Source organism: Hibiscus syriacus, unplaced genomic scaffold, assembly GCF_006381635.1.
Source record: "Hibiscus syriacus cultivar Baekdansim isolate YM2019G1 unplaced genomic scaffold, ASM638163v2 tig00005406_pilon, whole genome shotgun sequence".
Classification (NCBI taxonomy): domain Eukaryota; kingdom Viridiplantae; phylum Streptophyta; class Magnoliopsida; order Malvales; family Malvaceae; genus Hibiscus; species Hibiscus syriacus.
The window spans coordinates 213,160-285,248 of NW_024062056.1; the positions used below are offsets into that span (position 1 = coordinate 213,160).

At 34.5% G+C, this 72,089-nt stretch overlaps 1 protein-coding gene and 1 pseudogene across 1 annotated transcript; one reads left to right on the top strand and one right to left on the bottom strand.

The window, feature by feature from the left end:
• Nucleotides 1-31,461: 31,461 nt before the first annotated feature.
• Nucleotides 31,462-34,191, top strand: LOC120199284 (non-specific lipid transfer protein GPI-anchored 12-like). The gene is made up of 4 exons (XM_039200413.1): nucleotides 31,462-31,848; nucleotides 33,239-33,610; nucleotides 33,870-33,929; nucleotides 34,029-34,191. The coding sequence occupies exons 1-4, from the start codon at nucleotides 31,515-31,517 to the stop codon at nucleotides 34,157-34,159; spliced, it is 897 nt and encodes a 298-aa protein (XP_039056344.1). The 5' UTR covers nucleotides 31,462-31,514; the 3' UTR covers nucleotides 34,160-34,191.
• A 309-nt stretch (nucleotides 34,192-34,500) lies between these two features.
• Nucleotides 34,501-38,914, bottom strand: LOC120199283 (annotated as a pseudogene).
• Nucleotides 38,915-72,089: the final 33,175 nt, after the last annotated feature.

The window sequence follows — 72,089 nt, forward strand, 5'->3', positions numbered from 1 at the left end:
GGCATCATTTGCATATGACAATTACTATGTTTTTTATTAAGACTTTCAATGACGATGATGATCTTTACAAATGAAAGAGTCGAGTAGGTGAATCCAGTTTAGGTCAGTTGCTTGAAAATTGAACTCTAAAGATGAAATTTTTGACTTTCAACAAATACCTAGGCTATAACAGGTTCTTCTGACAATCTTAAGAAATTAATCCGTAAAACTGAGCTATTCCGCTAAGGCAATTGGTTATAGAGGAAACTTGAAAGCCCTGGCCTTATGAGTAGATTACTTCAAACCATGACATTGCTCGAAAACTTGGCAATTCGTGTTTGCTCCACTGCTTTTGTCAGGCTGAAGACTTTGTGATGAGACGTACCCTTCAGTTAAACCTGATAAAAGTGATTATAATACTAAGCTGTCCCTCTAAAGCAATTGGTTGAACGCCCCGGCTTTATGGATTTGGCTAGCCAGACAATGGCAAAGTAAATGAATTTATCTAAAAAAGAAATTTTCGGTAATGTTGGACTAAGGGTTAAGGAACACCTGTTATAGTTGACTACACACAGCACTCAAGAATTTCATTTTTAGACCGATATTTTTTGCACTGCCTTTGTTGGAAGAGCCTACAAAGCTTGAACAAATGAAAGATTCAGAGGACTGAGATAAAAGTCTAGTAATTGATCATGCTAGTTACGTCATTTGTCCACCCCAATTAAAGTGCCAAAGCATGTGCGATATTAAAAAATGACATTTTTTTACCAAAAACCTTAGAAAGGAGGCCAACCTAAAGCCGACTCGTCCATTTGAACATTTGTCAAAGATTTGTAACTCTAAAAGCATTAAAAGAGCTCTGGATTCCTTTGATATTTTTTGAACTCATATTTACAATTGATTCAATTGCGAACAATACTTACAACATTTTATCATTTCTCTCTCCTGAAACAAGAAAAAGGAGAAAAACGTTTTCAAACAGAACAATCTCAGATATGAAATGTCTGTAAAGCCCAAGCTCGAGAAGCAAATGGGGCATGATCGATTCCATGGACCAGATTGGCAGGCAAAGCACGAGACTCCATCCAAGAAATAACACATAATTTATTCATGTTGCATGCATCTTAGACATACTTAGGTACATCACATCCATCATTTTAGCATGCATAATTTTGCAGCTTTCAGAGTCAAGTTTCGACTTCAGGATGAAGGCTACTCGACTTGCAAGCACCTTTAAAGAACGACGGTGTAACTCAACAGCAAGAAGCTACATCTCAACCGACTTTACATATCTACAGATCTCAGAACCAATTTCAGATGGGTTCGAGAACCAATTCAGATCAAATTCAGTTCAGCTCAACTCAACAATGAGCAACATGTTTCCAGTTTATGTCTTCAAGCCAGATTTCAATTCCACAACGGAGGATATTTGGCTGTCAGAATTCATCAACGGGTTTTCCCATAAAATGGGAGTCATCCAAAGATTGTTTTACTTGGTTCTCGCTCAGAGGAACCACCTGAAGAATCATGACCGGCTTCGACCCGTTAAGGGAAGCCATTTTTTAAACAAACTATTTGCAGCATAGCTTAAGTCGAGAAGGGCTATATGCCAAAGACCCCCGAGTTCGATTACACTCAGCTTCGAGGGCACATCATTTGCAGCATAACTTAAGTCGAGAAGGGTTATCTGCCAACCAAAGACCTTTGAGTTCGACTACGCTCAGCTCCAAGGCACATCATTTGCAGCATAGCTTAAGTCGAGAAGGGCTATATGCCAAAGACCCCCGAGTTCGATTACACTCAGCTTCGAGGGCACATCATTTGCAGCATAACTTAAGTCGAGAAGGGTTATCTGCCAACCAAAGACCTTTGAGTTCGACTACGCTCAGCTCCAAGGCACATCATTTGTAGCATAGCTTAAGTCGAGAAGGGCTATATGCCAAAGACCCCCGAGTTCGATTACACTCAGCTTCGAGGGCACATCATTTGCAGCATAACTTAGTCGAGAAGGTTATCTGCCAACCAAAGACCTTTGAGTTCGACTACTCTCAGCTCCAAGGCACATCATTTGCAGCATAGCTTAAGTCGAGAAGAGCTATATGCCAAAGACCCCCGAGTTCGATTACACTCAGCTTCGAGGGCACATCATTTGTAGCATAACTTAAGTCGAGAAGGGTTATCTGCCAACCAAAGACCTTTGAGTTCGACTACGCTCAGCTCCAAGGCACATCATTCGCAGCATAGCTTAAGTCGAGAAGGGCTATATGCCAAAGACCCCCGAGTTCGATTACACTCAGCTTCGAGGCACATCATTTGCAGCATAACTTAAGTCGAGAAGGTTATCTTCCAACCAAAGACCTTTGAGTTCGACTACGCTCAGCTCCAAGGCACATCATTTGCAGCAAAGCTTAAGTCGAGAAGGGCTATATGCCAAAGACCCCCGAGTTCGATTACACTCAGCTTCGAGGGCACATCATTTGCAGCATAACTTAAGTCGAGAAGGGTTATCTGCCAACCAAAGACCTTTGAGTTCGACTACGCTCAGTTCCAAGGCACATCATTTGTAGCATAGCTTAAGTCGAGAAGGGCTATATGCCAAAGACCCCTGAGTTCGATTACACTCAGCTTCGAGGGCACATCATTTGCAGCATAACTTAAGTCGAGAAGGGTTATCTGCCAACCAAAGACCTTTGAGTTCGACTACGCTCAGCTCCAAGGCACATCATTTGCAGCTAGCTTAAGTCGAGAAGGGCATATGCCAAAGACCCCCGAGTTCGATTACCTCAGCTTCGAGGGCACATCATTTGTAGCATAACTTAAGTCGAGAAGGTTATCTGCCAACCAAAGACCTTTGAGTTCGACTACGCTCAGCTCCAGGCACATCATTCGCAGCATAGCTTAAGTCGAGAAGGCTATATGCCAAAGACCCCGAGTTCGATTACACTCAGCTTCGAGGGCACATCATTTGCACATAACTTAAGTCGAGAAGGGTTATCTGCCAACCAAAGACCTTTTTCGACTACGCTCAGCTCCAATGCACATCATTGCAGCAAAGCTTAAGTCGAGAAGGCTATAGCCAAAGACCCCCGAGTTCGATTACACTCAGCTTCGAGGGCACATCATTTGCAGCATAACTTAAGTCGAGAAGGGTTATCTACCAACCAAAGACCTTTGAGTTCGACTACGCTCAGCTCCAAGGCACATCATTTGCAGCATAGCTTAAGTCGAGAAGGGCTATATGCCAAAGACCCCCGAGTTCGATTACACTCAGCTTCGAGGGCACATCATTTGCAGCATAACTTAAATCGAGAAGGGCTATCTGCCAACCAAAGACCTTTGAGTTCGACTACGCTCAGCTCCAAGGCACATCATTCGCAACAAAGCTTAAGTCGAGAAGGGCTATCTGCTCCAAGGCATATCATTTGTAGCACAACTTAAGTCTAGAAGGGTTGTCTGCTAACAAAAGACCTTTGAGTTCGACTACATTCAGCTCAACGGCACATCATTTGCAGCATAGCTTAAGTCGAGAAGGGCTATCTGCTAAAGACCTTCGAGTTCGATTATATTCAACTTAGAGGCAAATCAAGCTTACAGAATAGCTCAAGGCAAGAAGGGTTATCTGTCAATAAAATTGTCGAGTTCGGGTCCAATCAGCTCGATGACACCTCAATCACACTACTGTCTGGCTGCAATCGAGGTTTTCAAAGTCAAGAAAAACACCTGGGTTAACCGTGCCTTAGTGACAAAAATCACTTTCCGACAGCATAGCTTAAGTCGAGAAAAGCCATCTGTCGACGAAGACCTTTCGAGTTTGGTTTTATTCAGCTCAAGGGCCTATCAATCACATGGTGGAGTCAAAGAACTACTTTCCAGTCGGATTTCTAAACCAAGGTCTTTGAACCGAGAAGAAGACTGAGATTGACTACAATTGGGCAACGAAAAGTCACGTTCCAATTCAAATTCCAGACCACAGCTTCAATTCCATATCATTTCAAGATGGACTCGACTTCGCGACGGAGGAGCCATCCGCAACCCAATTCGACAGGGAGTTATTCTTCAACTCCACTGAACGCAAATTTGTGTCTTTTTATCTTTGTCCTATTTTTCGTTCCACGAAAAAGGACAAAGAGGGACAGCTGTAGACACTCATTTTCGTCTCACTTATATAATATATATATATATATATTATAGTTTTAAAATATTTTTAAAACCTATATATAATATATAGTTTTGAAAGCATGTTTGAAAATATTTATATATTATATAGTTTTTAAAGTATTTTGAAAATAAATATAATATATAGTTTTTACATTTTTGAAAATATATGTATTATATAGTTTTTAAAGTATTTTGAAAATAAATATACTATATAATTTTTAAAACATTTTTTAAAAAATATATAGTTTTTAAACATTTTGAAAATATATATAGTTTTTAAAAAAATATTTTGAAGAACATACATATATATTATATAGTTTTTAAATCATTTCAAAAACTTATAATATATAATTTTAAAAAAACATTTTAAAAACTATATAATTTTGGAAATGTTTTTAAAAAAACATATAATATATAATTTTAAAATATTTTTAAAAATATATTATATAGATTTTGGAAAATGTGTTTTAGTTATTTTTATTTATTTATTTACCTTTTGTTATTTATTTATTATTTATTTTACTTATTTTATTTTTATTTTGTTGAAGGGTCTAATAGGTCCAACGAGTCCAACATGTTTGGGCCTGATCTAGCCCAATATGGGTTAGGGTTTGGAAACCCTAGTCACACAGCCCCAGTCAGCGCCGCAAGTGAAGGAAGCATGAGCGCCAACAGTCACAACGGCACGAGATCTCCGGCCGAGGAAATCGGGACTGACCCATCCCGAAATCCTCGGCCCACGACGGGTTTATTACCACGACCATCGGAACTGACCGGCACCAGTAGAGGTATGAATACCCCCACGGTCAGGAACAAAAGAGGACAGTACATCGAGAAACAACATACCACAACCGAGTACACAAAGAACCACAACAATCACACTACACAACGGTACCCAAAATCGACAGAGAGACAACAGCAAAAAATACCCACACCACAATACACATCATCTAGAGCCACAACAGCTATCAACAGTACCAAAACAAAAGCCACACACACAAGAAGCATAAAAACTGAGGCATCAACCGAAGAAACCATCGGAAAAGCGAACGGTCGTCGGAGAAGGTAAAAAGTCGAGGTTATTTTCCTAGATCTACGCCGATCTATAGGGGTCTTGGTGATTTGGGCTACGATTTTGGTTCTGCGGAGACGAGGGGAGCGTCTTGAGGTTATTTAGATTTTTTTCCGGCCACCGGAGTCGGTGGCCGGAGCGGCGGCGAACGGCGGAGTGCATGGCCGTGATATGGGGCTTGGTTCAGAGAATTGAGAGGATGTAGCGAGAGAACAGATTGTTCTCTCGTTGAGGAGAGAGAGAGGAAAATCAGAAATGGGAGATATGAAGGGGAGAAGAGTGTTTCGGGTATTATATATCAGGGGTCTATGTGCAATTAGGGGATTTTTTAATTCTCCCCGCAGTCCCTGGTAGTTTAAATCGCATTACAATCTGGTCATCACTTGTAATTTCGTCTCTGGATTCTCAATTCATTCAAATTGGTCACCTTTTACACTTTTTATATTTGTGAATTAACCCCCTAATTTGTTTATTTTTTATTGCAGTTCACTTTTAAAATTCATTTCAGTCCATAGGTTTCAAGCTCATTCGATTGATCTCTTTTTGGTTTTTTGTTATTTTATCTTATTTCGTATTATTTTATTTTTATTCAATTTGATCCTTTTATTTTCATTATCCTTTGTTTTCATTTATTCTATTTTTGCTCTTATTTTTTTAAACTCATTTTTTGTTCTCTTTAATCTTATTTATTATTCTCTTTCTTTGACTTTTTATTTTTATTTTTATTTATATATATACATATATATTATATATATTTGACTTTTTTGTTTCCATTTGTTTTTTTATTTTACATTTATTTATTATTATTGTTTTTATTTATTTATTTTTTTACTAACATTTTTGACTTTGTAGATAAATTTTCAACCGATCAAAGGTAAGCAATTCGAATCGAGTAATTTAAATTTTAATTTAAATTTTTAATTATTCGCAATCAAGACAACCGGCAAATTAATTGGTACCGAAAGGGCTGTTCAAGGGTGCTAATCCTTCCTTGATCGTAACCGACTCCCGAACCCGACACGTCTCTGGTACAACGCAGATCAGGCAAGAAATAGAGTATCCGATCAACCCATTTGTTTTAAAATAAATGATCGGTGGCGACTCTAACCCAATTCATTCAAGTCGAAGCCCAATTCCGGGGTCCAAACGAAAGACAGTTCCGACAATTACCTTCTCCCTCTTTTTTTTTTACTCTTTCTTTGTTTTTACAACCGAATAAAAGGGTTTAGGAAAATCTCCCCAAAAAAATGAAGAAAAAACTTTCGTTTTTGTATTATTTTTTTTAAAAAAGGAATCGTCCTATACATTGATTTTCTTTAGGTTTTTATAACCCAATCGAGGTTACATATGTAAATACAAAAAAGGCTTTCATTCTTTAAATCTTTTGTCTTTTCTAATTGCATGTATTGATTTGATGCCGAAAGAGGCTTAATGAGACCACTGTTGTGAAGGCACAACATGCACAAGAGATTGGGGACCATGAAATGGAGGTTCGGTCGAGTGTTGTTGCACGAGTAGATTGTTGAGAAGCGTTTTGGTGAAGGAGACCACCGGTCATGGGTGAATGGCGAGGGGATATCACAAAGGCTGTTGCTATCGATGATTATTGCTGTTGGCGAGAGAAGACCGATTCACGTGGCTCTTGATGAAGTGAAAGCCTCGTTGGACGGAGATCTACTGAGGTGGCCATTACCGTGAAGGTTCGTCAGCGATGGAAGCTTCTGAAAGCTCCTGGCAGCAGAAGTGGAAGGGTTAGAAGGGTAAAAAACCCTAATTTAGAAGTATATGGGTCGTTAGATTCAAAACAAATTCTACGACAGATTAGTAGCTGGCATGTCCCCTCTCTTGATAATGATAACCCTAGATGCTTTTCGATCTGGATCGTTGCATTGAGTTAGATCCAACGGTCCTGCATTGGCGGCGCTTCGAGGAAATGTGGAAACCTTAACCGCACTTGAGTCTTTCACGTGGGCTTCAACTGGACCGGATTAGTGCTAGGCTTGATTGGGCCACTTGTATGGTAATTGGCGTTTGGACTTGTAATGTATGGACCTGCAAATGATATAAGTAAACGTTAGTGATCCACCTTAGTACTTAATATGTTTATACATATATATTTAATAGTTACAATTATAAATAACCAAAACCTATAAACCTGTATATAACTGTATAATAATATTATAATTAATAACCAAAAATAAATATATTAAATAATAATTTGCGATAACCTTTAAATATATATACATATATTTAATTATAAAGAAATAATGGGTCTACCTTTTAACACCTATATATAATAAATATATTTAAAAATCCAATTAAAATAAGTTATAATAATGATAAACTTAACCAATCTAATTTAAAATAAAAAAATAAAAAAATCTGAAAAAAATTGTTGTCTACACCTTATAGTCAATATTTGGTCCATCTACCTAATGGTAAAATAACCCCGATTACCCGTGAGGGTTCTTTTTTCTTGGACTCCACTCATGAGTTAAAACATGTCCTCTATGTAACTCATTTTACTCACAATCTACTGTTTTCTTGATTAGTCGAAGAATTTCATTGTATTGTTGTTTTCTATCTTGACTTCTGTCTATTGCAGGATTCTTCTAATGAAAGGATCAAAGGAATTAGTAGGACTATTGGTGAACTCTATTTGTTTGAATCTTTTATTTTAGAATCTACTTTGTCCTTTAATTCTTCTTATTCTTCATTATCTGTTGATTCTACATGTACACCTTGTTCTGATAATAAAATTACTACTTGGCATGCTCTATAGGTCATACTGCTCTTACCAAAAAGCAAATTATCTATATTTTTCACTTATAAGTTTGATAGTTCTTGTGTGTACGATTATATTGCTTGACCTCAAGCTAAATAATATAGGTCGTCATTTTTCTCTAGTCATTTTAGATCTGATAAGCCTTTTTATCTTATACATATTAATTTATGGGGTCTTTATAGAGTATCCACACATAGTGGTCATCATTTATTCCTTACAATAGTTTATGATTACACTATCATGATTTAAGTTTACCTATTAAAACTAAACTATGATGTCATTTTTCATCTTAAATCTTTCTTTACCTACATTTAAATTCATTTTCTACTCAAATTCATACAATCAGAAGTGATAATGGGTCTAAATTTTTTTGTTCAGAATGTATTACCCTGTTCGGTTCTTTAGGTATTGTTCACCAAACTTATTGTGTCAAAACACCTAAGTAAAATGGCATTGCTGGGAGAAAATATAAGCATATTCTTGAGGTAGCTAGAACTTTTAAATTTTATTCTCATATTTCTATAAAATTACGGGGATAATGCATTAAGACTGTCTGTCATATTATAAACAGACTTCCTTATTCTATATTAAACTGGAAAACCTCTTCTGAAGTCATTTTACACAGTTTCTTACTTATCTTATTTTAGAATTTTTGTCTACTTTTGTTATGCTATTGTTCCTAATAACTTTGATAAATTTCCCCTAGTTCCTCCTATAGTTTTAGGATATTCATCTACTCAAAAAGTTTACGTGCTCTTCAATTTGCTTACTCAAAAATTCTTTGTAAATAAGGATGTATTATTTTATGAGAATATTTTCCCATTCCAATTTCCTATTACTAAATCTTCACTAGTTTTTCTCACTTCTATTATTGTTCTAGATTCTGATTTTTTATAGTTAATACATCTGATAATGTTTTCTTCATGAATCTATGGGCATCTCTTGGTTCACCTATTTTAGCAAGTTCTTCTAGTGTCTGGTTCTCATGTTTTTGGTTTACATATTCATGATCTTTCTCAGCATGTCAATGTTTCCTTTTTAGCTTCTCGCTCTGGTCCATCTGGACTGGTTCCTTTTTTTTTGTTCATAGGAAGTCTTCTCATGTCTCTCATCTTCCAAATTGGTTAAAAGATTTTCTATGTTCATACCAATCTACAACTTTATATTGTTCTATGTTTTCTTAAAACCATTTACCTTATGCTACTCAAGTTTTTCTTAATTCTACTTCTGTCTTTATTGAACCCAAAACTTACTTTGAAACTATTCATTACTCTCTCTGGATTCAAGCAATGCAAGAAGAGATTCAGGCCTTGAAATCTAATAAGACATTGGCAAGATTCTTATTGGTTATAAGTGGGTGTATATGATAAAATATATAGCTTATGGGAAATAGATAGGTATAAAGCTAGGTTGGTTGTTAAGGGGTACAATCAACAACATGAAACTATTTAGACACTTGTTCCCCGATTGCCAAGATGGCCACTGTTCGAACCATTCTCACCCTTGCTTCTGATAATCTTGGCCATTTTTCAAATGGATGTTCTTACTATTTTCTCCAAGGTGATCTGAATGAGGAACTTTGATGGATCTTCCTGGAGGTTTTTACTACTAATGGAAAATATGGTATGTCCAGGTTGCAAAAATCATTATATCGGCTAAAACTGTAATGCCCCGAATCTCGGATTAGAAGTTTTAGGCTAACCCAAGAGGGCCTTAGATGAATTCCATAGCTTGAGGGAAGCAAGTTGAGTGGAATTGGCCTTGGGTTGAACCTAATTATGGTTTAATACAGGTATTTTTTAGAGTTGACCAAAACTTGAAGGACCAAGGAAACGATTTACCCATTTTTGAAATCAAAGGCTGAAATCTTTTAATGGTGCATATGTCACCCGTTGGTCTCTTTTCCTCCATTCTTTTCCATTTTTCTACTCCCAAAACCCAATCTTAAGAAGTGTTCTTGAACCCTTTTAAACCTTTAAATCTAGCTAGTAACACTTATGTTTGATTATTGACTAGTGAGAGAAGTTGGAGAAAGATTCCAAGCTAGGGGAAAGGATGAGATCACTCTTGGTTGAACCTTGGGTGTTTCAGCAGCTTAGGACATCAATGTAACTCACTTCTAACTCAAATTTACCATATGTAGGTAATTTGATGTGTTTTGGTAGGTTGCATGAGTTATGAAGCATGTTCATGGTAGATTCAACATTTGGGTGTTTTTCCGGCATGTTTACTGCCTTATTATGACCCACTATATTCAAACATAATACTTTAATAACAATTGGGAACCTCAATAGGGACTTTGGAAAGGAAAGTTAGCATTTTTCATGCCTAAAATAGGGTATTTCTGGACACGAGTATTGATAAAGGAAGAACAATACCGATATTGCACATCAAACATGTAATACCCCAAAATTCCAATAAGCGGCTAAAATATAAATTTTGAAAATTTAGTTGCTAAAGTAGAAATTTGGACAAATTCAAGGACCAAAGTGGTAATTTTCCTAAATGAAAATTTTATTCCATAAATGATGGCTTTCCTTAAAAATGGTATTTTCATGGGTTTTAGATTTTGTATATGGGATTTGTTGAAAAAGCTATTAAGCGATTAAGTGTGGTAAAATATTCGGATAATCGGATCAAATCAGAAGTTTACAAAAATTTAAAGGAAGGTAGTTTGAGGTTAGAAATATTATCGAATATTTTTAATCAGTAGAAGGTGATTTGGATAAGTGGAATTTCCATGTTAAAGTGGAATAGTGAAATTTAGTGACTAAATTGAAATTTTGAAAAATTAGAAGGGTAAAGATGGAATTGATTAAACAAGTTTTTTATATTTATTTGTTGTTATAAAAATGGAGATAATAGGATGGCAAAGTTGTGAATATTAAGATTCATTAATGGTAGAAATTTCATTTAGCAACAAAATGAATTTGTATTCATTTTAGTTGTGAGCCTTTTATCCAAGGTGAGAAAAATTTATTTTCAATTGTTGAGCCATTTTATTTAGATTTTGGACTAAGTTGTGAGATAATAAAATAACATATACTAAATTCTCTACAAGTTGGTATAAGTATTTCGTGTTTTCATGTTTGGATTGTGGATTTCATGATTATGGTGGATGAAGGGGGATTAGAATTTGAAGAAATAAGGTTGAATTTTGATACTAGCAATGTTGTAGAGTTAAAATCAAGTACGAAAAGTGATTGGAAACAATTAGAGGGACTTACTTGAAAATTAAGGCCACTATAGGGTTTTAGGAAGAAATATTGAATTTTATTTATTTTGATATGTGATTGATTGAGAATGATTGGAATTTATAGGAAATGAATTTTAGATGATTCAAGCTTGAAAATAAATTGAAGATCATTAGGAAATGGCATAGAAGATTCGGCCATGGTGATTTCCTACTGGAAAAATTGTGCAAAAATGTCATAAGGGATTAAATTTTGTATTAGAATAATCTTGTATGCTTGGATTTGTGTTTTTGGATCAATTTGAATATCATTTGGTTTGTTAAGGACTTTTTCCCAAGAATTTGAAAATTGAGAAGTATTGTGTGAGTGATGGAAAAAGATGATTAAATATTCAAATTGGGTTGGTTGGAAGGTTATAAAAGGTTGAGGACCAACTTGTAAGTATTGGGAAAGATAGACTAAAAGTGAGATGTTTAAAAGTTTAGGGAATTATTGTGCTAAGAGATTAATTGAAGGACTTGAAAGAATAATATGATTAAATTAAGGTTGTTGTTTTTGTTTAGGATAGAAATTAGCATCGAATGCACATGAATAGTATTTTTAGAATTTTAATTCGAATTCGAGTTTATTATATTAGTTAGAATATTAAAATATTGTTTGAAATTTTATATGTTGGAAAAACGATCTTCATGAAGATTGTGATCGTAATCGAGAACAAATCGAATCAAAACGAGGAACATGATACAAGAGAAAGGTAGCAATAAGAGTTAGTGAGGCACCATGTGAGTACAACTTATTATTTTATATACGATATGATGACGGTTTGCGATGAGCCAACCTCGAAGGTTTTCGAATGAAAAAATTGAATTATTTTTTGAAATATTTTATACTGATGGACTAAATGATTTTTATATGAGTTTGGGTATGAATTACCCAAATTATTTTATATAGTATTTTATTTTATGGTATTTGACTGTTTTGGGTATGAATTATCCAAATCTGATTTTATGAGAATTGTTTTATATTCGATTATATGGATGTTTTTATATTTATGCATATTAGTATTTGAATTAGAATAAAGCTCATTGTATGAGAATGAGAGTTAGTGGTTGTCCGCGCTTGTGAGTGCTTATAAATTACACGAAAATATGTGTAAGTATACACAATCGAACAAGTAATAAAGAGTGAGTGAGTATCATTTCCACAGTTGGAGGAGATTACTAGTTAAGTCAAAGCAACAAACTATTTTATCTAATTATAGCTAATAGTATGCACAGATGGTTATGTCAAGGCAAAATGAAATGTGTATAAATGGAGTAGAAATGGTAGTGTGAGTGGGTGGCAAACGAGAATGTTGTGGCAAAAGTAATTGTTTAAACAGTCAAATGAAAAATTTTATGGCTTGATAATCCTCACACAACAAGTTATTACGAGAATGAATGATGGGGTCACTTAGGAATCTCAAGCTTAATCTTTTAGGATGATTTAAACTTCTATGCCTTACTTGCTCGACAGAGTGTACTACGAGTATCCCTACACTATCTCTAGTCATGGGATCTGACATATAAGAATGCCACGACAAATCCTCTTGGCTTGATGCAACAACATCTAACCTATCAATTCGACACTACTCCTTTTATTCATTGAAATCTCAACCTCATCTATAACGGTGGATTAGGCTCTGGTTATCAGCTAAAACTCATTGCTTACGTCGATCTTCCTTTAGTTTCTCATGAACAGTAAAGATCATTAACTTAGTTTCTCTCGAACACTAAATAATATACTTAAGAGAATGTTACTCTCATAGCTCCTACAATCTTAAGTAATAAAAAACAATAAGCAAAACTAGTAATAAACATAGAAATATCAACCATCCATTAAAGAAAAAAAACTTAATCATTCATAATAAACGCCTCCAAATAAAGTTAGTTCATGGTAGAGTTCAAATAATCTATAAGAATCATCCATTCCATACAACCCATAAAATATGAATAAAAATAAAGCATAAGGGTGGAGGAAAAACTCCTAACGCGCACTGTCGGAGCACCCTCAGCCATCATAAACCACCTTAGAGGGCACATACTCCTCTTGGACACCTAGGTCGCCGCTCCCTCAAGATTGTAAATGGAGGAACACCATGAAAGGGATGAGAAAAAGAAAATTATAAGCTTTGATGTTGCCTCCCTTCTCTTGTTCAGCTCATTTTTCTCCCAAGAAGACGATTTCCCTTTTTTTGGTATCTTAATCTATTTATACCAAGGGAATATACAAAGATGGTAGTGGTCACCTCTTATGTGACAGGTAGTAGGAATCACGTGATGGTTGGATATTTGGTTCTTTTATAAAAATACCTTTAGCTCTTTTCTTGTTTGTGTGCCCATAAATGTCATCCTAGCTGACGTGACATTTCCATTCTATTTCAGTATCTTAGTTTGCCACGAAAGTTCTCCTTGCACACCCTTTGCTTTATGACCTGCACATCAACAACCAAGCACAACCTTTCCTATAAAACAACATCAAAATCTAATGGAAAATTAAATCCTCCACATACAACTACATGATCCTAAATGCATCTACATGCGCCTTAAGACAATCAATACTTAAGTAAAAAAGACCTAAATATAGCCTTTTTATGGAGTTATCACATCCTCAAACTTAAGTTATTACTTTTCCTCAAGCAATGGATAGTGGTTAGCAAAATAAAGATGTCATGGCAAAGCCTTAGGTCAAGATAGTGATGTAGGAAAAAAATTCCAACCCTAAAAAATTGGGCTTCAACATGTTATACCAATTGAGAAGTCAAGTACTGCTCCCTAGGACAAGATCCTTGTTTGTGTGTATGTGTGTGTCATTATATCCAGTCTATGCATAACAAAGTTAGAAAGTTTCTACTCAAGCACTCTTCTCTTGCCATAGTATTTCATTTATTCTCTAAGCATAATTTTCACTCCCCTTTCCTTACGACCTTTTTTTTACAAGGGGAGTCAACCTATCACACCTACTTTCCTAGACTTGAAAATAAAGTGGAGCAAACACCCCATTCCCTAGCATATTGAGTAGAGTCATCCCGTGACTATTTTCATTCACTAATATGCCATGGTTGCCATTTATTTAGAGAAAGTATCCAAGCAATGCGATGGAAAATAGGAGTGTCCCTCTATAGTTATGCTGAAGAATTTATTTTCACTAAACACAATTCAAAAATAGGGAAGTCAAATTTCATCTTTTAAGCTCATTATCAAAATTTTATACTACAACATATGCAAGATTTCTTCTATAAAAAATGTCAAAGTTCCTTAAGCATAGAAAACATAATATCGTGTATTAATGAACCATAAATAATAAAGTCTTAGAGTTGGTTCTATCATTCACAATAGTCATACGCATTCAACTGTAGGCATAGGAATATTATCATCGACCATCATCAAATTGTTCCTACGACTATCCTAACACTTACAAATGCCACGATAAATTAGTTCTGCTAACCCTATGTATGCAAAGTACATGTCCTAATAAGGACATTACATCTCCCAAACTTGAAATAATAGACTAAATTCTATATGTAATATAATAGAATGCAAGGTACATCGACTTATCTATGGTAGTGCTGGTGTGGTGGTTCTGCTGCACCTGGAGTGCTTCTTCAGTGGGGGAGGACTTAGATATTCAGAGGTCGATTCTGGTTCAACAGGAGTAGTACTCTTAGACGCTTCGTGTCAACTGGATACACAACCTGCCTCGTGGATTTCTTCAAGTGCTTTGTTGTCCTGCGTAGGATAGATTGATGCGACATTATCGAATATTTAATTGTTTCAGTAGTAGGGGCGGTCTCAAATGGGAGCTCGAGGTTGGTTTGGGTTGGGTTTCTTGTTCTTTCTCATCTTCTTTAGCCATATTGGTTGGTGGATCATCAGTATATGGCTTGATTAGGGGATCGCAAGGAACTGTATCTGATGATGTCGTGGTATTTCCTATTTTCTATAGTATGGAGTCACAGAAAGCTGAGAGATCTTGGACCCACTGAGGGAGCATTTTCTTGAAGTAGGACTCTATCACTGTGTCTCGCTGCTTAATATAAACAAAGAATGTGCAGAGATCGCCCGATAAAGTATTCACTTGTTCCTTCGTATGCTTAGAAGACTTAGCAGTTGTAGCAGCTAATCTTGTCGTGGTATTTACCTTTACCTCAGCTTTCACGTTCTCCTCAGATTGGTCCTCATTGAAACCTAATAATAAGGGCAGCTTAGCCTTTTTGATTCCCTTTAATCCTGGTAAGAACTCATCAAATTCGTCCTCAATGACTCATTTTTCCCTACAAAGTGTAGTGATGAGATTTGGGAAGACCAAAGCACTTGCTTTTCATTTCAAACATGTATAAGTTTGCTCCATAATGATCTTGCCAACATCAATCGAGTGTTCCAAAAGTATCAAGTGTAGTACCATCATCTGGGTAGTGATACCGTCGTGTTGTGGGATGTATACATAAACTTAGTTTTCATTAAATGATTCCACAGCTTGGCCCTTTGTTGGAGTAGGTCTCAATCCACTGTGCGCCAACTAATTTGGTTGTCATTCCATTCAATGTTTTAAAAGCAGAGATCCGTCAACACACCCTGGTATGCCTCATTGTCGGCCTTCTAAACAAACTTTGAATGATGATCAACAATATCATGTAGTTTAAAGTAGCGGTTAATGGCAAAGGATTCAAAGCGAATAAGTTTACCCCTAACAAAAACGGATTGTTTCATTAGTTCTGAAATATTTTCATATAATTCTTTAACAATGGAGGCATTGACATTTCCCAGGTGTCTTACGAATTTCTTACATTGCAGTCTAGCAACTTCATCCAACACATCTGTTCGAATCGTTGGCGTACCCCATGGCGTAGTGGGAAAACAAAACTAGATGGTCTCACCAACAATCCATGTACGATAAAACCGAAAATAGGAGGAAAGGGATACAATTACTTACATTGGGTTCCTTGAAAAATAGTAAGATTGCATCAACAGTAATAGTGATCACGAATGATTTAAATCGCATGCCTCCACGAAAACGTCTCGACCTCTACTTGGTTCACCCGATTGAGAGCATTTATTTATTTTTTTACTTTTTCTCAAAAATCTTTTTGAGAAAATCGGCTAAAAGATCAAGAAGAATGGCTATTAGACCCTTAATTATCTTTATATATATATAAGTTACCCTAACCTTTAGGGTTTTTAAATTTTTAATTAATTAAAATATTGTTTTAATTATTCTGAATTTTAATCTTCTTTAATTATTCTGAATTAAATATTCATTAAAAGAGTTGTAATCAGAATTATATTCTTTTAATGTCCACTTTTTTATTCGGGATAATTAAATTATGTGTATATCAAATATATATATATATATATATATATATTGACTTTAATTGCATTGTACAATTTAATAATTGCTCATTTCAACTTTAAGGTGTGACCATGTAGGTTCTTGTAACATTAGTAGTAATTATTAGAACCATTCTAATTATTACAAACAATAAGTGACATCTGGCAATATATCATTGTTAGCTAAGTTACAAGAAATCATGATTCGACATATCATCTTCGTGATTGACTCTTTTATGTATTACATTCTTTTGTCTTTTATATCTAGAATAGGCACAAGTCTTGGAATAGTCACGCTTGTATAACCCATCTATTCTTTCTTGATATCTAGAGTAGACTATAATTAACGAATAATTTGTGATATCTCATATCAACTTATTCAAGCATGGCCATGCATTTCTAGTCTTACTCAATCAATTGGCCTGTGATATATTTTCTATTATGTAGGAAGGATAAATCATATCTTAATCATTCACATCTCATTACATATATCGAGATATGTTCAATATCAGTCTTTATAGTACAACCAGTTACGAAGAATGGTTAATTGAATCAAAACATACAACAATATATATTGAGATCATAATGATCTCAAGTTTGAAAATCATACATATAGTCATCACCATGAGCAATGTTATAACCATTAAATAATAATCCAAGACATATGCTCATAGTAGGTCAATCCAATATGTCGTTCTCTAACAATATATTAATGCACCGATTCTGACATCTCTATGTCAATGAAAATTCATTGTCATCAATCAATAATATGTTAGTCTTAAACATATTATTATTGTTCATACCATAATACTATTCGACTAAGGATATTTAATAATAATCATATTATCATATGGACTTTATTATCTTTCAGTTTATATTAGACACATATATATAACTAAAAATAATAGAACAATGCCTTTATTTAATAAAATCGGTAAATAAAATGTGTCCATACAATCATCAAATGGTTGGAGTTTGGGCATACTCTAACAACATCCGCTGCTAAATCTTTGTTGACCGCATCAGAGAAAAAAAAGCCTTGTTCGAAGAAAACTTTTCAGTTCTTTAAGTGTTAGACCCGTTCCTTTGTTGCATTGTTTGTAAACTATTGTGGGGAGGTAGTTCGTACTCGCTAGACGAGATTGCACCATTGTTGTTTCGATGAACAAAGAATGAAAGAAAAACTCGAAGTTTTTTTGGCTATGGTGTTTTGGTTTGACAGAAGGAAAACAAAAGGAGTGTTGAAATTAAAAGAAATAAATTAGAAAGAGAAAAAGAAAGATGAAAAGTTATGGACTGGAAGGGGGCTTAACGTGTGGATGGGTTTTGGGAGAATAGAAAGAAGAATAAAAAGTGGAAAGTAACAAATCAGAGAGTTTTTATGAAGAGAGAAAATAAACTAAAAAGTGTAAAATAATAAATAAGGGCTAAAAAGTAGGAAAGAGAAAGTAATAATTACAATATTAAATATGGGATTTGAAAATTAAAAACAAATTCCTCATTCTTTTTTGTCATTTTGTCTCCTAAAGCTTTAAATATAGGGTTTTCCTTTATTTTTGTCCTTGTATGAGCAGTCGCCACCTATGTTGGGTGAAACAAAAATAAAATAAAATAAAATACTAAGAGAAAACATGAAGAACAACGAAAATAACTAAAAATAAATAAAAATGCACGTGTTATTTATGTACAGTAGTAAATCCTAAATGTCGTGGCATTTTAAAAAAGCTTAGAAGGGCAAACTCAGGCGTCTTACAGGTAGAGCGTCGACTTATCACGCAAAGGTGGAGCTCCATTGTAAGCTTTCAACCACTGGCCATTGACTTTAAAAATGGTCTAATCGTCTATATTTTTTTATGTTGATAGCTTCATGAGGGTAGACGTTGTGCACTTCAAAGGGGCCTAACCATCTTGACTTGAGCTTACCTAGAAAGAACCTTAGCCTTGTGTTGTAGAGGAGCATTTGTTGACCAACATGAAAATGCTAAAGCAAAAGCATTTGGTCATGCCACTTCTTAGTTTTCTCCTTGTAAAGCTTGGCATTTTCATATGCTTGTACCCTAAACTCTTCCATTTCATTGAACTCTAATCATCTTTGCTCTCCAGCTAATTGCGTATCAAAATTAAGCTTTTTGATAGACCAATAAGCTTTATGATCTAGCTCGATAGGAATATGGTAGGCTTTTCTATACACTAATTTGAACAGGGACATCCCTAGTAGAGTTTTAAATATAATGTGGTAAGCCCAGAATGTTTCATCGAGCTTTTGGGACCAGTCATTTCTTCGGGGTTGAAGACGTCAACTTGGCTATTTGTCTGGGGGTGATATGACATGAAAATTTTGTGTCGCACCTCATACCTCTGCAATGCCCTGACAATTAGCATCTTGTCAAAATAGGTTCCTTCATTACTGATGATGGCTTTGGGTTCTCCAAATCTGGAGAAGATATTTTTGTGTATGAACTTGAGCATGGTCTTAGAGTCATTCTTCAGCGTTGCAATTTCCTCGACCCACTTAGACATATAATCCACTACCATAAAGATGTATAGATCTTAAAAGGATGATGGGAAGGGTATCACAAATTCAATTCCCCACACGTCAAAGATCTCAATCTCTAAAATATTTTGTAACTATATTTCATGTCGTCTTGTAATGTTCCAATACGTTGGCATCGATCACGTTCTGTGCAAAACTCATGAGTGTCTTTGAATAGTGTAGGCCATGAAAAGCTCGATTGAAGGACCTTTACAGCGGTCCTTGTACCTCTATAGTGACCTCCAAATGGGGTCGTGTGGCAATGGTGTAGGATGTCCTTTTGTCCCTCTTCGGGGACACATCAGCTGATTACATGGTCTGTATAATGCTTGAACAAATATGGCTCCCATGAATAATGGCATCATGCTTGAACTTCCTCCTACCTGGCTGTACAAATCATAAGGCAAAATTCCACTAACAAGAAAATTAAGATGTTAATGTACCATGAAAATGTTGCGGCATATAAGATTTTCTCGTCAGGGAATTTCTCTTGAATATCTAAAATGTCATGGTATTCTGAATTGTTTTCTAGCCTAAATAGGTGATATGTAACTTGATTCTTGGTACATTTCCTATCTACAACCTACAAGTCAAATTCTTGTAGTAATAGTATCCACCTAATGAGTCTAGGCTTGGTTTCTCTCTTGTTCACTAAATATTTTATGGTTAAGTGATCAATGTGAACAATTAATTTGGTGACTATTAAGTATGGACTAAACTTGTCAAATGCAAATACCAGGGCAAGTAGTTCTTTCTCAGTGGTTGTGCAATTCAATTGTGATTCATTAAAGGTGCGACTAGCATAATAAATAACATGAAAAATTTTATCTCGGTGTTGCCCAAGCATAACTCCCACGGCATAATCTTTCGCATCACAAATCAACTCGTATGAATGCTCTGTTTCAGCTCTGTGAATGCTTCATGGAAAATTTTATAGAACACAAAGGGTTGATTTTTCTGAAGCAATGTGCACAAAGGCTTGGAGATCTTTGAGAAGTCCTTAATGAATCTCCTATAAAAACTAGTGTGTCCAAGAAAACTCCCAATGCCCTTGACAGAGGTTGGCGGCGACAACTTCTCAATTACGTCAATTTTGGTTTTGTCCACGTTAATTGCCTTGTGTGAGATCTTGTGGCCCAGTACAATTCTTTCAGTCATCATGAAGTGAAATATCTCCCAATTAAGCATAAGATCAACCTCCTCGCATCTCTTGAGCACTCATGTTATATTGCCAAGGCATTTCTCAAAGTTATCTCCATAAACAAAGAAGTCATCCATAAAATTTTCTAGAACATTATCAACCATGCTAAAGAAGATAGCTTGTATACAAAGCTGAAAAGTTGTTAGGGAATTACAGAGTCTAAATGACATCCTTCGCAAAGGTATAAGTTCCATATAGGCATGTAAAGGTTGTCTTCTCTTAGTCCTCATGTGATATGACAATTTGGTTTTACCCAAAATAGACATCTAGAAAGTAATAGTATTCCTTCTCGCCAATAGATCCAACATTTGATCGATGAAATGTAAAGGAAAATGGTCCTTCTTGGTAGCTTTGTTTAGTTTGCTATAGTCCATGCATATCTTCTATCTTATGACGGTGCGAGTGGGTAGGAGCTCATTATCCTTATTGCTCACCACGGTTATGCCTCATTTCTTGGGGACGCATTGCACCGAGCTCACACATGAACAATTGGATATAGAGTAAATCACCCCAGTATCAAGTCACTTAATAATCTCTTTCATCACCCCTTTTTCATGACAGGGTTAAGCCTTCTTTGTGGCTCAATGGAATTGCCATGACATTCCTCTAGCAGAATTTTATGAATGAAAATGGTGGGACTTATCCCATTTAAATCTATCATGGTCTAGCCTAACGCTTTCTTATGATGTGACAAAACATTTAGAAAACTACATTCTTGGTCAATAGTAAGGCTTGAGGAGATAATCACATGTAAAGTGTCATTACCACCTAAGTAAGCATATTTAAAATGCTCTGGAAAAGTCTTGAGCTCTAGGATAGGTGCATGTTATAATGAGGGCTTAGGAGGAACAAATTTATCAAAATCAAGACTTTCAAAAGGCGTACATGGTCTAGTTGTGAGTAAGCTAGATTACTCCACCTCTAATGAAAATTCCTCGGGCTCCTTGATGCTTTTTCTTCAACGAGCCTCTCATAATCTGCCAGCTATATGAAATTGTTATGGAAAAATTAATCAGCTTCCCCTTTTATCAATGACTCCACTTCAAAAATGCTCTGGCATTCTTCCAAGTCATTAGTAAATTTGATAGCACGAAAGACATTCAAAGTCACACATTGGTCAGCTCCTCTAATGGTGAGTTCACCATTTTCAAAATCAATAAGGATGCGAATAGTAGCTAGGAAAGGCCTTCCCAAAATTATGGGTGCATTAGTATCAACCACGCAATCAAGTATAAGGAAGTCCATTGGGAACACAAATTTTTCCACCCGTATAGTGACATCTTCGAATCTCCATTCGGGACGAACATGGGAACGACCGAATAGTTGTAAAATAACAGAGGTAGGTCTTGCATTTCCCATCCTAAACTTCAAAAAATATTTACTTGGTCATTAAGTTCACACTCTAGCTAAGGTCACAAAGTGTCTTCCCAACATAGTTATCTCTTATAGAACATGGAATGATGAAGTTGCTCATATCTTTTTTGCTTTGGTGACAGCTTTCTCAGGGCGAATCATTATTATTTTGTCGTGGCAATTGTATCATACTTACCAACTTTCCTCTTCTTGGTAACGATTTCCTTTAGAAATTTAGCATAAGTAGGCATTTGTTCAATGGTCTCCAAGAGTGGAACATTAATATATAGCTGATCAAGAATGTCGACAAACTTCTTAAATTGAATGTCATCATTATGCTTCTTCAGTCTTTCAAGAAAGGGCGGTGGGGGTCTGAATTCCTCTATTGAATGTGTGTGGGAACTAATGTTTCTGTGGCATTTTTGGTTGCACCCTCAGTAGGTCCACTTGTGGAACCATCATCCTTATCATTTTCTCCAAGTGTCTCTTTTTGCATCTCATATTCAAATTACTCAATTGTGGGGTTGGAATCATCCTTCTTTCTTCCCCCAAACTTAGCTTATTGATTGTCTAGGTGCCACTTCTCAGAGTGAGTGCATTGCATTACTCTTAGTGACCTCAGTGTCACTAGGCAGACGTCTTGGTTGGTGTTCTTGTAATGCCATGATAATTTGACCTACTTGACCCTCTAAAGCTCTTAGAGACAAGCTATGGATTTGTAGTATAGCTCCTTGACTTTAAAGGAGAACACCTTGATTCTTAATAGTAGTGGAATGGTCTTGGTAGATACTATAAAATATTGCATAGTAACCTCTAAAAAATTTGTATTTGACGAAGATGGTGCCCTTGATAACTCCATAAAAAGACTATATTTTAGGTAATTTTACTTAAGTTATTGATTGTCTAAAAGCCATTGACATAGCATTTTAGCTGCATATAGTTATATTTAGGACATATTTTCATGTGGTAGATAAGTTTTACCAAGGTAAAGTTTATTTGATTAAATTGATGCTACTGATGAGAAAGGTTGTTTGTTGATTGTGATGATGCGGAAAATGAAAGAGGAAAAATTTATTTACCGAAACAAATTAATTTGCTAGGGCCAGTGGAACACAAAATACGAAGACAATGAGGAACAAATTTTTCTTGCCAAGGCAAGATTTATCTTGCAAGTCTGATGCGGATCTAACGAACTGTTGATGTCACCTACCAACTGTCTTATTGACTTCACGTGCAAGCAAGCCCAAGATTCTGACAATATCTAGTCGTCTTTCCATTTATAGCTTGGACAAGAAAACACGGGTATTTAGGGAATATTTAATGATGTGAAACCCTAGGAAAATTCCCATTATAAATACCCAGTCACAGTGCCAAAAAGAGGAGGCAGAAGAGAGAATCATACAGATAAAATACCCTAGGCTTGGAAAAAAGTGACCGCGACATCCTTTTTCCACCGTCCCTACTCATTCGTACTTGGTGCCCTCCATAGTCAGGCTTCGCCGGGGCGGCTGCCAAGCCCTCGACAGAGGCTGGTGCGTTGTAGCACTCATGGTGGTAGTATGATGTCATGACAGAACTCTGTTCTGGGAGTTTTTCTTCCTCTTATTCTTCATGTTTTATTTTTCTAAGGGATGTACTTAATGAATATTTTTGGGATGATGTTAACCACACCATAAACTGTTTTATTTGGTGCTGGGAATGCTTGGATGATATTTTATTTTACCGTTAATGAATGATTACGTATGTTTTTGTTAAGTGATGTTTTGTTCACTGTTTTAACCTTTTGCCTTGACACTGTAAGAGCTTCGAGAGATTGCCTGGTGCCTAGGCGAAATATTTCTAGACCTTGTAAGAGCTTTTGAGAGATTGTCATTTTTCAAGAGATTTTCGGGATGGTGATGTTCTAACCTGCCTACCTTAGAGATAAGGAGAGTATTTCAATCGACTAAAAGGGATAGACGCTTGAGTAGGATAGATAACGACTATAATTCACGCTGAGGGGTATTGCCATAACAACAGTATGACAAACAAAGGGTTGTAGCTCACGCCGAGTAGTATTTTCATAGCAACCGTCTAAGAATTCTAGTAATCTTGTCAGGCAGCCTAAGCATAGCATACCAAATCATTCTTAGCATGAAATAACTTATCGCCATAGCAAAACCAACCTAAGTGCCCCGTTAGAAGTCTGATTGTGTGAGGTTTCCATTTTATTTATAGAGTTTTGATAACTTTAGCCTTGACAACTTTTATTTGATTATCTCTGCATATTTTTCTTGCCTCGACAAAACTTTTCTGCTCACTTTACATTTGTTATCGCCTCGACCAAACTTTTTCATCTGTTCATACCATTTTCCATTATATATTTTCCTTGTTTATATCATTAGACTTAGATACTTAGGATTAGTTAGTGACACCTATTCCTAGCTGTAGCAATCTTTTAAAAGACCTCTAATCCCTCTGGAGGCGATACTCACTCACTACTATATTACTTGAATCGATTGTGTTAGGATGTTGACCTATATTGTAGGTGTTGGAGTAGGGATTGTTGTTTCCTCAGTTGAAATTTCCCACAAAGTTGATGGACCCATGATTTTATGGGCATGCACTCTCATGGTGATTGCCATGGCATAACAGACATGTTAAACTGGTTGTCTTCACTTATATCACCTCGTTCAAACGTTTCAAGTTCTTCAACATGCTTGTGATAGTTGAAAGTTGGGCGGACACTGAGTCTTTAGCATCTAACTCATAGGTCTCAGGTGTCTTCCTCCCAGTTGCAAGCCTTGAAGAGGGGAATTGGTAATAATTGTTTACAATCCTATCCAAAATGTCAAAAGCCTCGTCAGATGATTTTTCTAGCAAAGTCCCATTTACTGATGAATCTAACATCATCCTCGTGGGTGCATTTACTCCATTATAAAACATCACGATTTGAGTCCAATGTTGGAAACCATGATTTATACACTTGCAAAGCAATCATATATATCGATCCCAGCACTCATATTTTGATATGCTTGATCCTCCACTTGGCCAACACCTTGGTTTTGCCTCGATATTTTGATATGTTTGATCCTCCACATGGCCAACACCTTGGTTTTGCAGTCTACACATATTTTAGTGAGAACGTTGATTATGTCTCCTTTGTTTAAATAGTTGTTAAATCTCATGTTCGATTTGTATTAATGATTCCTCAGGAAGTCCTCGGGTCATACACCAATTAGAACTAAAAAAGGTAAAGGAAATTACAAGTAAAAGTATACAAAATATAAAGAAGTAAAATAAAAATGCTATGAAAAAACTATTAAACTTCCAGTCGTCACTCCTCGGCGACAACACCAAAAACTTGTATGCGTTTGTGAGTGCTTATAAATTACGTGAAAATATGTGCAAGTATACACAATCGAACAAGTAATATAGAGTGAGTGAGTATCATCTCCATAGGGATTGGAGGAGATTACTAGTTAAGTCAAAGTAACAAACTACTTTATCTAATTATAGCTAATGGTATGCACAAATAATTATGTCAAGGCAAAATGAAATGTATATAGATGAGGTAGAAATGGTAGTGTGCTTGGGTGGAAAATGAGAAATCATGGAAAATGTAATTGTTTAAAGTGCAATCAAATGAAAATTCTAAGGTAAAACATATTGATAACTTGGGAATTAAATAAGATGACTTTATAATCCTCATGCAACAAGATATTACGGGAATGAATGATGGGGTCACTTAGGAATCTCAAGCTTAATCTTTTAGGATGGTCTAAACTTCTATATCTTATTTCCTCAACAAACCTTACTACGAGTATCCCTATGCTATCTCTAGTCATGTGATCTGACAGATGAGAATTCCACAGTAAATCCTCTCGGCCTGATGCAATAACATGTAACCTATTGATTTGGTACTACTCATTTTAGTCATTGAAATCTCAACCTCATCTCTGACGGTGGATTAGGCTGCTAAAACCCATTGCTTACATCGATCTTCCTTTAGTTTCTCTCGAACACTAAAGATCATTAACTTAGTTTCTCTCGAACACTAAGTAGTATACTTAAGAAATGGCTATTCTCATAGCTCATATAATCTTACGTAATTGATGTGGTCACGCCTACACTAGATCCAGAAGTGATGCCTCAAGGTCCCATAACTCGATCCAGAGCCAAGCAATTCAATGAAGTAATCTTAATTAAGTGTCTTGAAGCTTTCAATTCATTTGACAAGTTAACACCACCTAATCATAAGTTATATAATGTTTTAATAGTTAAAATATAACTTAACATATCCACGTCTTTATATTACTTGTTGCATGATGTTATTTCAAGAATATTATTAATTTATATTAGTTTGCATTCATTTAGATAAGTTTCATTTCATTTATGAATTGGCAGCATGTTCATTCATTCATTTCTTAGCTCATTTCCATTCAAGTTAGCTCATAAGTCATATACATTAGCTCACATATATTACATCATATAGTTCTTATCTCATGACATGCATTCATAGCTCATAAGTCCTAAAACATGTACGACAACAAAGTATTTCATTCATTTCAGCTCATTTCCTTTGGTTTACCTTATTTTATTTGCACCTATAGGTACATGTAAGCACGAAGCACATTAGGGCATCTTGAGGGAGTATTTGGCACTCTATGTCAGCTCACAATTAGCTCACAATCTCCATAACAGCTCGGGAAAGATAATTGAAAGATTAATTTAGCTCAATGAGCTAAAGGCTAGATAAATTCAGCTCGGTGGACTAAATGAAGCTAGGTTGCTGAAAGTGACCAATTGGGAAACTGAAAGTAGCTAGGAGAGTTGCTAAAGAGCCAAAGAGATCTCGGCTAGGAACCTCATTCTCCACCAGCCCTTGCATTTCTAGCTAGCTACACACTCAAGCAAGCATGGAGAAGAACCCATGGATGTCCAAGATGAAGCAAATGACCAGCTTTTATCCTATGTACAAGACTGCATCAGAAGGCTCCCTCGAACCCCTATGTGCGTTCCATATGACCAGTAACCATGTGTCTTGCATGTGGTCTCTTTTAAGCACCAAGATGAAAGGCTACATCACCATTCGACCAAGCACTCATTCCTCTTCATTTTGGTGCCAAGATGAATAGCAAAAAGAACCCATTTGGCCAAGGATTATTTCCCTTTATTTAGGCTGAATCATCATCTCTTTTACAATTTAAATTATATCAGTTTAAAGGGACAAAAGGGCTGGCTGAACCACCATGTATCCATTCGGCCATGACCCTTCATTTCTATAAATAGGCTAGTCTTATTCCTTTGTAAACAGACATTTGATAATTTATTTCAAGTGAGATTTTATCTCTTTTCTCAATTCATTGATGACTTTTATCAACTTATCAAGTATTTTTATACTTGTGGTGTCAACCTCTTCCATTTGATAGTTGTGGTTCCTAGATTATTATCTAGTGGATTTAAGTCCTTTCTACCACCACTTAATTAGATTTATAAGGCTAGGTCTTTGCTCTTTTATAACATTGGTTCTTCCTTAGACTATTAAGATAATATCCTACCTATTTCCATTGTTTTTTAAGCCTAACCATAGCCATAACAACAATACTTCCACTACCAATCTCATATCATAAATAACCCTCCATTTTCACCTACATCAACTACCAAGCCATTCTATTTGAGTCATTCACTTATTTGCAGGTTAGTTTTCTTCCTTCTTAAATCCACAATCAATTGATGGTATGAGTACCTTACATCAGTAATTAAAAACAATAAGCAAAACAAGTATTAAACATAGAAATATCAACCATCTATTAAAGAAAAAAAAATTAATCATCCATAATAAACCCCATAAAATATGAATAAAAATAAAGGATAAGGGTGGAGGAAAAACTCATAACGCATAAAATGGAAACTCCCTCGGCTACCACGAACCACCTTAGCGACGCTAGCTCCTCTCGAATACCTAGCTCACCACTCCCTCAAGCTTGAAAATAGAGGAACACCACGAAAGGGATGAGAAAAAGAAAAAAAGTTGGAAGCTTTGATGTTTCCCCCTTATTTTGTTCAGCTCACTTTTCTCTCAATAAGATGATCTCCCTTTTTGTGGTGTCTTAATCTATTTATACCAAGGGAATATGCCTAGAGTTTTGTGACAAAATTATAATAGTGATATAGGGTACATCCCCTACACATGAAAATGGAGTACAAAGGTTGTAGTGGTCCCCTCGTTGTACAATGGCATGCCATGAGGTGTAGTGGTATTTAATATTTGATACTGATCTGATATGGTAAATTCATGTACATCTATTTGGAACTATATATGCATTATGATATTCATGATGTTTTGACGTCGTGAATTATCATATTTGGTTCTACAGTATAGTGATATTTTGTTCTATAGTACCTATACTTTTGTTTAGCACCAAAAATGTTATTTGTTACTAGTAGTAAAAACTATATATAGCGTACACACTCGTATTCGGACTCGTGTACCATTATTCTCATGAAAAAACAATGGGCGACAATTTGATTTGAAATAGAAATGTATAAATCTGAAATGGTACAGTATAATTTGATTTATTGATTTTGATAGAAAAATCCTTATTGTGAATAAAACAATTTGATATCATATATGTTTATTACATGATATGATTTGTTTTATCTGTTAATTACTTTATTTATATTATTTGCCTCGTTAAGTGAAAAGTTAGCGTGTGAGTGTTTCACACGTAGGTACAAGTAAACGAGTAAAGTGGGGAGCATATCAGCATCATTTCCAGGAAAATCAAGTCCGACACCAAAATCATTAAGGATATTCTATTTTGTTGTTTTATTAGTTAGTGACAAGTATATTAATGAGGTTTTAATTGCTCTGATATATACTAGATATATAACGGTTTGTAACATAATATCTAGAACTATTTTAAAATAGATAATATTAAGTATTATTGGTAATATAAATGAATAGTATATTAGTAAATTATGTTTGTAAATATTAAATTATGATTTTATGTTATTATTAGTTTTAAAATAAAGAAATGCATTTTAGGATTTTAAATAAACAATTTTTTTCTGATTTCTAGAATAATAAATGTTTTATACGATTGAAGTGACATCTCTAGTCTGTATACGGTGACGTATAGGGATATGAGTCTTGCAAGACAACTTAAATCAAAAGAGTTTTGAGAGAGAATATCGATACTCACCCAAAGAATATCGATATTATCAGCCCGATTTCAATACTCGTAGGGTGGTATCAGTACCAAACTCACTTAGCAGATTCTAGTAGCCAAATTCATATCGATACTCATGGGAGTATCGATACCAAGAGTAGAGAATCGATACTCCCAGTAGGGGTATCATACTTATGTATTTTTTTAAAACATCGAACCTAATTTTGGTATCGATACTCAAGCTCGTATCGATACCCCAACACTAGAGTATTGATACTCATCATAGGAGTATCGATACTACCTGCCCCATTCAACATATATCAGTCAGTAGGTATCGATACCAAAAGGTGGGTATTGATACTCAGGGGTCAGTATCGATACTAAAGGGTCAATATCGGTACCATCAGACAGTTTTGGATAAGTAATCCAATTGTTAATGGATTAGACTTGAGGGGCCGAATAACATCAAAATATCAGCATATAAAACTACAGCCTTGTTTGATGCTTGGAACACAGTCGAAACCCTTGAGTTTGATGCTTGATACTTGGATGACATAAAACTAACCTTGTTTGATGCTTGGAACAGTCGGGACCCTCGAGTTACTTTAGCAGATACCATCATACAGTTGGATATCCCAGTCAGTGCCAAGGCACTTCACCGCCAACTGGGTGCAGATGCCCCAAGATTCAACGAAGTAAGTTGTTAACGTGTACGTTTTTATGCTACTCCGAATCTCACCCAAAACCTAAGGGTATTTTAGAAATGCTAAAGGGGTGTGAGAGATCCAAGATGTAGAACCCTCAGTCGCACCATGATGCCTACCTCAGTATGATAGTTCAATATATTTATGTTTTCATACCTATGCCTCTAGCATGCACATATAGTGAATGCATGTAGTATAGTACAGTTATTAGTGAGGCACTGAGCTCATAAGCTCAGCGTTCGGAATGTGTTTTTGTGCACAGGTTCTTAGAGGATTAGTCGAGGAGCATTATCATCGCCAGCAGTTCCAGCTTAGCTGAGATTTAGAGTACTTCTTGATTATCATTAGAGGGTATGTACCATTGTAGACACTATTATTATTCAGTCATAACTCTGTACATTAAACTCAGTATTTTGATTCTAAACTCAGTATGTTTATTCTAGATGATTTGGGAGCTCCCCATATTTTGTAAACTTTAAACTTTTGCATTTTGTTTTATTTTACTTGGGACGTGTTTCATACGATATTTTACAATTGTTTTAAAGTAAATTTTTTGGTTAGCCACTCTGGTGGTCCTGTGTGACATCATAATCCAATTATCTTCGGGTCGGGTTGGATTAGGGTGTTACAAAAACAAGCCTCAAGAAAATAAAATTTGAAGTTGACAAAGGCTTTGTTAGTTGTTGGTTATCTTCAAAGCAAGCTGGATTACTCTTTGTTCATGAGAAAATAAGGGAGCAATATTGTGATTTTACTGTATATGTTGATGACCTATTGAATGATGACATGTTAATTCCTGAGTTGAAAGGAATTTTGAATCAAAATTTTAAAATGATAGATTTGTGTGATTTACAAATTTTCCTTGGATTAGAAGTGTTGAGATCTCAGGTTGAGATTTTTCTAAATCAGAGGTAGTATGTCTTGGAGTTAATAAATGACACTGATCTGAAAGGAACGCATGTTCTTTGACACCATTAGAACATAACTTGAAGCTTACTTCTGCAAAATTTGATGAAGTAAAAGAGAAAGTTGCATATACTTTAATGACAAATAAATCAATTTTCCAGATATTGATAGAAAGATTGATTTATTTAACTCATATGAGATCTGACATAATGTATGTCATTCATCATTTTAGTTAGTTCGTATAAAATTCTAAGAAAAGTCACATGGAAGTTGCAGTTACAGTAATGGGGTATATTAAGAAAGATTCAGAAAAGAGACATACTCAAGGTTGCAAGTGATAATAAGATTGTGGTTTATTGTTATGCATATTGATCTGCATTTCAAATGTCGAAGAAGTTTATCACAGGATTTTGCACTATAATTGGAATCAGTAGAATACAGAAGCATGGTCATGACAACTTCCGAATTGGTCTGGTTAAAAGGTTTGCTTGAAAGAGATTGACGTTAGTGTCGATGTATTGTGACAACAAGGCATCATTATAGATATCAGTAAATCCTATGTATCATGAGCGTATAAAATATATCGAGATAGATTGTCATTTTATAATAGAGAAAATATAAGAAATCTTATACAAATGCGGAACAACTTATAGACATAATGACGAAAACCTTGTATTCCCAGCAACATGACAAAATAGCATCCAAGTTGTGGTAATGGAAAATATTTTCTTTCCTTCAATTTGAGGAGGGGGTTAAAATTAAAAATTAAAAGATTAGTCGGTTTATGATTTGTATGCTAATTAGTTAGTTAGTTTTCAGATAAATATTTATCAAAGTCGGTGATAAAATACTTTGTTTAATCTATCAATCTATATATGTATATACAGGATGCTGACTTTTAAAATCTTTGAACTTATTTCTAGGGCGGTGAGAGCTGGAAGTTAGTTGGTGGTTACAATAAATTGAATTAAACTCGGCTTGACATTACTCCCAGCTTTCAAATTCCTAATTAACAGTTTTGGATATATATAAATACACCTCTCTCTCTCTCTGTCTCTGTCACGCAGAATCTTAAAATCTTTTGTGAATTAGAGTATTTTCCGACCAAAATGAATAACATCGTCGCCGCCATCCTTGTAATAACATTCTGCAGCGCCAAGATGACGTGGGGACAGGCACCGGCACCGACGCCGGACTGTATGACGAACTTGTTGAACTTGTCGGACTGTTTGTCGTACGTGACGGCGGGAAGCAACCTGACGAAGCCGGACAAACCTTGCTGCCCGGAGTTGGCGGGGCTTTTGGAGAGCAGCCCTCAGTGTCTGTGCTATCTGTTGGATAAGAACAAGACGGCCAGTTATGGGTTCAACATTGACATGACCAGGGCTCTTAAGCTGCCTAATGTTTGCCATGTTTCCACTCCTCCCGTTAGCCTCTGCTCTGGTACTTTCTTCACCTCAACTTTACTCCTTCCGTATAAATATCGGTTTAGATCTAACGTGCCTTGTATCCTATGTATATATATATATATATTTAAATTTATTATATTAAGACCGATAAAATATTATTATTTCTTGAGATTATTATTTTATATTTATCTTAGGTTAATAAAAATTATTATTTAAAAAAATATTTTTTATCTTTTAAAAGATCAAATAAAAATATAAATATATATGTCATTTAATAGTTTTTTTTAATGATAGACATCTAAAAGTGTAATGAAAAAACACTAAACACCTATTTTTAACCAAAAAAAAATATTTAAACACCAAAAATTAATTTGAAGTATAATTTAGATACCTAAAAATATATTAAGCTTAAATTTTTATAAATTTTTAATATAAAAATAAATTACTAATAAAAATTAAAATAATTTAAATTTTTTTAGAGGAGAATGGCCTAAACCGCTCCCCTTAATCCACCGTTCTAGTATTATGAATATTTCTTTTACTTTAGTTATCATGCACACTAGATTCAGTTTGTCGTGTTTCTAACGTAATTTTATATACTTTATATGTATATTATTTAATATTCAAGCTAATTGACATAAGAATGTGCTATTGTTTTAAATTTAAAGACGCAAGAAGAACATATTTTAAAGTTTAGAAATTAAATTTAACGGAGACTTATTCTATCCAATTAAAAATAATGAAATTAGCACATCAAATATTTTTAAATAATTAAATAATAAGTTTGTCATGTTTGATACGTATATTTTTAATACTTTAATTGGATAGTTTGGCTGACGAAGAATTGGTTCCCTCTCATTTAATAGATTACGTGGGTATTTATGGTTTGTTCTCAACTAACTTTTAACTTCTGCCCTTTTACCAAATAAATGAATCACGTGCTCACTGTCTATTCATTTAAAATTTGGGAGGACATGAGTTGGGTCCAATGAAGTTTTTGTCTCTTCAACTTTTCTTATTTATCATTTGATTTGATTAGGATTTAAAAAAGTTTTATTTTTACATGAAATTTTATCTAATTTTTACGAATAAATCTGACGCAAATATATTTTTATATATTATTTTTATTCGATAAAATGAAAAACTTAATTAATATATTATTATTACAATGAACTTTAAATATATAAAGAATTACATTATTATTATCTAGGGTTGAATCAGATTTTTTTACCTAAAATCCAAACTGTCGAACACGAGTTCTTAAAAAAGAACACAGATGTTATAGAGTAAAATCAAGTCCGATTGTGTTATTAAAAATAGATGTACAAGCTTTACTCTTTTTTGATAGTGGAACAAATAATATTGATAACATAGAAGCACTTGAAAACAAACTTGAACAAATTCATTTCCTTGAGTTCCTACAGTTATCAATGGTGCTCCAACCGCAGCTCCGGCTCCAAGCACTGAAGGATCTACTACATCACCGGCGTCTGAACCAGCAGGAGCAGTTGCATTTGGACCGTCGCCGGCTGAGGCACCGACACCGGACTGTATGACAAATTTGTTGAACTTGTCGGATTGTTTGTCGTACGTGACGGCGGGAAGCAACCTGACGAAGCCGGACAAACCTTGCTGTCCGGAGTTGGCGGGGCTTGTGGAGAGCAGCCCTCAGTGTCTGTGCTATCTGTTGGATAAGAACAAGACAGCAAGCTATGGGTTCAACATTGATATGGACAGAGCTCTTAAGCTGCCTAACGTTTGCCATGTCTCAACTCCTCCCGTTAGCCTATGCTCAGGTAACTATATATTACAGTTTTAAATACACGATATCTTTCTATTAAAGAATTTAATATTCAAGCGCTAATTTAGTGGTTGAGGCTATGATTATTATATTTAGAGGTTTCGGGTTCGAACAAGTTTACATGTATATTTGAGCGTTCATGACAAATAATTATGTTTTTCGAACAAATATTACAGTGTAATCATCCCATATTAAGAAAAATAAAATAAAATTTGAATTTAAATTTAAATGTTTATTTTCTTCAATTGCTACAGTTATTAATGGCGATCCAACCGGAGCACCAACCCCAAGTCCTAAAGGATCTATACCTCCGGGTAATTCATTTTATTTATTGATTAGTGGAAGTATTTATTTTGTAATAAGCGTGTTTAAATTTTAATAGATTGATTATCTGTTGGTATTATTTTGATTAGGATTGGCCAAAGAATTAGGTCCAGGCTCTTCAAGTGGAAACACCAAGGGTGCTTCGAACATTGCAATCCCTGGTCTCGCTTCCCTCCTTGCCTTACCATTTGCCTCTCTTCCCATATTGTTTGGGATTTAAGACTTATTTTACATTCTTAATCATCATTTACTATATATTCAAGACAATTATTTGATGTACGGGTAATAGAACACAAGTCTTCTTATGACTAAAATTAATTTGAATCAAATGTTTTTTTTTAAAATAAAAGAGAAACAAGTTGGATATTTTCCACTATTTTAATGTTTTTTTTATTTTAGTGTCGAGGCTATGTTTCGTATTTTAGATTATTATTTGATGCATTATCAATAAATCAAATTATTAACAGCTGTTATCTCCAGCATCAAAATGAGTAAACCTGTTAGGAATGTCTTGAGCACCACACTGGAACCAAGTTATTAACAACAGTTAAAAAAGCTTATCAAATATTTATAATACACAGCTCACCAACTCTACAAAATTCCGTTTACTCGTATTGAACCAACAGGTACATGATCATATTCAAATGCATTTACAACTTGAAAGATCAGCCAGCCATCATGTTCTTTGCCTCACCCTCCTCCCATTGGTATCCGCACCATCAGAAAGTTGCGCCCACACACTCCGTGATTTCCCACCGCTGCTACAATCTTCCTCGCAACCCGCAACGGTCTTCAGGAGCTCTGACTGAAGCCAAGGGCACTTCTCTTTTAGGTATTCAAATCCATCTGATCGCATGACAGCTCTACAACAACACATGTTAGAGACCGGCATTGAAAATCATTCTTGATTTCGATACAGTATCTATTATGCTCCTGGAAAATCTAGAAACATTCTAATAAGAACAAATTAAAAGATGTTAATCCTACTCTAACAAGAATAACCCTTATAACATCATCATTTGAGAGAGTATAGATTTTCGAGCATTCTCTAAAAGAGGGCTAAATTCATAAATCATGATCAGAGAAAAATAAGCTTGCACATGAAAACTGCAGAGCCTTAGAACATGACCGAGCTCACTAGAGTACCTATTACCCAATCCACAACTTTACTAAAGACACAGCACGAGAACATCACAACATAAGACTAGACTTTGCTCCCCTCAGGCCCACAATAAACACAAACCAAAAGGAGGGGGGGGGGAAACAGCTAATAATTCACTCAAAAGGTAATTTAACTATATCAAAACTTTACCCGGTCATTTTGGTGCCCCCGGATCCTTTAAATATATAAAAATGATAAAATAATACATTGACAGTTCTCACAATGCTTATCTATGTTTATGGTTGGTCTCATATATTCACGCAAAATCAATAGAGCAGCTGAGCTATGAATGATTTTCCTCCAAAACTGTATTAATGCCTGGCTAAAACAGTCTATTATAATTCAAAGTTTAAACTCTAGAATTTGGCCAAAAAGCCCAATAACAACACAAATTCATTGTCACCACAAGAGGAATCACACACAACCAAAGAGTCCCAAGTGTTCAACAAATAAAACTAGAACATAACTCGATGAATTCAATGATTCAGATAAACCACCAAATAGATACATCAGCCTGCACCATTATGGTTAAGTAACCAATGTAGAATTAACTTGCTTAGCTTTGTCCAAATCCTGAAACCATTCATCACAACATACAAAAGATAGAAAAATCTATAGTCCAGACCATAGTTACAGAAATCGCTCAACAGCCCACGATCTACATACCGTACGATGCGATCTAAAACACGGTACGAACGCGTTCCAGTCTTTTCAAAATCGCGATTCGGTACGAGCTTTGGGTTCGTCGAGTGTTAAAGAGGAGCTTGAGGGAGAGGAAATAGGGGAACAACGGGGGTCGGTTTAAGGCTAAAGAAGATAATGAATTAGGCGAAACTAACCTTGGCGTACGGTGGCGGATGTCGATGACGCGGCGGAAAATCCACCGGAATCTGGGCGCCTGTTGTATCTCCCTCTCTCTCTCAAAACTGAGAAATGAAACAAAATGAAAATAAGCCCGTTTTAGCTTATATGCTTCATCGGTCAGCGGTTGGAAGTCTCGGTGAGGGTTCGAAGAAGAAGATAGGAGGATGAAGAGGGAGAGTTGGAGAGACGCGGCTGAGTTTGGGTATTTTAAATTAGGTTTGAACTTTAGTTAGGTTTTATCTTAAAAGTTTTCGGTTAAATTAGGATTTAGTCACCGTATTCTTAGGGATAAATTAGGTTTAGGCCCTCATAATTTAGCGAATTTTTATAAAACAGTCTCTAATTCGTCACAATTTTCTTATTTTGTTTCAAATGTTTAAGTACCATTTATGTTATTTTACATATTATTTTAGTTTAAACCGAATTTGATAAATTGTATATAGGACCCTGTAACTTGTGCGCATTTTGTACTTAGGTCACTGATTTATTTCTAATTTTACCTGATCAATTTTATATTTGTTTCTGGTTAAGGGTAAATATCTGTTTAAATCCCTGTTTTTTTATGTGTTATTTCAGTTATTAAGAAAGTTTTAATTTCTTTTATTTTATTCCTACTATTTATAGTTTACTTATAAAATTTGATGTAGAAAAATAACAACCTATGAAACTGGTACATCGTACCAATTTATATGGTACATCGTACCGGAGCGATCCGAAATAAGTCTACCCCCTCGTACCGAATTTTAGGGACCTAGCGAATTGAGATCCCGTTCCACGTTCCGTACCAGAGCGTACCGCAATCCATGTGACTATGGTCCAGACCAATCATAATCTGTGATCATAACTATGCAGCAAATGCATTATCCTCTATCATATTGCAGAGAAGTAACATGATCAAACAAGTAGCGGTTTAATGTTTAAATAACTATTAGTTTCACTACACTAATTGATGAGTGGAAGAAGTTTAACTGGCCTGCAAGGTTTTCAGCAGCAAATCTGAGACAAACAACTTTTAATTCCATAGCATGATATTCATCGGCCAAGGCTAGAATTTTAGCAACAGAATTTACAGATATATTCTTGCAGAGACGGGACTTGCACATTAATTTCAGTCTCTCCAGACGATACCTATCAGCTGCTGCTAACAATTTAGCTATTAGTGTTTCAGATACTAATGATTCGGAAGCAGAACTAGACCCAACATTATCTGCATCTTCCGAAAGAGTGCAACAAGGCCTGTTTGACACATAACAAAAGAAAAAGGTAATGCTAATGACTACAAACACAAAATAAAATAACAGGAATTAGATTAAGCCCTTAGAGGAAATCCATAAAGAAAGATGTGAAAGGTTCGACCTTAAAAACCCTAGGTTCTACAGTGGTGACAACTCTCTCTTTCATTTCTCCATCCACCCCATAAAAAAATTCAGATCGAAAACAGGGGATCTAGCAGCCAATACCAACTTATGAGAATGAATTTTTTCTCCAGCCACATCAAATGTAATATCTGAACCTTCCATATTTTCCAGCAACATACCAAAATGTGTTCCTATATCTGACTCTGGCACCTGAATTAAGTGTAGCCGTGAACAATCTATTGCTGAAACTACAACTCCAACAGTACAATTTGTTTTCAAGCAGTCATCCTTGAGGTAATCTGATGTTTCAAGTAAAGCTCTTCTGAAGAAGCGCTTGAATCCCCTAGATTAATGAGAGCATGGGATTAATAATTACAATTCAAGTCTGGCAAACAATTTACGTAGACCATCCGCAGATTATATTCAATTAGATAAAGCCAATAGAATAGGCCTTACCAGATCAACATTATAATCAAATAAATCATCAGAACTGCATACAACCAGACAGCCAAAAGTAAATAAAATAGCATTTTGGAAACGCACAAATTTTTCTACAGCTAAACACTAAGTTTCCACCATAGCAATAGCAGTATCATCACACTTAATCAAGTTTCAAATTGATATCAAAAGCTAATAAACAAGAATCTTTTATCATAAGTCCCAGTTGAAACCCCATAAATCATCATTTACCGAATCATACCAGACAGAGATGCACCAAAACAAGTTAATATTTATATATTTCCCACATAAAAAATGTCCTACTTCTTCCGATGGCAAAGAATATAAGGTCCTATTTCCGTATAAAAGAGGTACATCAAGAGATTCAAGACCCTCTGACCTTTTAAGACATTTTTTTCCACAAATTTCACAGATAAAGTAACATTTCTTCAAGGGTATGAACCATGCGCATTTTTGTTTTGCTAAAACTTGTTTTTTTCACAAATTAAAATTAAAAGTGCAATCTTTCTTTCATACATAACGATTCATTCATTATCAATCAATTAAATTACGTCAGCTTCTACCAATAGCTTCTTCCGCGGCATGTATTCATTTGACTCTAAACATTCCATCAAAGAAAATTAAAAGATAAAAAAAGTAAAAACCTACCACTTACTGCCGCGATATTTGAGGGTATAAGGCCCGCTCTCAAGGGACCGATCGAAATGGCTATGAACCTTATGCTTCCCTTTACCGCTCTGATCCACAAGCGTAATCTCGAACAAGGCCCTAACATCGGTGCCTTCGCTAGCCAATGCAATGAAGACGGAGACGTAAGTGGAATTATCTTCGGGATTTTTACCGTCGGGGTAAAAGTAAATAGCCCACTGGTGTCCGCCCACAGTGAAATTATCGCTGGCAATGTGCTTCCCGACGCTCATTCCTTTAGCTAAGCTGTACCCCTGGATCACGAACCTGTGCGAACCGTTCACCGTCTCGTCACCGAACGGGAGCTGGTCGGATATATAAGCGGGCTTTGCTCAGCCTTCAGCGCCGCTGCCGGCGATGTTAATCTGTTTGTCATCGGGAAGGTTCTTTTATGGTTCAGGGTTTTAGATTCTAATTGAGGATAATTCGAGTGGCAGTTAGAGAAATTTAGGTTTTCCTTTGTATCTTGATTGTCCTTCGAAACAAAACACAGATATAATAACAATAATAGAAGAAGAATACGTCATTTTTTATTAATCACAGAGATTTAAACTATCAATTGATTAATATAGATTAAATTTTATGAATATTTATATATAAATATTATGATTATATTTTAAAAAAATTATTATCTTATTTCACTATATTAATTGATCGTACGTAAAATTTTATCTTATTTCTTATATATATATATTAACTTTTCATTTTTATTTAAGTGGTAATATATATTGCGTTTTGAACGATCAAGAATTTTTAATAATTTACTAATAAATTTGCAATCATTTAATATAGGGTAAAATATAGTAATGATCATTTAACTTTTCTAAGACTTACATTTAGGTCCCTCAATTTTTAAAACTTACAATACAGTCCTCCAACATTTAGTCTGTTTGCAATATGGTCTCCGACGTAACCGGCTGTTAACGCCGTTACACTGCCGTTAGAAGCAGATGATGTGGCAGTCCTCCAACATTTAGTACGTTTGCAATATGGTCACTAAACTTTTCAGGTGCTTACATTTAGGTCCCCTAATTTTTAAAACTTGCAACACATTCCTCAATTTAATTCTAAACCCTGAATTCTAAAATAATTCAATTAAATTTTAAACCCTAAATTCTAAAATACTTTAATTTAAGGTTTAGAATGTAAATAAAGTATTTTGGAATTTGAGGTTTAGAATATAATTGAAGTGTTTCAGAATTTTGAACATGAATTTACTATTTGACAGTTTTACTTCAATATAAATTTGAGGTTTATTGCATACACATCCAACGGCTGCCGCACTTTGAACATGAAAAGTACACCTATCACGTTTATTGCATAAACCGTTGAAGTAAAAGTAACAAGGCCAATTTGTCTTGTTCGCAGCTGCCGCACTTTGGTATGACAATCCAATAGGTTGGATGGAACTTGAGCATGCACATCCAACGGCTGCGAAAATAGTAAAGAGTTTTAGGTCATAGGACTAAAACATACAACCAATCAGTAACTAAAATAAACCAAGAATATCAATTAGTAACTCATTCAAAAAGAGAACTTAATAAATAAAGGGAAAGAGGTTCAGTCATAGTCACTCCAAAAGCTAAGGCGTCAAATGGGTTGTTTAAGATAGACAATAGAGGCCAAATACAACATTACCAGTTGTGAATACATTAATGGCCTACCCTTTTAACATATAATTGCTTCTAATGCTCCATGTTTAATGTTCCTCAATAGCCAAACATGATGAGAATCTAAAGCAAATAGCGAACTAAAATCATAGGACCCCATAATTCTTGTAAATTCATGGCATGTCAGTAATAAAAGACATTGTAAAACATAGAGGACACTGCAACAAACATATATATGCCAGAAATGAAGGTGCAAATATGCAATGACCGGGCAGAATATCAAGTTGCTGCTCCAAATATACTTCCCTGTTGCCTTTCGAGTTTCGTGCATGCAGAATTGTCTTCTAAAGCTATAATTCAATCAACTTCAACTGTAAAATTTCCAAAACATGTCAAAACAAATCCAGTTCGTTCATGATATATCAGTCACATAATCAACATGAACTTATTAAAAAGAATAAAAGCTCACAGGACGTCGAAAACCACAGGTCAAATCAATACAATTCCCAGTAAACTAGTACCAGCAGCCTCTCGAATTGAGTCTGGCGATTTCACTATATTGATACTCACAACTGTTCCTTGATTTAAAGAAAAACCAAACAATAAGATCAAAAAAATTTAGCCTAGGATCCTATTTCACTTCTATTCTAATGGACTGAATATATTTCATAAGGAGTACTAAAAGTTTTGATTAATAAAAAAGAAAGAAAATTAGATGGTTTTGGTTCAAAACTAACACTGAATATCTAGATCCTTGACATGCAGTTCCAGAAACATAAAAATTTCAAAAAAAAACATAATGCGAGCTGAAAATGGGAAAGTGCAAAAGAGGAAAAACTTACTTCCGGAGAGCCCAAAAGAGAAAATAAATACCTTCTTGCAAGTGAGAGGAGAGGCTAAGAAATAAACGCAATCGGTGTTGTGTTTCAGCAATTCTTCCTCCATTTTTTCTTCCTAAATAAAAAGCTGAAAGACGGAGCACTGCTTGGGTTTACAATTTTACATGGCGGAAAACTGAGGAACAAAAACCAAATGGGAGTGCATGTGAGCGAAATAGACAAAAAGGTGAAGGCGATGTTTGGGATTTCATTATATTTGATCATATGTTGGAAAATCTTTAATCACAGGATTAAACGAAAAATTATTATATGCCATTTATACAAAATAATTCTAGCTTTGTTGGTGACTTTCAACAATGATACTTGGTTCATCTTAGTAGTATTTGTCAACTATGCATTTCTAACCCCATTTTTTTCTCACAAACATTTCATCGAACATCTATGCTTCACCTGAGATGACATGTATCTAACATTACACCTTGAATCGTTGATAATCCTGATAGTCCCTTGGTCGGGTCTTCTCTCAATGGACCATTATTCAAGTCAACACCTCCACATAATTCAAAGTTATATTAGAATTTCCCATGCATCCCCGACTGAAAAGTTGTGCTGGAAATGAGAAGAGAGAAGCAAAAAAGGAAATTCAAGATCGAAAATGAATTTAGGGTTTAGAATGAAATTGAGGACCGTGTTGCAAGTTTTAAAAGTTGGGGGACCTAAATGCAAGCGCCTAAAAAGTTCAGTGACCATATTGAAAACGTACTAAATGTTGGAGGACTACCACATCATCTTCTTCTAACGGCAGTGTAACGGCGTCAAACGGTCAGTTACGTCGGAGACCATATTGCAAACGGACTAAATATTAGAAGACTGTATTGTAAGTTTTAAAAGTTGGGGGACCTAAATGCAAATGTCAGAAAAATTCAGTGACCATTACTATACTTTACCATTAAATATATACGATGATCAAGAAAACATTTTCAATGGTATGGAATAGATAAAAATAAATATAGTTATATAATTGATTTAAACGATCAAATTAAAATGATTTTTTTATCAAATTATTAAAATGGTAATAGTAAAGAGATGCGTAAGGTTATATATATATATATTTTTTAATAGAAACTATGTTAATTTTAAATGAATAGAAAATGTATATATAAACATAAATACATAGAAAATGGCCTACTTACATGTAAAATGTAAAATTAAAATTATTTTCCGTGATTTTAAATTTGTATTTTAACAATTCAATTATCATATTATTATATACATCTAAATTTTAAATAAATTTAATTTTCATTATAATTATTTTTCATTTTGATTTTGTAAATTGAATACATAGATTGAATAGTAAAACATCTAAAAAGCAACATTAATAATTTTTTTATAAATCTAAAATGAATATAAAGTAACACTAATAATTTCTTTTGATAAATCTGAGATAAATATAAAGTAATATATGTTTAAAAATAAATCTCGATCATTTGACAAAAACACTCCCTAACATATGTGGTGCTTGAACCTAATACCATAAAGGATAACAATAAGTCCCTTATTCACTAGATGCCTAGTTCATGTCTAATAATTATTTTTTAAATACATAGATTTGTTTAATAATGATTTTGAAAATCTTAATATAAATTTATGATGTATGTATTGTTTTATTGTTGTTTATAAAATGTGAAATCTAAATCCAAATTTTGAAACCTGAATTTTCAAATGTAACATTTAAATTTCCTTTAAAATGTAAAAGAAAGAAACTAAAAATGGATTGGAACAATACAAAAGAAACATTGAATGTTTTTTTCAGTTTCCAAATCGTTGGAAGAACACCAAATGTAAATGATAGATACTAATTGTCGTCGCGTCTTTCGGGTAGGCTCAAAATTGGGCTTCGACTTTAAAAACGTTAGAGTCGCTACCGATCATTTATTTTAAGAACAAAATGGGTTGATCGGATACTTTGCTTTCTTATCTGATCTGCATCTTATCAAAGATATGTCGGATTTGGGAGTCAGCTACAGTCAATGAAGGATTAACACCCTTGAACTGCCCTTTCGGTAATAATTAATTTCTAGTTGTCTTTAATTAAGAAAATTGCAAGTTAAATTAAAAGTTAAAATATGATCCAAATTACTTACCTTTAATGGATTAAAAAAAAACATACCCTTAAAAAGTCAAAAAAGTGTTAGATGTAATAAAATGCAGAATCGAATTAAACAAAAATGCATAAATATGGAAATATTAATTGCAAAATTAAATGTAAACCATTATTACAATAAAGAAAGGATGTAAAATAAAAAAACATAAAAACCCTAAATAAAATATAAATAAATAAAATAATAATAAAGGATTAATCTAAAAAAAAGAAAAAGAAAATAAAACACAATAAAGAAAATAATAATAATAAAAAATAAGTAAAATAAAAAACAAGATAAATAAAATAAATAAAATAAATAAAATAAGAAAAATAATATTAAATCAAATAAAAACAGAAACAAAAAATAATATAAAATAATAATAATAATAATAGAAAATAAGATAAAAAATAAAATAAAATAAAACTAATATATATATATATATATAATGAAAATGAAAAAGATAAAACATATATATAAATAACATTATATAAAGAAAAATAATATGAAAAAATAAAAAATAAATATATATATAAATAAAAAATGTTAGGAAAAAATAATAATAATAAAAAATAAACAAATGGAAGAAAAAGTAATAAAAAATATAGAGATAAATATTAATGTTAAATTAAATAAATAAGAAATATATATATATATATATATATATATAATATATAATAAGGGACTAAATTAAAAGAAAAAGAAAATAGAGGGTCGATTTTAAGAGGAATCTAGGATTAAAATTGATTTTGGGGTTCAAAATGAATGATTTAAAAGACAAAGGGGTCGAATATGTAATTAGCCCTTTTTTTCGGTAAAACACGCGGATTCTAAGATCCACGGATCGGGTCATCGGGCCGGTCGGGTTAGGTATAAAAACCAACAACCCATTAACACATTTTATTTTCTCCTCTTCAAAAAAATTGGATCAAACACCCCTTTTAATTCATCTCGTTTGTTCTTGGTGTTCTTCATCAGATGAAGAACACCACTGTGAAACCCAAAACCGATTGGCCACTGCCTCGCCGACCGCCGTTCATTGGCGGTGGCCAAAATTATTTTTGTATTTATCGAAGGCCCTTCATCCCCCATCTCAAAAACCCAACTAGTTTTCTTAAAATAGCCTCGGGGAGGGCTAGATCTGAGAGAAAATATCTCGGTCGCCCTTCCCCCGATCATCGACAGTTTCAAAAAAAGAAGAAGAAGGAAAAAACCGAAATGAAAACTTGAGGTTTCAGCACAACAAGACCCGAGAAAGGTAAGAAATCTTACCCTTTTTTATTTTCTTTTCGAAGCTTTACAAGTGTGTAGATTCCTTGCGTTTTTCTCCGTAGTTTTTCGTATCTTTTTTTTTGTTCTTTTACAAGTATTTAAAATGCTTAAAGTCCTATTTTCCATCCGATTTTAGACTCCTATTAGGACTAAAATTGTTGCTTTGTTTGTTCATTTTGTGTCCCACGAGTACAGTCGCCGATGGTCGAGAAGAGCAGGTGGTTGATTGAGGAAAACGACTGATTGGTGCGTAAAGCGTGAGGAATCTTCAAAGGGTGATACGGCGTTGATGGTGAGAAGCTAGGGTTTTAATCCCTAGATGATTTGGGTTACACTTTGGGGCTGGTTCGAGTCTGAACCGGGTTCACTGTTGGGCTTGGACGTGTAACAGGTCGGCAGTTTTGTAAAGGCCTTGGACTGCACAAAACAAATAAAAAAATGTTAGTTTAATAACAACAACAACAATAATATATATATATATACACATATAATCGGTCAGGAAAAGTTTGTCAACAACTTGTCCCTCTTTGCTCATAGTCATGTAACGAGAATAGGGCAAAGATTAAAAGACACTTTTCATTTAACATGAATGTATCCAAATTTAACACCATCCATTATAGGGATCAATTCCCATATTTATCGAATATCCTTTGTTGTAGAGTTGAAATCTGACGTCATGATTGGTTTATAATATGCTATTTAGACTGAATTACGAATGAATTTCTCGTCGTGAGGTTGAGTTGAACTGAAAAATCCCATCACGATATCCTTCGTCGTGAAGTTGAAATTGCCTTGAAGATTTTTGGTATGAAATATTGTTGTCATAGACGACTCATTTTTCTGAAGTTGTGTCATAGACGGATCAATGCTCTTAGGTGTGCCTAAAATGCATATGTAAAATATGTTATTTTAGGTTATGGAGAGAAATATCAATCTCGGGTTGTCAATCTTGATGACTCTTGACTCTGAAATCTTGAATTTCTGATTCCTGATCTTGAATTCTTCAAGCGTTTAAATCCGATGTGCAAACTTTATTTTGGATCCTTGATTTGGGAAATGCTTCTTAACCATCACAAGTATAGTACATGAGCCTTGATCAGCTTCCGAGTATCTGTACTTTTCAAAAAATCTTTGTACAATAATATGAAATTATCTTTTTCAAAAGTGAATAAATCATTAGGTTTAAATTCAACCCAAGATGCTTAAAAGGGATTGATTTAGAGAAATGATCATCTTTATTCATAAGGGAAAAAGAACAAATAATACATGACAAACACTCTGAAAAGGAAAAACGTAAATGAAGTGTGAATAGATGTCTTAGATTTCAATAATGTGGGTGCTTCTGAACTGATAAGCCGTTAGGTGACCTTGAACGCAGCCTTTGTCAAGGGATCTTCGAATATGCGACAACGTTCAGGAGAGTGCAACCTTTCTCCGACTTATTAAGTCTGTAGAAGATTCGGATGCCGTGATGCTTCACTGTCTGGATTAGGGACCTTTCTTGAATCAATATCCAAATCACCCTTTCGGGTTTTTAGTTTGGACCCATCCTTGGTTTCAAGATGCCCTTTACGGGTTTTCATCTTGAACCTACCTTATTTCCTTTTTTCTTTTTCTTTTTTCAATTTAGGACGCCCTTTCGGGTTTTCACCTTAAACATTTTTTCTTTTTTTTTTCTTTTTCAACTTAGGATGCCCTCTCGAGTTTTCATCATAAGTGAAGTATTTCTTGACTACATCTGAATTAACGGGATTTGGTAGTCCTGGCCCGTCCATTTCAGTCAGGACAAGTGCTCCTCTAAAAAAGGTCTTTTTTCACGACATAAGGTCCCTCCTAATTTGGCATCCATTTTCCTCTGAAGTCTTTTTTAATTGGCCAAATTCTCTTAAGCACAAAATCTCCTTCACAGAATACTCTCGAGCGCACCTTCTTTTCATGTGCTCGAATCATTCGTTTCTGATAAATTTGACCATGATGAATGGCTTTCAATCTTTTTTCCTCTATTAGTTTCAACTGATCATACCGGGACTGCATCCATTCTGCATCATCTAGTTTAACTTCTGATAAGACCCAGAGTGATGAAATTTTTACCACAATGGGCAACACTACTTCTATCCCATATGCCAATGAAAATGAGGTTGCCCCAGTCAAAGTTCGCATTGAGGTTAGGTAAGCAAACAAAGCAGAAGGCAATTTCTCGTGCCAATCCTTGCAGGTCTCAGTCGTTTTTTCCACTATCTTCTTGATATTTTTATTTGGTGCTTCTACTACTTCGTTCATCTTTGGTATATAAGCAGTAGAGTTATGATGCTTTATGTTGAATTGTTCACAAACAGCACCATCATCTTGTTGTTCAAGTTTGTAGCATTATCGTTAATGATCCTTTTAGGTAAACCATACTGACATATGATCTATTTCTTCAAAAACTTACAAATAGTGGACTGAGTGACACTGGTGTATGATGCAACCTCTACCCATTTCGTGAAATAATCAATTGCCATGAAAATGAATTGGTGACCATTCAATGCCTTTGGATGGATTTGCCCGATAACATCCATGCCCCACATATAGAAAGGTCATGGTGATGTCATCACATGAAGAGGTTGAGGTGGAATATTTATTTTATCTCCGTAAATTTATCTCCGTAAATTTGACATTTATGACATCTTTTAGCATAGTTGATGTAGTTACTTTCCAGTGTGGACAAAAAATATCCGCATCTCATTATTTTCCTTGACATCATATGTCCATTCGTATGTGTTCCACAAACTCCGTCATGTACTTCTTCCACTATCATCTTTGCTTCTTCTGCATCTACACACCTTAACATGACTTGATCATGGCTTTTCTTGTATAAAACCTCTCCATCAAGGACATATCCAGCTGCCATTCTTCTAATGGTTCTTTTATCAGTTTCAGTGCCTTCCTCTAGATAACTTCGATTCTTGATGTATTGCAGAATGTCATGGTACCAAGGCTTACTTTCTTTCACTTCCTTGACTTGGTAACAATGAATCGAGTAATCATATGACTGCATGTCAATTGGCATCATTTCAAACTCCCCGCCAGCCTTGAATGAGGCTGCCAAGGGAGCTAAAGCATCAGCCATTTGATTGTTTTTCTCTAGGCACATAATGGAAGGTGACTTCATCGAATTCTTCAAGCAGATCCAATATTAGCTTCTGGTACTCCACCAGCTTTACGTCCTTGGTTTCCTATTCTCCACGGAGCTGATAGATTACTAGGGTTGAATCTCTATATACTCGCAAGGTCTTTATATTTTGCCCCATTACAGCTTGAATCCCCAAAACACAAGCCTCATATTCTGCCATGTTGTTGGTACAATCGAAATTCAGTCTGCTAGTGAATGGGTAGTGATTCCCTTCTAAGGAAACCAGTATGGCTCCGATACCATGTCCTAATGCATTTGATACACCATCAAAAGGCATTCTGCAGGAACTGTCTGGTGAATTATTTACTTCTTATAAAGACAAGACCATCAAGTCTTCATCTGGGAAGTTGAAGTCCAGCGGCTCGTAATTTTCATCAGTTCTACTTGCCAAGAAATCCAATATAACAATCCCTTTTATGATTTTCTGGCTCACATACTCGATGTCAAATTCAGATAACAACATCTGCCATCGGGCTAACCTTCCAGAGAGAGCAGAGATACCCATCATGTACTTTAGTGGATCTAACTTGGAAATCAGCCAAGTGGTGTGATGCAACATGTATTATCTGAGTCTTCTTGTAGCCCAGACTAAAGCATAGAAAACCTTTTCGATGGGAGGATATCTGACCTCGCAATCGGTGAACTTCTTGCTCAAGTAGTAAATGACCATTTCATTCTTTCCGGATTCATCATGTTGACCCAGGACACACCCCATTGAATTCTCGAATATGGATAAATACAAGAAAAGAGGTTTTCCTAAGATAGGGGACATCAAGATAGGAGTGTGAGACAAATACTCCTTTATCTTCTCAAATGCAGTCTGGCATTTCTCATCCCATGCTTCAAAGTTTTTCTTTCGGAGAAGGCGAAAGATTGGGTCACATTTGTTGGTTAACTGAGATATGAACCGTGCTATGTAGTTCAATCTACCCAGAAAACCTCGAACTTCTTTTTGTGTTTATGGGAATGTAAATTCTGGATAGCCTTAACCTTATCGGGATCGACTTCGATGCCTTTCATGCTGACCACGAAGCCTAACAGTTTCCTAGATGTTACTCTGAAAGTGCACTTACTAGGGTTCAGTCTCAACTGGAACTTTCTTAATCTCTTGAAGAGCTTTCTCAGATTGTCGACATGTTCATTCTTGGTTTGTGGCTTGACAATCATGTCGTCGACATAGACCTCAATTTCTTTATACATCATGTCATGAAACAGGGTCACCATAACTCTCTGATATGTTACCCCAACATTCTTCAATCTTAAGGGTATCACTTTGTAGTAGAAATTTCCCCACATTGTGACGAACGTGGTCTTTTCCATGTCTTCAGGATGCATCTTAATCTAGTTATATGCTGAGAATCCATCCATGAACGAGAAGAAGGCATTCCCGGTAGTATTATCCACCAAAGTGTCTATGTGTGGTAGAGGGAAGTTGTCTTTAGGGCTTACCTTGTTAAGGTCCCGATAATCAACACACATGTGCACTTTCCGATCTTTCTTTGCAACTGGCACTATGTTGGCCACCCACTCCGGATACTTGGCCACTTGAAGGAAACCAGCATCAAATTGTTTCTTGACATCTTCTTTGATCTTGAGAAGCATATTAGGTTGCATTCTCCTTAGCTTTTGTTGCACGGGTTTGCATTTTGGTTTAATAGGCAGATTGTGGACTACCTTATTTATGTCTAGCCCCAACATGCCTTGATATGACCATGCGAACACATCTTTGTATTCTTGAAGCAAGACTATCAAGTTTTGTCTTACTTTAGCCGAAAGAGTTATGCCAATTTAAACCTCTTTTCTCTCCTCTTCGGTACCGAGATTCAAGATTTTGATTTTCTCCTCATGTGTCAGTATTTGTTTGTTTTCTCTCTCTACCATTCTCAATAATTCGGTAGGTAAGTTTCACTCCTCTTCATTGTCGCATTCATCAATTTCCCTGAGACAAATGGCCAATTCAAAATCCATTTTCGGATCAGGATCATTAGTGTATGCATTATCATTATTTGGGGACCTGAAGGAAGAAAGAAAATTTGTATGCGTGAGAGGAAAATATCCCACACGGAACAATCAAAAATTAAATTCGAAAGAGAATGAAATGGAGTACTGAAATGAAGAATATAAAAAATGAATTCAAAAGAAATGAAATAAGAAAATTGTTTGCCATGAAAGAAACTTGCATCTTTTATTGAATTTAAAAAAATGTTTATTCACCCTTACAAGAGATCTAGGTAAATAGGGATAGTTTGAATATTACTCTGAAAGAAATTTAAAAATCATTGACAGTTCTTCTACCGACCAGTTGCTAAGCACAGACCCAGGTGACAGTGGGCGGATTTCAGATCTATCCATATTTTCAGCATTCTCTGTGATTACGAAATTGATACTCAAGTATTTTAGAGCCGTTTCTAAATCTGGTGAGGTGATCTCAAACACATAACCACCGGACTTGAAAGTGTCGTAAAGAGGTGGGAATACCATGGGTTCTCATTGAAATTCATTTCCAATCAATCTGGCCAATCATCTCTCTCGATTCTTCTAAATTTCTCTCCTTTTCTATTTCTGACTGGGCTGAAAACCAAGCCCAAACTGATCAAAATTTGATATATGAAGGACGTAATTAATCATTCCTTGTAGTTGTTTCCCAAACCCTCTTCCTATCTTGGCACATCTTCCCAAAGTCTGCTTGATCTCCATTATGGTATACTTGGAAAGTCAGGGTTTAGAAATCTTCATTCCTTCATCCACAAATATGGCATTCATAAATTCTAAGGAGTGGAATAAACATTCTACCGCCTCCTCATCTACTTCGATGTATGGAGCGTCCGTGGTCACACTTGCCACAATATCTTCTTCATCGTTAATAATCACTAGGGCTCCATTAATAACAAACTTGACTTTTTGATGCAGCGTGGATGGTACTGCACCAGCTTGATGAATCCAAGGCCTTCCCAAAAGACAGTTGTAGGAAGGCATGATGTCCATCACTAGAAATTCAATATTATAGGTGGCAGGTCTGATGGTTAATGATACCTCAATCTTGCCAACTACCTTCCTCTTGGTCCCGTCAAATACTCGGACCACACTCTGGTAGGTTCTCATGTGAGAGGTATCCATTGGCAACCTTTTCAATGTAACTAAAGACATTACATTAAGGGTTGAATTGTTTTCGATTAATACACTCGGTAAATCATGCCCCTTACAGTGGGTGGTGATATGTAATGCCTTAGCTCGGCCTCTTCCTTCAGACGGAATCTCATCATCTGAAAATGAGATGAGATTATCGACTTGTATGTTGTTAACCAGTCGATCGAACTTGCTGAATGGTATGTCTTGTTGCACAAATATCTAATTCAGGACCTTTAAAAGTGCCTCTTGGTGTGCCTCCGAGTTCAACAATAGTGCCAACATTGAAATTTGTGTCGATAAGCTATGTAATTATTCTACAATGTTGTATTCGTTGTGCTTCAAGAATTTGAGGAACTCTCTAGCTTCTTTCTCCTTTATGAGCTCCTTGATAGCTAGCACATCTTCCTTGAAGGGTTCAAGTGGTCTTTGGGGGGACTTAGCCTCTTGGGAGTAGTGCTTCCCCGCAACCTACCCCACTTCGCTATCATCTTCTCTTGAAGTGCTCACCTGACATTCATACTTCCATGGTACTTGTCTGCTATCCTTGTAGTGAAAAGGTCGAGGTGTTGTGATCACCACCTTTACTTGTGTCTTTTATGTTGTTTTTACTTGAGGGGTAATTATCAACGGACTACCCTTACCGTATCTTCTTTCAGATGACTCTTCGTTAGAGAATACATCTACTTCCAGAGAATCTTGGACTTCTTTATAAAACTCCAACTACTTCCTATCCATCATGAGCTGGACCAAAGCTTTGAATTCTGGCCAATCCTACACCTCATGCCCTTCTTTATTGTGGTAACAATAGTGGTTACCATCTCCATTCCTTGTTGTATCCAAATGTGGTGCGAGAAGCCTTGCTTTCACCATTTGGCTCCATAACCAAGCCAAAGGAGACTTTATTTCTAAAACACCAGTTTTGACTTTCCTTCCCTTCTCGGAAGTGATTGCGTTAATCCCAGTCTCTTGATGATTAGGCAAAGGATTTTGTGGAACGTTTTGTGCTCCCGAGCTAAAGTGGATCCAATTCTTGTTGCGCATTCTTTATACAATCCTCATGAATGCGAGGCAGTTTTCAATCGTGTTCCCCGGCACACCACCATGGTATTCGCAATGAGCGTTATCATCATACAATCTAGGGTAAGGGGGATTCATTGGTTCCACAAGGTAAGGTGACACTACGTGAGTGTCAAAGAGTTGTTGGTATAATTCATTGTATTACATGGGAATAAGATCGAATTGCTTCTTCTCCCTTTATTTCCTAGGTTCCCTTAGACTTTGGCTAGAAGTACCTGATGGTACAGCTACAATTGCTTTTGTGTTAGAGATTGTAACACCTTTGTTGGTATTGTAGGTGTTGACGTTGTTGATTTCTCTATCCTTGGTCTTCAAGGGAGGTTTCTTGCTTGATTCCCCTCCCTCAATTTTACCTTATTTTATGGTCAACTCATTTATCTCTCTGGCCATAAATAAATCTGAGAAGCTTCCTGATGTGATTGCAACCAGGTGCACGAACTAAAGAGCCATCAGAATCTATACAAAGAACTTTCTGGTTTCCTTTTCATCCAAGATGAACTTACACATCCAAATCCCTCCATCTCCGTGCATACTGTCGGAAACTTTCTTTATGCTTCTTCTCTATACGTTGTAGCATAACTCGGTCTGGCCTCATATCATTAATATTCTTATACTGTTCCAAGAAAGACTTGGCTAGACATTTCCAGGTCTTGATATGAGATCGGTTCAGCTGATTGTACCACCGTATAACTGAACCGGACATGCTCTCCTGGAAGTAATGAATCAGGAGTTGATCATTTCCCACATATCCTGTCATCTTCTGACAGAACATAGTGATGTGGGCTGAGGGATAACTATTTATGTCAAATTTATCGAACTCAAGGACTTTGAATTTTTTGGTTAAAGTACCAAATCCGGGACCAGCCTAAGCTCCAATGCATCCACTCCATAATAATCATGGTCCCCTTTGACCACTTTCATTTGGACTTCCAACAGTTTAATTTTCTCATCCATCTTTTTCGCCTTGTCCTCCTCATCGAAATCCGATATGTGGTAATCATTCGGATTATTGTCGGGGTTGGATGTAGAAGTTTGTATCTTCACAGCAGATGAGGCTTTTCCTTTAGCGGCAGATGAGTCCCCTTACAGCCCGGGTAAGATTCTGGGTGAGATAACCACCTATGGGGCCGATGGTATAATTACCCATCAAACGAACCTGTACCTGGTGTACTCACTTGATGTAAACTAGATAACTTGGCTACAATCTAATCGACCAAGGACTCTTGACTCTTCGTGATTGTATCCAGTGTACTCTGACTGTTATGGTTTATCTTTTCTTCTAACTCTCTCTTTAACTTCAACATGTTCTCCTCAAGTTGAGCAATTTTGACCTCCATTTGTCTTTTCTTCGTTCGGGTGTTGTGATGATGATGCATGTCTAGAGTTTGTGGAGGTAAACTCGGTGTTTGTTCTTTCTTCTGATGAGATTTTTTTTAGTTAATATGAATGTAAAAACATGGAAAAATAGAAAAATAAACATGGAAAATAAAATGCAAAGTATGAAATATCTGATGCATGTGATTTAGAGGCATTGATTCAGAAATGTGTCTGTTATTATAAATCATCCTTATTTAAACAAAAGTATTTTATCTTTTAAGAGATAAAAATATATCAAAGGTACATTTGGACTAAATCCTTTAGACCCCGAACAACTTCTAATAGGTTGACAAGTCTTCTTCCTTCATTTGTCACTGGTTGAATGCCTTGTCAAACTACTCTGGCTTGCCTTACTAAACCATGCAAATGATGATCTGCCTTCTGTACTTGCTTCAGGAAATCACAGATGACTGCATCTCTAGCCATCACCCTTTGTTGAGCTTATTCCCAATGAAAATGCCACTGTAACCCTCCATCAAAGGGTACTATCTGAAGCTCGCTTGCTTGTTTCTTGAATCCATCCACAATGGCTTCTAAATCAGCTATGGTTTTTCCATCCCGTTCTTGCTATTTCTGGAGAGACTTCTTTAAATTAGCTACCAAGATTCTCAAGCGCTTTTTCTGATGTTCTCTGTCTATCAAACGCCTCTGAACAGTCTTTAGCTGCTCTTTTAGAGTCTCTCTTTCATCATGTCCTTCAAACTTCCTTTTCAGACTAATGGCTTCGCCTTCCAGTACTTAGAAGTCTTTTTCAGATTGGAGTTACTATGGACTTGCTCTTGGTACCCTTTTCTCAAGTCCTTAGCTCAAAATAGACTTTCTTCTGTTGTTTTTCTAGCTTGTCTGCCCGATCCTTCCGAGTATCGTCATCTAACTTCTACCGGTATCGTTCGACCTTAAGTTCTTTTACCCTCTGTTTCAGTTCGTTCTTTACAGCTTCAAATTCTTCCCTTGCTATCTCCAATTCGGAAGGAACATGCTTAAGATGTTCCTCCATAGTCTGGGTGTCCTCATGATCTGGCATTGGGATGTTGTCATTTCTCCTTAGCCTCCGCCATTCCAAATAGTTCGGAGTAAGAATGTCCTTGGTAGCCACAACATCCATTTGGAACACTTTCTTCCATGCCTCAGCTACTTTCTTAACCTTTTTCTTGTAATTTTCCCCATGGTATGTAAATTCCGATCCAGATATTTTGTATGTTACTTGGACAAACTGGCGTACTCCAAACTATCGAAGTACCAAAAGTAAAGAATATCCAAATCCTCCCCATAGTCCAAGTTATGTCATAGTATCTGAATCCCCACATCGAAAGAGAATATCATTATGGGTCAACCAATGAGCTCTCCAAGCAATATCCCTGTCCTGAATATGTGTGAATACTTTCATCCATTTTTCTTTTGAGATGCCTTCATGCCATTTTAGAGTAATGAATTCTCCTAAAGGTGAATAAGTGGTGCTGAATCGGCGATAAGAAATCCCGTTAGTCTTCTAGAAATGATTGTGGATCCAAACATGGAGAAGCTGAGCACACCCTATGAATCTTCCTCCGCCAGTATTCCTGTAGTGGTTGAGAGAGCGAAAGGTCTCAGCTAAGATTACCGGTGCTAGATTTACCCACCTCGGGAATTGTTCATACAATTCCACCACAGCTGCCTCAATGTACCTCAAGGTTTTCGGGAAGATCACCAAATTATAAATTCCCAGCATGAAAAGGTTTATCACCTTCCATTCATTGGGGTGATTCTTCATCAGTTGCTTGATGTCGATATAAGGAAGTCCTTCCCACTACCTTTGCATTGAATCTGGTTGGTTACCCATTTCTTATCTACTCCCGCAACTTTTGCTAACCCATTCTTGAAAGGCTGACTTTTGATGTGCTTGATGTAGGCTCGATCCATTTTAATTCCCTCGCAATACAATAATGTGGTATACTCTTCGATTGTGGGATTTGATTAAGGGCTCATCGGTCTTGATGTAGAGTAGGAGTGCGATATCACCAAACCGCTGGTTGAACTTCTGCTTCCGGTCACTCTTCCAACTATCCCAAATGCTCCGCAGCTCTTGGACATCTTTCTGTTTTAGGCTTACAGAGGCATAACTAACCAGTTCTAACACATAGCTTCCTTGCAAGCTGTCTCCCTTTTCTTTCTTAGTCTTTTTAGACCATAGTCGTTCCTCGACGTTTTTACCTCTTGCATTATAACACCTTTGTCTATTAATGCAGATTATTTGTGTGTAACTGATACATGCATGATCATGTCCAACATTCTTCATAAGTTTATTATTCCATGGACGTTTTTCATTGTTGTTTCTAAGGGAGTTCTTCCTTACCCTATCTTATATTATATCATTTATACATTATATTCTATCATAAGCATGCATCACATATTAGTTATCAAATTATTATTTCCATCCTATTCTTAGTTGATCATGTTTTTCATATCAATCAAATATATGCTATGATTACATATCATTTCTTAGGATATTATTATTACATGTTTCCATTTATCATTTATTATGAATACCATGTTATATGATATTCATGCATAAAACATATTCATATCTTTATGATTGATACACAAGGTTATGTTAAGTATGTAAGAATAGTCTTGCATTCATTTAAGCATGATTGATTACATTCATGAAATGGTAGCATGCTTAATTATACATTTGTTACCTCATGTGCATTCATTTTAGTTCCTAGGTCTTATACATTAGCTTACATATGTTATACCATTATGTACTTAGCTCATGACATGCATGCATAGCTCATATCACTCAAACACCTCACGGCAACATGCATTTTACCTTAAATGAGCTCACACATTACTTATTTTATTTGTTTGTTGATTCCTATAGGTGAAACACAAGCAAGGAAAATTATGGTAGCTTAGTTAGCTAAAAGGACAAGCATAACAGCTCACACTAGCTCATGAACGTTATGGGAGCTCATTCCATCACTTAAGTAGCTTAAACTTAGCTGGAGGAGCTAGCATGTAGCTGAAGTTAGCTGGAGGAGAGCTTTGGACCAAATTACTGAAAAGTGGACTAAGAGAAGACCAAAGTTAACTAGCTTGAGTTCATTAAGCTATAACTCACCTAGTTAGCTACCAAGACACTCACCTAGATTACCTTGAAGCTAGTTCATCTCTATGTTGTCCAAGGACTTCAAGACATCATATGGTTGCAACCTCACCAAAGCATTGCAAGAAGACCCATGTGCATTCAAGTAGGTTGTCATGTGCATCATTCAAGCATGTGCACTCCATGTGACATCAAATAGGCCAAAGCACCAAGGGAAGCTTCCTATTCGGCCAAAGGCTCATTCCTCTTCATTTTTGGCACCAAGTAACTTCCAAATGCATTCAAAACATCCTTATACCCAAACCAACACCTTACCGTTTATCCAATAGCATGTATTTTCAAAGGGATTTCAACCTTAGCCGAACCATCATGTATCTATTCTGTCTAAACCCTTTGAAAACTATAAATAGGCTAGTCCTATTCATTTGTAAACACACATTTCTTATAATTTAAAGTGAGATTATTCTCTTTTCTCAAGTCCTTGTGACTTTTATAGACTTATAAAGTAATTTAATTACTTGTGATGTAAATCCCTTTTCCTTGATACTTGTGATTCCTATCTCCCTATAGATAGTGGGTCCAAGTCCTTTGTTACCACCCCTTAGAAAGATTTCTAAGGCTGGGTCTTTACTCATTGTAGCACTGGTTCTTCCTTGGTCATTCTAAGATAATATACTTACCAACCATCCTTTGTTTAATCACTATACCATAGCCATATCAACATATTTTCGCTACCATTTCTCTTAACATAAATAGCCCTCCATTTCACCTTTACATTTACTACCAAACCATCTATTTGAGTCATTCACTTATGCAGGTTGTTTTGCTTTCTTCTTAGTTCCACAATCAATTAAAAAAAAGTAGGAGTACCTTACATCAAGCGGTAATTAGAGCTTTGGTGGAAGAAGCAACGTGCAACAACAACAACAAAAATACAAAAAGAATTGCAAGTGAAGGAATAAAAAAAACCAGCAAAGAAATTGCAAGCTTTCAAAGAAGAAAAGAAAAAAAAGAAGAAAAAGAAAAGAAAGAAAAGAACAAAAAGTTGAAACACTCAACTATAAGTCTCATCACCAAGCCATTTCAAGTAAGCATTTAAAATTGATTGTGGTGATAGAAATATTATGAAGTGACTTTGTGTAAGTAACCCCTTTATTCTCTTATTTCTTATTTCTAAGCCATCATTTTCATTATATTTTTCTTTCCATTCCTACTAACCCTTTTATAGCTGACACACAACAAGTAAACTTTACATGGTATAGTTTTGAGTAAAGTTACTTAGAACTCAAGATAAAGAGATTGAGAGGAAAAAGGCTTGAGTGTGGGAGACTAGAAGAGGACTAGTAAAAGCCTTGAAGTCCTAGAGTGCAAACACGAGCGAATTGAGTGACATTCAAGTTTCCTTGGAGTGAACTCGTGAGGCTTTATGAGAGAATTATTTGGTAAGGTTCTATACATATTTCCTTTTCTTATTTTGCTAACATGTCTCTTCCATCCAACATCTTTGTAGTTAAAAAGACTTTGAACATTCAAAGTCAAGAAGATGAACAAAGAGAGAATATATTCCATACAAAATGTCATGTGGGAGATAAAGTTTGTGTAGTGATCATTGATGGAGGAAGTTGTAAAAATGTAGCAAGTACTCACATGGTAGAAAAGTTGGGCCAAAAGACTTCCAAACATCCTTATCCTTACAAACTTCAGTGGCTCAATGATGTGGGGGAAGCCAAGGTAACCAAACAAGTTGTTGTTCCTTTCTCAATTGGAAGATACAAGGATGGAGTTCTTTGTGACATGGTACCCATGAGTGGAAGCCACATTATATTAGGACGACCTTGGCAATTTGACAATAAGGCTACTCATGATGAATTTTCCAATGAGTATTCCTTTCAACATCAAGGAAGGAAAATCATATTGGCGCTTATGCTTCCAAGTCAAGTCCGTGAATGTCAAGTGACCCTTAAGTCACGCATAGAATAATGGGAGAAAATGAAGACCATAAAAAGAAGCTTTGAAGAATAACCTTTTGAGGAGACAAGAACAATTGGAAATGAATCTGTTGGAGTTGAAAATGATGTTTTGCAAGTAGTGGAGCAAATTGAAAGTGGAAAATTTGAAAAAGATGAGTATAGAGAAGAGAAACAGAGTGAAGGATAAATTTTACCTAACAAATCTTCTTCTAGTATTTCTTTTTCCTTATAGGATATTCAAAGAGACATATATTTTCAAGCTAAAGATTCAAGAAACATGTCTTTTTAAGAACCAATAGGTGTGACATTTGGTAATCCACAAGACATGTCCTTTGACGTTCCAACAGTTATGCTACTTGAAGTTCAAAAAGATGTGTCACTTGATGTGCCACGAGTTGTGATCATTAAGGCTCCAAGTACATTACAACAATTGAAGAGAATTCAACAACCAATGGAGTTTTCCAGCATCAAGCAACCAACGCCCATTAAACCTCCACCCTGGTTTGCTATTTCCATTCATCTTGTTTATTCATTTTCTAACTTTGGTTTATTTTACAGTGAAAGGATTCATATCTATAGAGTTATTTTCACTTGTGTTGAACAATTCAAAAAGATGAATCGAGCATTATCCACCAACTCAAAAGCCATCATTTAGAAAGGTACAAAGTTTAAAGGAGAAATCTAAAAGGCAAGTCCTATTCCAAAAGGACATCATGTTTCCAAAGAGGGATCGCAATATACTTGCGCCTTTTCAATCAAATGTGTTGTTTCAAGAAAAAAGGTAAGATTAATCACCCACAAAAGAGATGATTCCATTGAAGAGATAGAGATTCATCAAAGGGCACATGATAGTTCAAAGGAAAACTTCCAAGGATTATGTCCTATCACCAAGAGTGATGAATTTCCAAACATACATGATGATTCAAAAGGACACAATAGAGGTTTTCAAGAGACATGTGCTTATGCAAGGGCATAAGCTGAACAAATAGAGTTGAACATTCTACATGGAGTAGATTCATTCATTCCTCCATAAAAGAATCAATCAATGGCGAAGAATTTCGATTTGAGGACAAATCGCCTTAAAGAAGAGGGGGATGATAACTGCATAATCAAGCCCAACATTCTCCAAAAGTTGATTGTTCCATGAACGTTTTTCATTATTGTTTCTAAGGGAGTTCTTCCTTACCCTATCTTATATTATATCATTTATACATTCTATTCTATCATAAGCAAGCATTCTGTAATACCCAAAAATTTAGATAATGACCAAAATGTAAATTTTGAAAGTTTGATGGTCAAAGTAGAAAATTTGGAAAGTTTAAGAAATTAAGTGGCAATTTAAAAAAAAGAATTTTATTCCATAAATGGATTTATTTAGTTACCAAATTATAAATTTGGCAAAGTTTGGTAACCAAAGTATAAACTTTAAAAAGTTCAGGGACCAAAATGTAATTTTAAAAAAATTCAAAGGGGTCACGAAAATAAGAAAATAAAAATATTATTTTCACATTTTAAAATGTTGGAAAATAATATTTAATGCTTTAATTTTATGTTTAATTTGGATTGTTTGATTAAAGTGACTAAATTATAATTTTTGGAAATTGCAAGGGCAAAACGGTAAAGTGGAAAACTATTTTGTTCATCTTTCACTAATGGGAGAAGATAATGTTGATGTCTCATGATTTGGAAGATGATAAGGATAAGTATCTAGGGTTTATGGTAATTATGAAGTTTCATTAATAGTATATTGGTATTTTCCCAAATTAATGAATTAAATATTAATTTAAAGGATGATAAGCATGATATCAATCTAAAATATCATGCCAAGATGTTCATCTTCTCCAGAAAAGGACGTGAGATAGCTTGGAAGTAAGGGAAAATATTTATTTTCCATATTTGAGTTAATTCCTTTGGAATTCGAATTATGCCGTGAAATAGGAAAGTGATCTACGCGAAAAATGCTATCATTTGGTACCAATATTGCTTTCTAATCTTGCTGGATTTCAAAGATCCCAAATTCTACAGTTCGTGTTCATATAAGGGATCATGAAATTGATAATGAATCTTGATGATTTTGAGGTTGTAGATTCATATTCAATCTTGTATGACGATTAAAACATGTTCAATCTTCCTATAAATAATTCTTTAAAATTTGGTCAAAAGAGGAAATTGTAGAACTTTGTGTTCCGATGAGATTTGATTAGAGATTTGATTGTATAGATGTTATAAGGTTGATTGAAAGTTGATTTCATGCTTGAATCGAATCAAAATCGAGCAAAATCATGAAAAAACCTAGTTTTGGAACTTGAAACCATTAGGCCTTGGTCTTAAAGGATGATAAAAATTATGGAAAAATTATATAATGTCTGGAAATGATGTAGAAAGTATTCTACAAGCCTTAGAAAAATTTAGGGACCATTTTGTAATTTTAGTAAAGTTAGGGGATCAATTCGATAATTTTAGAAAAGTTGTGAATTGTTGTATAATTGTTTAATAGTTGATGTACTACACTGGAAAATGATGTTTTGGAATTGAAATGAGTGTTAGTTGTGAAATATGACAATTTTGGAAGTTTGAAAAGATTGGTGATTTAAGTACAACATTAACATAGTTGGGGTACATATATGTAATTATGCCTTTGTAAAAGCATTTGAATGGTAATAAATTTAATGCTGGAATTTTTGATATTAAGAATCTAAGTGATAAAATGGTGAATGACCATTTTGAGTAAATTGGAAAAGTCAGTTCCAATGTTAAAAGGAATTATTATGTGTTAAGTATTTTGATAGAAAATGAGTTTTAAGTATATTATGGAGTTATTTTGGGATATGTTTATGTTAGTACAATACTAACATATGTATCATTATGAATTTGTGATTTATACAGATCGTGATTGATTTGTGATGGAAGCAAGTCAAATAGAAAATGGTTTATTGTGGAACATAGTGAGGCATATATTTTGAAAGATATAAAGTGTCAAGGTGAGTGCAATACATGCATGACATTGTACATAGATGTTTTATACATCATGTACATAGATGTTTTATACATCATCAGGAAGACTTACGATAAGTCGACCTTATTTATATCAACATGATATTATGTCATTGTTATAACTTCGACATGACATTGATATGTCATAATGTGAAATTATAATGCATTGATCATGAATAATGTGATATTTTACCATGCATGTTATTTCGGGTATGAACTGCCCAATGTTAAATATTGATAATATACTTTTCCATGGATGGATAAAAAAATATACTATATGCACAAGTAAGTCATTGAGGGACAGGGTATAGTTGGCATGCCATATAGTATAGCAGTGGCAGGTTTATAATAGCACTATAGTGTGTAAGGGCACTATATGCAGGAAGGTGGATACGACCTTATGTATCATATCCGAATTAGCACTATAGTTTAAGCTTAGTGTAGGTGGTGGGCACGACCTTATGTGTCATATCCGGATTAGTATGTAAGCTTAGTGCATGTTTAGCACTACGGTGCAGGTATTTTACTCGAATACCCATGGTCCTCAGGGTTTTAGATTGGGCTATGGGATATGGTTTATGGCTTACGGAATAATAGTAAGTATATTGGTAAAATAAGCTTACGAGCTTATGGGATAAATGGCAAGTATATTAGAAAAAAAATTTATATTCAGTTATAATATTTTGATCATGGTAAAATATTAGATATGTTGATAACATGATTTTAAGGCATTTTGATTTTGACAATGAAATTCATGCATGAGTTGTATTGCACTGTTTATTGTTTTTAATTGCCTCACTAAGTATATACTTAGCGTGTGATGATTTTCACGCGTAGGTAAAAAGCCAAGAATAAAGTAAAGAGTACAAGGCACTCCGAGCATCCAGGAATACACTACAATATCAGTAAGACATCATATGATGGAATTTTGACTTAGATAGTGGCATGTAATTATTAATGTTCTATTTGGTTTGTTGAAATAATTTAGAAACAAAATGGTAACTTTATAGTGATGAAAGGTTAAGTTTGTATGAGTTATATATATATATATTGCTAAAATTACTGTAGCAGTGCATCGGTACACTGCAGTAATGCATCGATACATATTTTAAATTCGATATTTTTGTGTATCGGTACACTGTTCACTGTACTGTAGTACTGCATCAGTACACTGTTGATTGTTCATGATACTATTTAAACATTACAATACTATTCATAAAAACATCTTTTGCCTTAAATTTGTTATAACGAAACAAAATTCTTATGATATGATATTTTATAATATCATTTACCTTTTAAAAAAGATTTTAAATCACTTTTAAATTGGAAATGGTTTTAGAAATTTAGGTGACATCTATAATTTGTATAGGTATAATTATACGGGTTATGGGTGTTACATTTATTGGCATCAAAGCTACAACTTTAGTTGATTCTAAGACTAAACTGAGTTTGTTTTGAGTTACATAGGGTATACATGCCACTAGGATGTCAAAAGTTACTGATAGTTGTATATATACGGTGATGATGCTTATTAGGGAGTAAAGTTACTATTTACTAATGTATGATGTTATGATTATGTTCAGATGTCGGAAATTAAAGAAAAATGTTAGAAAGTTGATAATGTTGAAAAGAATGTCGAGATTGAAATCGACCCAAGAGAATCTGAAATGACTTCAGTATCATGCCTTAAAAGGGTGAGTGTTGTTAGGGATTTTCCTCCATTTGTAGAAGAAATGCCCCAACTTTCAATAAAGTTTTTGAATTGGAAGAATCGATTAAAAAGTTTGAACGACTTACAAGAAAAGTCAAATCGGATGAGGATCTAGAGGAGATTTCTTAATCTAGTGATGATTCTGAGGTTCCTCTAGGTAAGCTTAAATAAGTGAGAAATATTTAAGCTAAGCATTAATTGTTTAAAGCATTGTTGATTTGAGTAAGAGGAAATAAATGAGCGGTAATAAGTTATCCGCTAAAAGTTTAAAGAAAGTTGAGTTATAGTGAATCAAATGGTTATGAGTTAGATTGAGAATAGATATCAAGTCCATAAAACTTGATAGAGTTACCTTACGAAGGTAAATTTGCTAAAATGGAGTGTCTAACCATTCCATGCTACAATGAGTTATTTTTTAGATTGAGATGAATTCTCAAGAACTTGAAAAGTGTCAAATTTGTAATGATAAGAAAAAGAGTAAATTTGTTTACTAGTGTGATTTTAGCATTAACTACTATGAAGTTATTGCTACAAATTGTCAAATTTTCTTAGTGAACGATGTGGATATTTAGACTATCATTTAAGATGGGAAATGTTTCAACTGCTCGAGAATATTATCTTTGGATCTGGAAAAGTTATACAGATTTCCATAAGAATGAAATAAGGAATTCTAAAGTAGAGATATTCAATTCAATTTGATAAAGAGTGTTATTATGGCGGAAGACCTATGGGTCATGATACAAGTGTTAAACGGACAAATAGTAAATGTTCGATAAAGATTCAGGAGTTTATGTTACTGGTGAATCTTATGGGATTATCATTAATGAGTTTTAGATCATTTTGATCATGAGTTGGTTATCTCTGCATTAAGGTTGGGTTAATGGTCACAAGAAGCGAATAATTTAGAAAAATGCAGAGAAATTAAAATTTTTAATGATTGATGAAAAAGTGAAATCATCAATAAGTGATATCAACAATGGTTGCGATTAAGATGATGTAAAAAGGATGTATAGTTTTTTCTAGCTAAGGTGATTGATACTCAAGTATCTAAAGTAAGATCATATGATATTTCCATAACTCGGGAATTTCCATATGTCTTTTTAGATTTATTATTTGGATTACCTCCATATTGAGAGGTGAAATTCAATATTAATGGTTATCAAGGTATTAATCATGTATCTATGGGTTCGTATCGAATGGTTGCAATTGAGTTAATAGAATAAAGAACCAATTGCAAGAACTGCTAGATTAAGGATGCATTAGACCGAATATTTTACATTGGGGTGAACCGTTATTGTTTATAAAAAAATGGATATATGCGATTATGCATAGACTATCGATAGTTAAACAAAGTAACTATCAAGAATAAATAACCTATTTTAAAGATTGATGACTTGTTAGATCAGCTTAAAGGGAGCATCAATTTTCTCTAAAATCAATCTTCGAATGGGATATCATCAGTTAAATATTAAAGAGGAAGATGTTCCAAAGATAGTTTTCAGAAAACGGTATGAACACTACGAGTTCGTAGTAATGCCGTTTGGTTTAAAATAATGCTCTGGAAGCATTCATAGATTTGATGAATCGAGTATTTTAATTTTACTTGGATTAATTTGAGGTGGTCTGTATTGATGACATTCTGGTATACTCGAATACAAAGATAGAGCAAAATGCTTATATTCGTATTGTACTTGAAATACTTAAGGATAAAAAGTTATATGCTAAACTGTCAAAGTGTGAGTTTTGGCTATCCGAAGTTGATTTTCTTAGTCATGTTGTCTCAGCAGATGACATAAGAGCTAAACAAATATAAAAAAAAAAAGAAATAGAAATAGAAGAAAAAAATAGAAAAGGAAAAGAAAAAAAAGAAAACAGAAAACAGAAAACAGAAAACAGAAAACAGAAAACAGAAAAAAAGAAAAAAGAAAAAAATGAGAGATGATTAAATATATATATATATATATATATATATATATATATATATATATATATATATATATATATATATATATCAATTGTGGAAAAATGTGAGACTAAAGACTTTGAAGTCAAGTCTAATGAAAGTCTGAATTACCGAGGAAGAATTTGTATTCCTCATGATGATGAGTTGAAGAAAGATATTCTTTCTCAGACACATTATTGTCCACTGACTATGCATACAAGTGGGAACAAAATGTATCAGGATGTAAAGAGTCATTTTGGTGGCCAAGTATGAAAAGAAATATTACTAAGTTTGTTGCTACATGTTTGACATGTCAACAAGTAAAAGTTGAGTATAAAGTGCTTTCGTAATTGTTGCAACTGATTTCTATTCTAGAGTGGAAATAGTAAATAGTCACTATGGATTTTGTTACAGGGTTACCTTTGATATCAAATAAAAAGGATTCTATTTGGATGATAGTGACCGGTTAATTAAATAGGCACATTTCATTCAGATGTGAATGGACTATGCATTGGATAATATACAGAGTTGTATATCAAGGAAATAGTTCGACTACATGGAATGCCAGTATCCATTATATAGGACAGGGATCCAAAGTTCACTTTAAGATTTTGGAAATCTTTGCATAAAGTTTTAGGTACTTGATTGAATTTCAGTACGACTTTTCATCCACAGACGGATGGTAAGTCAAAAAGTACTATTCATATATTATAAGATATGTTGAGTGCAAGTGTTATGGATTCTAAGGAATCATGGGAAAAGAAAAGTATTTTCTTTTAGCAGAACTTTCCTACAATAACAGTTATTAATTGAGTAACAAGATGGCTCAGTATGAAACTTTCTGTTGAAAAAAAATGTCGAACACAATTAAATTAGTTCGAGTAAAAAGATCGAAATCTGGTTGGCCAGATTTATTGAAAGAGGTTGAGGATAAAGTAGTGATAATTCAAGAAAATCTCGAGATGGCATTTAATCGACAAAAGTCTTATGCATACTTGAAGTGAAAAGAGATTGAATTTCATGAAGGTGATAAAGTTTTTCTTAAAGTATCGCCTTGGAAAACAAAATTTTGTGTTTTGAGTGCAAAGGAAAACTAAGTCTAAGATTCATTAGACCTTATGAGATATTAAAAAGAGTTAGACTGATGGCTTGTCATTTAGCATTAACTCTGGAGGTAATTGAGATCCAAAGTTGAACAAAGTGCACAATGTTTTTCATGTGTCGATGCTTAGAAAGCATTGATTAGATGTTTCACATATCATTTCATCAGAGGAAATTAAGATCCGACCAGATTTGATTTATAAAGAATGTTGGGATTTTTCGGACGCTCAAATCAACAACCAGAATTGCTTGCAAAGAGGGTCAGGATCGGTTTTTGAGTATAGAGAGTAAGGAGATTGAAAGATAGAGAATTGCACAACGATTTATAGTGGTTCGACTTCTCAACCAAGTCTACATCCACTACCTTAGCTCCTCACCAAGGATTTTCCAACAAATTCACTAATTTGTTCTTTCTTTTAAGGACAAAGAGATAACCTTACAACTCCCTAGTTTTTTCGGGCTAAACTAGAACATTTCCCTAGATTTTACACGGGATAAGCTAGAACCTTTCCCCTTTACAAAAGGATAAGAAATGTAAACAAGAAAACCTCTCTAAGGTAGGTGTTTACAAGAATTAAGCTCACAAGAATAAAATATTTACAAGAGAAAGATGAAATAAGATTGAAGAACTTTTCTCTTGTGTTTGATTACTTGGATAGTTGTTCTCTTGCTTCTTCAAGTGTCCTTAGCTTGTATTTATAGCTTGGAATGAGTTTAAAGCCGTATATAGCCGTTGAGGATGTTTTGGAGCTGTTTGGGGATGTTTTTTATGCTCAAAAAGGCTACCTACGATAGGGGGTATTGGTACCCCTTCATAGGGTATCGATACTACTTCATAAAATTCAAATTAAACTAGTCGTTGCAGCTAGGGGGTATAGATACCCCTGTGGGTATCGATACCCGGGGTATGGATACCTCTGCAGGGGTATCGGTACCCTATAGCATTTTTGCTCAAATTTGAATTTTAATGGACTTTGAATTATTTTTGAAACCTTTTAAAACTTTGAATAAATTCAATTAAGTCCAAAAACATTTTGTAAATTCAATTCAAGTCCAAAAACCATTTTGTCTTAAATTGTTATATCAAAACATAGTTCAACAATCTCCCCCTTTTTTATATAACAAAACATTTGAAAAATTATTTTTGGCAAAACTCCCCTTAATAAAATGTTTAATGAAAAAAATACCAATTGTTACAAAAGGATATTAATTGTTGAAAAGATAACCAATTGTTGGAAAATATATGAAAATGTTAAGCTCCCCCTTTTTCATTAAGAAATTGATTTTTTTTTTTCAAACCAAAACTTCTCCCCCTTCTTGTTATATCAAAAATAATTCAATCTTTAAAGTTCAAAATAACTTTGGAGAGTAAGTGATAAATTTGGAATTTTAAAAATCATTTGAAAAATCAAAGCTCCCCCTTAATAAATGCATTCCAAACAAAAATTAAGCTTTAAGGTCTTGACACTTAAAAAAATTGAATTTCAACAAAGAATAACAAACATGTTAGTAGCACATAAAATTCAATGTATCCAAGTCTAAAATACTTTATGCAATACCAATTGTTGAAATTTGATATTAATACCAATTGTTTAAAATTAAGTGCATTTGCATAAAATTTTCCAAAAATGTTATGCATTTTGAAAATTTTGATATCAATTGTTAGAGAGATATCATTTTCATTTAAACCATATGCATAATCATTTAAATTTAGGTCTAAAATTTAAAATTTGTAAATTCAAAACATTTGAAAAGTTGATATCAATTGTTAGAGAGATATCATTTGCATTTAAAACCAATTTTGACCAAAATTCATTATGATGAACTAAAAATTCTGAAAAAAATTAAAACATTAAAATGTTCATCATAACTTCCTTTTAACATACATGAGATTAAAAATAATACATAATTATTTAAAATCAAAACTCATGCATGCTTAAAATTAAATGAGCAACAAAATAACCAAAATTAAAAGCATTAAGCTTAGAGGCTACCCATTCCTTTTTCATGTGTGGCTAGAGCATCTTGAATATCATCATCTTCATCACCATTGCTCCCACACACCTACAAGAGACATTCATTTCGATTTTGGTATCCAAATTGCTTTGGATCCTTGGACATTAGTTTCAATGCCCCTTGTTCCCTTAGGAACCCATAATTGTTTAATTTTAAAATATTTTCCTTTATTTAAAGGACAAGTATGTTCCAAATGACCATGATAATGACAATGTGAGCATATTGGCATTATTGAACTAAATGAATTATTTAAAATGATTTCTTTTTCTTTTGTTAAGCATTCAAGCTTAACTTTTAAATCAAAATTTTCTTTTTCAAAACTATCAATTTTTATTTTTGAAAGCTCTAAATCTATTTTCAAAATTTCATTTTTTCTTTCAAAATATGTTTTTGTTTTCAAAAGAAAATTGTTTTTGATTTTAAATTTTGAAATCATTTTCTTATATTTGGAGTTCATGGTCTCAAACTCTGAATATAACCTATTAAAAGCATCTTGTAACTCATCAAACGTATATGAATTAAATTCATTTGAGTTAGAAGATACCTCGTGCTCTTCATAAGCCATTAGAGACACCACCTTTATTGGTTCTTCTTTCTTGTTTCCATGGATTTCATCGAGCTTATTCCAAAGCTCCTTGGCACTTGAACATGAAGAAACCCCTTAATAGATTTTAGGACTAAATGCACAAAACAACATGTGCATAACTTTGGCATTAAGTTGAGCTTTTTTCCGTTCTTTGTCACTCCGCTTCTTCTCCTTCTTCTTTGGAGAAGAGTAGACATTCTCGATTATCTCCCATACATCAAGATCATTGGATTGGATGAATACCTTCATTAATTTCTTCCAATGATGATAGTTGACTCCATTGAAGTATGGAGGTTTGTCGGTTGGTAGGGAGTCTTCCATGTGGAACGAGTCGAAAGTGGAAGCCATCTTCTTGGTTCTGTAGGGAATTGGTAGAGCTTTTTCTAGGATCGTATCAAGGTGGTTAAACATTTTTAATGAGTTAGGCTCTGATGACAATTGTTGGGATTTTTGGACGCTCGAATTGATAATCGAAATTGTTTTCAAAGTGGGTCGGGATCAGTTTTTGAGTATAGGAAGTAAGGAGATTGAAAGATAGATAATTGCACAACGATTTATAGTGGTTCGACTTCTCAACCAAGTCTACATCCACTACCTTAGCTCCTCACCAAGGATTTTCCAACAAATTCACTAATTTGTTCTTTCTTTTAAGGATAAAGAGATAACCTTACAACTCCCTAGTTTTTCCGGGCTAAACTAGAACCTTTCCCTAGCTTTTACACGGGATAAGCTAGAACCTTTCCCCTTTACAAAAGGATAAGAAATGTAAACAAGAAAACCTCTCTAAGGTAGGTGTTTACAAGAATTAAGCTCACAAGAACAAAATATTTACAAGAGAAAGATGAAATAAGATTGAAGAAATTTTCTCTTGTGTTTGATTGCTTGGATAGTTGTTCTCATGCTTCTTCAAGTGTCCTTAGCTTGTATTTATAGATTGGAATGAGTTTGAAGTCGTATATAGCCGTTGGGGATGTTTTAGAGTCGTTGGGGATGTTTTTTCTGCTCAAAAAGGCTGCCTACGATAGGGGGCATCGGTACCCCTTCATAGGGTATTGGTAATACTTCATAAAATTCAAATTAAACTAGTCGTTACAGCCAGGGGGTATAGATACCCCTAGGGGTATCGATACCCGAGGTATAGATACCCTAGGGGGTATCGATACCCTGGGTATGGATACCCCTAGGGGGTATAGATACCCTCTGAGCAATCTGGAATTTGAGCCTTCAGGGGGGTATGGATACCCCTGCAAGGGGGTATCGGTACCCTATAGCATTTTTTCTCAAATTCGAATTTTAATGGACTTTGAATTATTTTTGAAACCTTTTAAAACTTTGAATAAATTCAATTAAGTCCAAAAACATTTTGTAAATTCAATTCAATTCAAGTCCAAAACCATTTTCCCTTAAATTGTTATATCAAAACATAGTTCAACAAAGAAGAAACAATATGGATATTGGCTCTAGAAATCAAAGAACTACGTAGCATGACGATTCCTCTATTCAAAGTTATTTAGCAAAATCATAATGTCGATGATGTTGCTTGTGAAAGAGAGGATGATATGAAGAAATAATATCCACACCTTTTCATATCATGTTGAATATTAAGATTAAATAGGTTCAAAATCTAATGATTAGCCTGATCTTCACAAAATCCTCAAATTAAGGAGGAAAAAGCGGAATTTATAAAGTTTACAAGATCAAAAGAGGTTTTTACATAAGCCGCATGCACATTTTACTAGTCAGTAAAACCCTAAATTAGGGTTATGAATTTATAAGGGAAAAAGGGATTTAGGGTTTTCATAGAAAGTTTTAAAATTCGAGGATGAATTTTCTTAAGGAGGGGAGAATTGTAATACCCCAAAAATTTAGATAATGACCAAAATGTAAATTTTGAAAGTTTAATGGTCAAAGTAGAAAATTGGGAAAAGTTTAAGAAATTAAGTGGTAAATTTCCCAAAAAGAATTTTATTCCATAAATTGATTTATTCAGTTACCAAATTATAAATTTGGTAAAGTTTGGTGACCAAAGTATAAACTTTGAAAAGTTTTGGGATCAAAAAGTAATTTTAAAAAATTAAAAAGGGTTCACAAAAATAAGAAAATAAAAATATTATTTTCACATTTTAAAATGTTGGAAAATAATTTTTAATGGTTTAATTTTATGTTTAATTTGGTCTGTTTGATTAAAGTGATTGAATTGTAATTTTTGGAAATTGCAAGGGCAAAACGGTAAAGTGGAAAACTATTTTGTTCATCTTTCACTAATGGGAGAAGATAATGTTGATGTCTCATGATTTGGAAGATGATAAAGATAAGTATCTAGGTTTTATGGTAATTATGAAGTTTCATTAAGGGTATATTGGTATTTTCCCAAGTTAATGAATTAAATATTAATTTAAAGGATGATAAGCATAATATCAATATAAAATATCATGCCAAGATGTTCATCTTCTCCAGAAAAGGACGTGAGATAGCTTGGAGGTAAAGAAAAAATATTTATTTTCCATTTTTGAGTTAATTCCTTTGGAATTCGAGTTATGCCGTGAAATAGGAAAGTGATCTACGCAAAAAACGCTATCATATGGTACCAATATTGCTTTCTAATCTTACTGGATTTCGAAGATCCCAAATTCTACAGTTCGTGTTCATATAAGGGATCATGAAATTGATAATGAATCTTGATGATTTTGAGGTTGTAGATTCATATTCAAGCTTGTATGATGATTAAAACATGTTCAATCTTCCTATAAATAATTCTTTAAAATTCGGTCAAAAGAGGAAATTGTAAAACTTTGTGTTCCAATGAGAGTTGATTAGGGATTTGATTGTATAGATGCTATAAGGTTGATTGAAAATTGAATCATGCTTGAATCGAATAAAAATCGAACAAAATCATGAAAAACCTAGTTTTGGAACTTTAAACCATTAGGCCTTAGTCTTAAAGGATGAGAAAAATTATGGAATAATTATATAAGGTCTAGAAATGATGTAGAAAGTATTCTACAAGCCTTAGAAAAATTTGGGGACCATTTTGGATTTTTTGAAAAGTTGGGGTACTAATTTAGAAATTTTAGAAAGTTGTGAATGGTTGTATAATTGTTTAATAGTTGATGTACTACATTGGAAAATGCTATTTTGGAATTGAAATGAGTGTTAGTTGTGAAATATGACTATTTTGGAAGTTTGAAAAGATTGGTGATTTAAGTACAACATTAACATAGTTGGGGTACTTAAATGTAATTATACCTTTGTAAAAGCATTTGAATGGTAATAAATTCAATGCTGCAATTTTTGATATTAAGAATCTAAGTGATAAAATGGTGAAAGACCATTTTGAGTAAATTGGAAAAGTTGGTTCCAATGTTAAATTCCAATGTTAAAAGGAATTATTAAGTGTTAAGTATTTTGATAGAAAATGAGTTTCAAGTTTATTATGGAGTTATTTTGGGATATGTTTATGTATGTACAATACTAACATATGTATCATTATGAATTTGTGATTTATAGAGATCGTGATTGATTTGTGATCGAAGCAAGTCAAATAGAAAAGGGTTTATTGTGGAACATAGTGAGGCATATATTTTGAAAGATATGAAGT

Coding starts and splice junctions, on each gene's coding strand:
- LOC120199284 (XM_039200413.1), top strand. CDS start 31,515: ATGAATAACATCGTCGCCGCCATCCTTGTAATAACATTCTGCAGCGCC. Junction 31,849..33,238: donor TCCCGTTAGCCTCTGCTCTG/GTACTTTCTTCA, acceptor GAGTTCCTACAG/TTATCAATGGTGCTCCAACC. Junction 33,611..33,869: donor TCCCGTTAGCCTATGCTCAG/GTAACTATATAT, acceptor CAATTGCTACAG/TTATTAATGGCGATCCAACC.